The 69,441-nt window shown below is 56.8% G+C and overlaps 2 protein-coding genes and 1 pseudogene across 2 annotated transcripts in view; 1 reads left to right on the top strand and 2 right to left on the bottom strand.

Annotated features, from left to right (window-relative positions):
- The window catches only part of TAMALIN (trafficking regulator and scaffold protein tamalin), a 6,322-nt gene extending 2,202 nt beyond the window's left edge, over positions 1-4,120 (bottom strand). Inside the window, exons 1-4 of the mRNA XM_056119948.1 lie at positions 3,899-4,120; positions 2,514-2,563; positions 871-925; positions 675-777 (exon numbers count right to left, since the gene is read on the bottom strand). Of these exons, the coding sequence (XP_055975923.1) occupies positions 675-777; positions 871-925; positions 2,514-2,563; positions 3,899-4,120 (430 nt within the window). The remainder of the gene's footprint in view (positions 1-674; positions 778-870; positions 926-2,513; positions 2,564-3,898) is intronic.
- A 13,205-nt stretch (positions 4,121-17,325) lies between these two features.
- Positions 17,326-62,812, bottom strand: ACVR1B (activin A receptor type 1B). Its single transcript, XM_056119943.1, has 9 exons — positions 62,704-62,812; positions 36,603-36,842; positions 35,940-36,188; positions 33,261-33,491; positions 28,949-29,116; positions 28,024-28,180; positions 26,421-26,545; positions 19,484-19,614; positions 17,326-17,523 (listed from the first exon to the last, which is right to left on the bottom strand). The coding sequence occupies exons 1-9, from the start codon at positions 62,792-62,794 to the stop codon at positions 17,398-17,400; spliced, it is 1,518 nt and encodes a 505-aa protein (XP_055975918.1). The 5' UTR covers positions 62,795-62,812; the 3' UTR covers positions 17,326-17,397.
- Positions 62,813-64,729: 1,917 nt separating this feature from the next.
- Positions 64,730-65,780, top strand: LOC130029079 (actin, cytoplasmic 2-like; annotated as a pseudogene).
- The last annotated feature ends 3,661 nt before the right edge of the window (positions 65,781-69,441 follow it).

Genomic DNA, 69,441 nt, shown 5'->3' with positions numbered 1-69,441 from the left:
AAACAAAAACACCTGAGAATGGGGATGTGGCTGCATTTGGGACCAGGAGGAGGAGGAGGAACCGGGAAACCACCCCGCAAAAGAGCTGCAGTACTCGGCTTGGGCACCAGGGGGTGCTGGTGGGTGAGGGCGTTGGAAAGGAAACGGTCGCCTGGCCAGGAAGGTGTGGATTCACGCAGAGGCCTCAGACTACTGCCGGGGGCCAGGACTTAGGGTCTCTAGGTCTGACCCCACCCCCCCTCAGGGTTTCCTGCTGGCGGCTTGGCCTTGCGAGAGACACAGGTGCTCAGGTGCAGAGGCGGCAGGGGCCGGGGAGACCCCATCGCTCAGGACCAAGCCCATCACATGGGATGTGGCTCGGGCCCGGCCCCTGCTCCGCCAGATTGCCAGGCGGAGGCAGAACAGCAGCCACAGCATCTGCCACTCGCCTGGCCCTGGCTCCACGCCCAGGAGTCCCCTCAGTGCCCGGATGTGAGGAATGTCACTGTCCCCCTTCTGCAGGTGTGACGGCTCAAACGCAAACCACACATGGCGAGTCTCCCTGGCTGCCCAGCTGGGCTTCACCCATCCTTCTTACTGGCCTCCCCGGACAGAAGGGAGAGCTGACTTCGGGAGTGACCCTTCACCCCCCGGGGCCCCCCGCGCCCCCACGCCCGCCCGGCGTCCTGGCCCACCTGGGGTGAGCCCGGCCAGCTGGGCAGGGCTGGCCTCGTGAACTCGGCACACGAACGTCACCATCTCCACGCGCTGCTCCTCCCGGTGATGAAGGCCATATGTCTGGAAAAGACGCGACCGGCCGTCAGCCTGGCGGGGGGCGGGGGGAGCCGGCGCCCCCCAGCACGGGCCCCCACGGCACCCAGCTGTCCCCACCTGGATCTCAAAGCCGAAGGTCTGGTTCTCCCGCTTCTCCAGAGTCAGCACCTTCCTGCAGGAGACACAGCGGCCGTCTCGTCAGGAGAGAACAGGAACCTGGGGGTTACCCCGCGTGTCCCCCACGGCTGCCAGCACGGCCTGCAACATCTGTCTTCGGTGCTAAGCCCCTCTCGGCCCAGGTGGTCGGACTGTGCTGCTGGGGTGGGGAACAGCGGGTACCCCCCCCCCCGGCCACAGGGCTCCCACCCAAGTTAGCAGTCACACCCCAGCTTCCCAGGGAGGGAGCCCCCGCCTGGAGCCTCCTCTGCTCCCCAGCTCGGGGCAGGCGAGGGACGGCCAAGTCACGAGGCTCTCTCGGCGGACCACAGCTGCTCCAGGCTGGCTGCGATGGGCGGGGCCAGCCCACCAGATGCCAGGGCCGCCCCTTCCTGCACTGAGGTCCTGCCCACTGGACACAATGGTCTGGAGCCGCTCCAGATCCTCTCCTGCTGGGGAGCCCAGTTTCCTCTGTCCACCCCACCCCCTTCCTTCCCGCCCGCCGGGAGCAGAGTCACAGCGGCCTCCGAAGGCCCCTCGGGTCTCTCAGCCCCCGGGAATGAGTCCTGGGGCAGAGGCCCCCAGAGGCTGAGCGCCCCCTCCAGCCCTGCCCAGCCTCTCCGGGCAGAGCTCTGCCTCGGCCCCCGTGTGTATAGGGAGGGAAGCCCGGACTGCTGGGTCGATGCCACTCAGCCCCGGTTCGGGAAAGCTTGGCAAGCGTCTTCTGCCGAGGGTCAAGAGCATAAGTAATTTAGGCTCTCTTTGTGAGCCCTGCTAGATCGCCCTTGATTTTCACTTTGATCATCATTACTTGGCGGGGCTGCCGGAGGCGTGCAGGGGTCACTCCCCGCACCCTGCCCAGGGGGCACGTCCTGGCGATGCTCAGAGGACCGTGCATGGGACCCAGGCCTCCGACCCGAAAACCCTGGCTCGAGTCATTTGAGTGAGCTCCCTGGCCCGCTGGAAACATGAAAAGGACTCGAATTTAGCCCCTTGCTAAGTCTCTCCCAGGCAAGGAGTTTCTTCCTCCTCTGGCTCTGGCTCTCAGGAAACTTTTCTGTTTCTCAAAAACAAGACTCTTAGCTCCAGAGCAAACACGTTCATCTGGCTGGCCGGCGCAGTGGGCCGTTTTGAGGATCGGCCAGGCACAGGACAGGGGCAGGGCAGGGCCCGGTCAGCTCCTACTGCCCGCACTGCTGCTCCGGCTCCAGTGCTCTGCTGGGCGTGTACTGGGGGTGCAGGCTGTCTCAAGGAGCTGGGCACGGCCAGGCGAGGATCTCGCGCCATGGGGGTGTCTGGGGCTGAGAGCTCCGGGGAGCCCCACGGACTCCCCCACTCCCCACACCTCCCAGATCCAGAGCTCTCCGGGGAGGGGAGCTGGCAGGGACTGGGGGTGGGTTGAAGAGCACCTGATGACTCAAAAGTCCCCAACTCCTTTCTCTGCCACCCCCTTCTGGCAGCCCACACCCCCACCTGCCCCTCACTCCCAGCCAGGACACCAGCGGAAAGGGTGGGAGAAAGCCATCCCCCCACCCTGGGCTGAGTGGCTCTGTGGCGCTGCCCCCGGACCAGGGTGGGAGCCGGGGGGCGCAGGGGTGACTCACCTCTGCTGTTCGGGGCTCTGACTGAGATTCTTCCAGCGGAACCCCGAGCCCTGTGCGGGACAGAGAGAGGCAGGAGTAGGTGGGGGCGAGGCCCCGCGTGCTCTGGAGCGGAACCCCGCACTCACTTCCTCTGCCTGCGTGTCCTGTCCCCTCGACATCTATTTTGGGGGCGAGGGTGACTCTCTGCCAAGGGCCTCCAGACCCTCACCCCACAGCTTTCTTCCTTAGGCTTTACTACCCCCCCCCTCCTGCGGGGAGAGGAGAAGAAGAAAAAGGAAAAAAAAAAACCAAAAAAACCAACAGACTGTGGAGCCCCAATTGTCTTCCGGGTTTGGAGGATGGTTTGGAGGATGCGCGGCTCTGAAGAAACATCCTCCCCACCCCAGGGTCCAGCTGCAGGGCTCAGCCCCCTGAGAGGGGTCACTCCCCCCAGAAGGGACTGCAGGAAGCGCAGGGTCGCCTGGAGGCTTCCAGAGACCCCTGTTCTGGCTCTCCCCGGGGGCTTGGGGAGCTGCGGTTAGGGGGGCCAGAGTCAGGGCAGTTTCCCCAGCAGGCACGTTAAAAGGGGAGGGAGAGGGCAGAGCTCTTGGGGGGACCAGCTGGGAATGAGGACATTTTGCTGTTTTCCAGGGGAAAGAAAAAAAAAGAACTGCCTCGAAGCGCAAACTTGTCCCGAAGTCTCCGACTTCAGGGCGAGAATGGCACTTCTTTCTGCGGGGACTTGGGGGTGCTGGAGTTCAGGGTTCCTGCCTTTTAAAAGTCCTTAGGACACCAAGAGTCTCTCTTCCTCCCAAAACTACTGGTCCATATTCTGGACAACGGGCACAGCGGGGTGTGCCAGGCCAGCCCGGTCCAGGCCCCAAACCTTCCGGCCCATGCCCTGGTCATCCTCCTGTGGGGCTGACCCGAGGCCAGGGGGAGAAGCGGGGACCCCTCTTTCCCCAGGACGGAGGACCGGCCTGGGGTGGGGACCGTTTCCAAATGGGCCGCGGGACAGCACAGAGAGACCCCTTTGTCTTCCCACCCTATTTTCATAAAATGCAAATCCTCAACAAGCCGTTCATTGTTGGGGGGGGGGGGAGAGGGAGGGAGGGGAGGGAAAGGCCACCCGCCCCCTCTCCCTAACCTGGGTCTCGGGTCCCTCCGGGGGAGCGCTCGGGCGCCCCTGGGCTCCGGGGCGCGGGGCGCGGGGCTCGGGGCGGCGCCCGCGTCCTTCCCGGGGTGGGCGCCCCGCGCCCCCTCCCACCGCGTCCGGCCCCGCGTGAAGTCGGGGGCCGGCCTGGCCCCCCGCACCTCGGCACGCGGCCGTGCGTCCCCTCGGAAGTCGGGGCGCGCCGCGCGCTTCCTGGGCGCGGGGCCCCGGGGCGCGGGCGGCGGGCACGCACCTTCCGGCGGGGCAGCGTGCCCCCCGACACGGCCAGCGCGCGGTACAGCTCGGCCGGGTGGCAGTCCTCCAGCGCCGCGTACAGCTCGTCCCCCGGCGGGCCGGCGGCGGGGCAGGCGGCCGCGGCGGGGGGCGCCGCGTCCGGGGGGCGCGCGGCGGCGGGGTCCGGCCCGGCCGCCGCCTCCTCCTTCTGCTGCAGCTTCCTGAGCCGGCGGAGGGTCATGGCTCCGGCGCCGCGCCCCGGCGGGCAGGCGGGCAGGCGGGCAGGCGAGCGGGCGGGCGGGCAGGCGGGCGGGCGGGCAGGCGGGCGGACGGCGGCGCTCGGTGCCCGCTCGCTGGCAGCCGCGCGCCCCTTTTATAGGCTGCCGGGGCCCGGCGGGCGGGGGGGGCGGGCCGCGACTCGGTGGGCCCCGCCCACATCCCAGGCCCCGCCCAGCGCCGGGCCCCAGCCACAGCGCCAGGCCCCGCCCATAGCGCCAGGCCCCTCCCAGCGCCAAGCCCCGTCAATAGCGTCAGGCCCCGCCCACATACCAGGCCCCGCCCAGCGCCGGGCCCCAGCCACAGCGCCAGGCCCCGCCCATAGCGCCAGGCCCCGCCCAGCGCCAAGCCCCGTCAATAGAGCCAGGCCCCGCCCACATACCAGGCCCCGCCCAGCGCCAGGCCCCGGCCACAGCGCCAGATCCCGCCCACAGTTCCAGGCCCCGCCCACAGCGCCCGGCCCCGCCCACAGCGCGCCCGGGGCGGCCGGGCTCCAGCTCCCGGGGGCGTCTGAGCCCCAGGATGCGGGAGCGAGGGAGCCGTGCAGAGCGAGCGAGGGACCAGGCACGCTGGGCCGCGTCCAGGGCTTCCCTAGCGCTAGGAGGGGGAAGAGGGAACCCCCCCCACCGAACGGCAGCAGCCTCGATGAGTAGGAGGGTCAAGGGCTTCCCCTCCCTCCCGGGGCAGTGCGGTCTGCGGAGGCAGAGGTGGGCTCCCCCGCTGAAGTCTGTCGTCAGTGAAACCCAAGTAAGAAGTGACAGGAGCCGAGCCAGGGGACAGCCGGGCCTGGCGTCTAAAAGCAGCTGGCCGGGGCTGGAGCAATAGCACAGCGGGTAGGTCGTTTGCCTTGCAAATGGGCAAGCCGGCGGCGTTTGCCTGGCCGACGCGGGTTCGATGAGTAACCCCTGTGCATCGCCGGGTGTGACACAAAAAAATAAATAAATATAGAACACTTTAAAAAAAAGAAATAAAAGCAGCTGGCCATCAGAGCGTCAACATGGAGCACTGGACCCCCACACCCCAACCCCAGCCTCTGACCAGGCCAGGGACGCCCTGCTCCCGTCTGTGCCTTTCTCCCCCAGTTTCCCCATGTCTTATAGTGCTGGGGCTGGAGCGATAGCACAGCGGGTAGGGCGTTTGTCTGGCACGTGGCTGACCCGGGTTCGATTCCTCCGTCCCTCTCGAAGAGCCCGGCAAGCTACCAAGAGCATCCCACCCGCACGGCAAAGCCTGGCAAGCTACCTGTAATGTATTTGATATGCCAGAAACAGTAACCACAAGTCTCGCAATGGAGCCGTTACTGGTGCCCGCTCGAGCAAATCTCTGAACAACACTATATAAGCTACAGTGCTTATAGTGCTGAGGCTATTTCCAGAGCTGTGCTGGGGAGTCGCTCCTGGCAACGCTCGGCAGACATTGTGCTGCCAGGGATCAACTCAGGCCCCTACACGCAAAGCATGTGTTCAGTCTGCTAAGCCGTCTCTAGACAAAGTAAGTGATAATAATCATCACTGCTGTTACGAATGTTTAAATTTGCATTGCCAGCAATCAAACCCGGGTTTGTACTTTGGGGCCAGAGGGATAATATAATAGCAGGGTACTAGTCTAGCACCCGGTCAACCTGGGCTTGGACTCTGGCACTCCATATGGTCCCCTGACGACCGCCAAGGGTGATGATGATCCTTGAGCTTGATGATCCTTGATGATGATCCAGGAGTCAGCCTTCTATGGCCCCCAAAAACAAAATCTAAGATAAAAAAAGCCAGACGTATATTTTATCCCTGAGAAACATCCTGGCCCTTCTCTCATGCCTATAGAGCTTCTATTTCTGAAGCGCTTATCATGGGCTCTGCACACAACTGTGTATGCTTTCATACCTGTGTATGAAACGGTTTGGTCCTAGGTCCAAATCTAGGTCCTGCCCTTCTCTGGCCAGCGAGGAGCTGAGCCCAGAGCCCAGAGCGCCTCGCTCCAGGCCGCTCTGTGTGGCAGGGCTGAGACTGTGGCCGGAACACAGAGGCTGTGAAGTCTCTTCTCAGTTTTTCACTGTGACAGGCACGAACCGTGTATGAGGGATGGCAGAGGCCGGGGGCCTGGGAGCAAGCGGTACCTGAACACGGGCTGTGTGTGACCGGGACACGTGGCCACTCTGTCTGGGCGCCCAGGTGAGCCCGCGGCCCAGCCTGGCTCCAGGTTCCGTGTGAGTCTGGCTCTCCCCGCCAGCCCCCAGGCCCACCCTCTCCAGGAGATGTGGGTGGAGGGGGCGCTGTTCCGTCCCACGTCCCACGGTGATGACACAAATCCAGATGGCGCGAGGCTGGGGGTGGGGGTGGGGGCAGGGGTGCGCTGGGGAGCGTGGGGAGCAGAAAGCTAGCTCCCCCCCCCCGGGGCGGGGGAGGGGGGTCCTTCCCCTCCTCCCTCATTCCTCCCTGGCACCACCAAGTGGCCATCCGCTGCGGGGCCCAGGGAGCGGGCCTGTGGGGAAGCACGGGCCTCTATTGTGAAGGGTTTGCACAGATGGACCCCTGGCCCGTCTGCTGCACTGGGCCCCGAGCAGACGGCATCTGGTGGGGTGGGGGCGGGGGGGAGGTGAGGAACGGCAGCGAGGAGGCAAAGGCTTCTGTTCTCACTCCCGGCTTTTCCCTGAAGGACCCACAACAGGGCATCTGTTGCCAGGGGTGGGGGGGGCTCTCGGGGCTGGGGGTGCTCAGGGCTTAATCCTGGCTCTTTGTTCGGGAGTGATCCTTGGCTGAGCTCAGGGCACCATACACAGGGCTGGCAGGCAAGGGAAGCGCCTTCAGCCCTGTGCTCTTTTCCCCAGCCCTGACTTCTGCTTTTATTTGGTTTTCAAGTCTCACTCGGCTGTCCTCAGGGTTTCCTCCTGGCTCTGCACGCAGGGATCACTTCTGGCAGGGCTTGGAATGATCAAACCCAGGTCGGCCTCGTGCAAGACATGCACCCCACCTGCCCTACTGTCTCTTCAGCCTCCAGCCCTGATTTTTTTTTTTTTGGTCACACTTGGCCATGCTCAGGGCTTACTCCTGGCTCCGCACTCAGGAATCACTCCTGGTAGTGTTCGAGGACCATACGGGGTGCTGAGGATCGAACCCGGGTTGGCTGCATACAAGGCAAACGCCCTACCTGCTGTCTTATAGCTTTGATTAGAAAAATAAAAAAACAACTCAGCTCCAATTAGAAAAAAAAAACTGTCATGGAAGTCACTTGGAGATGCTGGGTGGGGGGGACATGTGGTGATGGAGTCGAACCCAGGGCCTCAGACGCTGGCCTCATCCACCTCCCCAGCTTCCCCGGCAGCATCTTGTTTAACTTCTTCAGGGAAGACCACCCCAGGGGTCAGCAGCGGACCCCCCTGCCCTGGACAGGGCCCGCAGGAGGCTGGCAGCCCCAAGGAGCTAGTCCACTCTCAGGTGGGGTTCAATCTTCCCCTCCGGGTGCCGGCCGCCTGCCTGCCTCCCTGCCTTCGGGAGAGGCCTGAGAGCTGCCCCATCCATGCCAAGCTTGTCGTGCGGCCCAGGAGGGCACCGAGAGAGAGGAAACCCAGCGTGGGCTGCCAGGATGCTCTTGCTGTCAGCAATTTCCTTGGGCCCTGGAATTATTTCGGGGCCGGAAAGGACCTTGCAGTCCGGAAAGGAAATCATGTGGTCCAAAGGCTCACGCCAAGGAGGCGGCTGAGGGCCCTGAGTCCGGCACAGAGGAGCCAGCACAGGTTGGAGACTGAGGCTGTCTGGGTCACGCCTGGCAGGTCCCCTGTGCCCGAGAAGGGCGTCGCCGCTGCCATCCTGTTACAGGAGGCCCCGCGACGGGGCGCTGGTGCCCCCTGGTGGCCACGAGTCTCTTGACACGCAAACCTTAAAGCCCACCGGGAAGGGAAGGGCCGTGCTTCCACGGGCCTCCTGGCCAGTCCCTGCCTCCCGCCCCTTCTGTCTCTGAGGGTCCGTGTTCCCCAACATCATGCCAACTTCTTTGCTCCCCAACTTCTGGAAACTTACACTGGTCATATTCAGGAAATATCTTTTTTTTTTTTGTCTTTGGGTCACACCCAGCAATGCTCAGGGGTTCTTCCTGGCTCTGCACTCTGGAATTACTCCTGGCGATGCTTGGGGGACCATATGGGATGCCAGGAACCGAACCCGGGTCTGCCGCATGCAAGGCAAATGCCCTACGTGCTGTGCTATCACTCCAGACCATCAGGAAGTATCTTTTATTTACTTTTTTTTTTGCTTTTTGGGTCACACCTGGCGATGCACAGGGGTTACTCCTGGCTCTGCACTCAGGAGTTACTCCTGGCGGCGCTCAGGGGACCATATGGGATACTGGGAATCGAACCCGGGTCGGCCACGTGCAAGGCAAATGCCCTACCTGCTGTGCTATCACTCCGGACCATCAGAAAGTATTTTTTATTTACTGTTTTTTTTTTGCTTTTTGGGTCACACCCGGCGATGCACAGGGGTTACTCCTGGCTCTGCACTCAGGAGTTACTCCTGGCAGTGCTCAGGGGACCATATGGGATGCTGGACATCGAACCCGGGTCGGCCGCGTGCAAGGCAAATGCCCTACCCGCTGTGCTATCTCTCCAGCCCCTAATTTACTGTTTTTGATTTGTTTTTTCCACTCACGCCTGGAGGTGCTGGGGGCAACTCTTGGTGTGGTTTTGGGTGCTGGGGGACCAGGCAGTTCCAGGGATCGATGGAAAGTACGTGATATAGTCCTCAGAGTCATCTTCCAGCTGATTTACTCCTGGCTCTGCTCTCAGGGAGCACTCCTGGCAGGCTCAGGATAACATGGAGTGCCTGGGATCGTACCTGGGTCGGCCACACGCAAGGCAAATGCCCTACCTGCCGCACTATTGGCATCCCACTCTGCTTTAATCTGGTTTTGAATCCTAATGGGGGGGGGGGCAGCCCTGCTACAGGTGAAATTCATCAGGGCCAGGGCATATGGTCCCCTGAGCCCCACGAGGAGTGACCCCTGAGACAGGAGTAAACTCTGAGTGAAAGAAAGAAAAGAAAAGGAAAGAAAAGAAAAGAAAAGAGGGCTGGAGCGATAGCACAGCGGGTAGGGCATTTGCCTTGCACGCGGCTGACGCGGGTTCGATTCCCAGCATCCCATATGGTCCCCTGAGCACCGCCAGGGTTAATTCCTGAGTGCAGAGCCAGGAGTAACCCCTGAGCATCGCCGGGTGTAACCCAATAATAATAAAAAAAAAGACAAAAAAGGAAGGAAGGAAGAAGAACAAAGAAGCTGGAGAGAAATCACAGCAGGTAGGGGGCTTGCCTTGCACACAGCTGACCTGGGTTCAACCTCCAGTGTCCCGTATGGTCCCCTGAGCCTTCCAGGAGTGATTCCTGAGTGCAGAACCAGGAGAAACCCCTGAGTACTGCCAGGTTTGGCCGGAAAAATAAAATAAGAAAATTAAAAATAATTTATTTATTATTATTATTTTTTTTGGCTTTTTGGGTCACACCTGGCGATGCACAGGGATTACTCCTGGCTCTGCGCTCAGGAATTAACCCTGACGGTGCTCAGGAGACCATCTGGGATGCTGGGAATCGAACCCGGGTTGGCCGCATGCAAGGCAAACACCTTACCTGCTGTGTTATTGCTCCAGCCCCCAAAATTAAAAATAATTTAAAGAAGAAAAGCAAGCAAGCAAGCAGGACCAGACAGAGACCCCCAAGCTATGAGAGACTCCTCAGCCCTGCACCAGACAGGGCCCAGGCCCCTGGACTTTGCATCTTTCCAGCCTGCCCTGTCTCCTAACCTGTCTCTCTTCTCTTATCTGCTCATCCTGCACCCTCATGCCAAGACACCCCCACTTCTCCTCCCTGCAGGAAGCTGCCTGCACCTGTCCTGGAGACCCCCAAGCTCCCTTTCCTCTCCCAGCACCAGGGTGGGGTGTGAGCAGTCGGGAGGGAGGGGCTGGCTAGTGACCAAACTCCCCTCTCTGTGAGGGGCCCGGCCCGGACACCTGTCACCAGTCCCCATGGCGCTGAAACAGGCCCCCACCACGCTGCTCAGGCTTGCGGGGGCGGGGGCGGGAGCTGGAACCCCGGGTGCGAGCTGCAGAAGGCCAACCTCCCTGGTCTAACTTCTTGCAGCAGCAACACTGTCACTTGTTTTGTTTTTTTGTTTTTGTTTTTGGGTCCCACCCGGCGATGCTCAGGGGTTACTCCTGGCTCTGTACTCAGGACTCACTCCTGGCTGTGCTCAGGGGACGGTATGGGATGCTGAGAATCGAACCCGGGTTGGCTGCGTGCAAGGCAAACGCCCTCCCCGCTGTGCTATCGCTCCAGCCCCTGTCACTTGATCCAGAATGAAAGGGATGCCAGTTTTGGGGGGGCTCCTCCAGGGTGTCACCCTGCTCCTGAGACAGTGCATTGGCAGGGAGGGAGGTTCAGCTGGTGCTCTGGTCTGCAGGAATGAAGGGCCGGGCCCCGTCGCATGACAAGGCCTCTTGGGAGCAGCTGACGGGGCAGGGCGCATCCTCTCATTCCCCTTTCTTGTCGTGTTGGGAGATGAAACCCGTCAACCTACGGCCGCACACAGGCTAGGCTAGTGCGGCATTGCCAAACCACAGGCCTGACTCTGGGGTTTTACTTTCTCTTTATTTCTTTATTGCCACTCTGGCAGTGCTCTGAGGGGTCATTCCTGGCAGTGCTTGGGGGACCAGAACAGGGACCAGGGATCAAACCAGGTCCAGCTCTATACGAGGCAAGTACCTTCCCTGGCTTTTTTTTTTTCCTTTTTTCTTTCTTTCTTTTTTTTTTTGCTTTTTGGGTCACATTCGGTGATACTCAGAGGTTACTCCTGGCTCTGCACTCAGGAATCATTCCTGGCAGTGCTCGGGGGACCCTACGGGATGCTGGGAATCGAACCCGGGTTGGCCGCGTGCAAGGCAAACGCCCTCCCCACTGTGCTATTGCTCCAGCCCCCCTATCCCCGGCTTTTTCTAACAGACTCCTGTGTTGCGAGTTCCCATGGGCTCGAGTCCATGTGGTGAAGTGGGGTCCAGGGAACCCGGAAGTAGTGGCCTGGTTTCTGATTTCCGTTGGTCCAAGTGGACCAGCATGGTCTGAAGACTGGATCCTGGGGATCTGGGAAGGATCTGGGCAGGGCTCTGAGTCTAGTCTGGCCCAGAAACTGGGGTGCCTCGGGCCTCTGAGTGGGGAGGAAGTACCACTCCAGCTCCCCCAGGCAGCCTTGAGCGGCTCACACTTGTGTCTCACCTCGGAACAAGGATGCAGAGTGAGAGTTCAGTCTGGAGAGCCTCGCTCTTGGCAAACACAGCTGCAAGGGCGCTAATCCTGGCCCCTTTCTGCGGAACAGCGTCACTCATGGGCTAAGAATCTCCTGCCTACTCCAAACCAAAGCAGGCCCTTTCTCTCTCTCTCTCTCTGGGATTTTTGATTTCGTTTTGTTTTGGTTTATAGGGGCTGGAGCGATAGCACAGTGGTAGGGCGTTTGCTTTGCACACTGCTGGCCTGGCCAACCTGGGTTCGATTCCTCTGTCCCTCTTGGAGAGCCCGGCAAGCTACCGAGGCAAGCTACCAAGAGTATCTCGCCTGCACGGCAAAGCCTGGCAAGATCCTCGTGGCGTATTTGACATGCCAAAAACAGTAACAACAAGTCTCACAATGGAGACGTTACTGGGCCCGCTCGAGCAAATGGATGAGCAACGGGAGGACAGTGGTTTTTGTTCTTTTTTTTTTTTTTTTTTGGTTTATAGACATACCCAGCAGTGCTCAGGGTTTACTCTGCTGAGGATGGAACCCGGGTCAGTTGCGGGCCTGTTTTTTGCATTGTGGGGGTATCCCCAGAGCTTACTCCCAGACCATGTGGTGCCAGAGATGGGACTCAGGGCTTCCACTTGCAAAGCATGGACGCATGCACGTCCTTTGAACCATCTCCTGGTCTAAGCATGTTCTCTCTCCCGCTCATTGTTCACATCTGTTCACATCTGCTCATGCGGCAAACCTGACTTGACCTGCTGTTGCCTCTTTTATGCCGTGACTTTTTTTGGGGAGGGGGGAGAGGGTCACACCCAGTGATGCTCAGGGTTTACTCCTGGCTCTGCATTCAGGAATTACTCCCTGGCGGTGCTTGGGAGACGATATGGGATGCCAGGGATCGAACCCGGGTCAGCCGTGTGCAAGGCAAACGGCCTACCCGCTGTATTATTTCTCCGGCCCTATGCTGTGACTTTTCCTTTTTTTTTTTTTTCAGTCACACCCAGTGGTGCTCAGGGTTCACTCCCCTAGACTCAGACCCGGGTCAACTGTACTCAAGGCAAGGACCCCACCTGCACACGACCGCTTAAGCCTCTTGTTCGGGGACTCATTCTCTGTCAGGGATGCAACCTGGGCCTCAGGCATGTGCTCAAACTGTTGAGTTCAATTAAATGTTGGTTTCGGTTTCTTCCTCTTCCTCCTTTTCCCTTTTCTCATCTCCCTCGTTTTCCTTCACCCTCTCCCGTTTCTCTGGAGAATTCAAACACACCATTGCCCACTGGATCCAAAACTTCTCTCTTGAACCCTGCTACACCGACAATTTTGGCTGGGTTGGGCTTAGCAAGCACATACACTTGATTGTGAAGACCAGTCACACTGCCACTCTCCTCCCGTTGTTCATCCATTTGCTCGAGCGGGCCCAGTAACATCTCCATTTTGAGACTTGTTTCTGTGTTTGGCATCAAATACGTCACGGGGAGCTTGCCAGGCTTTGCTGTGTGGGCAAGATACTCTCGGTAGCTTGCCGGGCTCTCTGAGAGGGGATGGAGGAGTCGAACTTGGGTTACTGTGTTTGGCATATCGAATACATCATGGGGTGCTTGCCAGGCTTTGCTGCGTGGATGAGATACTCTCGGTAGCTTGCTGGGCTCTCCGAGAGGGGCGGAGGAATTGAACTTGGGTTGGCTGCGTGCAAGGCAAATGCCCTACCGCTGTGCTATCGCTCCAGCCCCGTGAAGACCAGTGGAGAGGGAAATTTAAGATGTGAAACACAAACCAAGTTCAGGGGCCAAAGATAAGGAATTCTCCCTGCGTGTGGCTAGCCCTGTTTCAACCCGGGCACCACATACGGTCCTGAGTACTCTGCCTCCTGCCAAAACCAAAATTTGTCATTGTTTGAATGGATTGTGATCTCTTGTATCAGAAACCTTTCTAGTAAGGTGGCAGGCACTGCCAAGGGAACACAGAGGGAATAGAATGAACTGCATCTTATCATGAACTGAAATGTTTTTGGTGGTGCTGATGAGCAGACCCAGTGCCTGTTACAGGCAAAGGTGATGTACTGAGAGCCAGTGCTAACGGCTGCCACCATCCTTTAAACACTTGAAGCTACCGACGCCTTGAGCACTCACACGTTTACTGTGAACTAGGGTTGGTATTTGTAGCAAGGTCTTTCCAGGCCTGGCTACATGGGCAGTCTGACTTCTCTAACCTTCAGTTTCTTAACCCAGAAAGGCTAATAATCTTCAGTTTGTCCTTCCCTGGTGGCTGTGGAGGGCTGATCCTCCTGCACAGCGTGTGCAGACAGGGTGGTGACACGTTGCAGCCACAAAGTGGCCTTCTCCTTCCAAGCCACTTCCTGGGGCCCCTCACATCTTGTTTTGAGGATCAAAGCAGTGAATGGACGCACAGCAAGTCTTGGTGCACCGCTGAGCGTGCAGTCCATGTTCAAAAAGGACCTGCTACCATCAGCTGAAGAAACTCCTTAAGCTTTGTCGGACTTGGCACAGGGCAGCTGCTTTCGAATACTTCAAATATTCTCCCCCTGGAAGAGACCAACTGCTCTGACCAGGGGAGGGGTCGTGCGGAGGCCGTCCAGTCCTACCACCGCTTTTCCCCATGAGGACAGCCGGCCCTGGACATGTGGCGTGCCTTTTAGAGCACAAGACCCACGGTCTCTTGCAGGGAAGCTGAGGAACAGCCGAGAGTGTTCTACGTGAGGCAACCCTGATGATCTCGCCTCAGTTTAAAACCAACAACTCCAGGGGGCTGGAGTGATAGCACAGCGGGTAGGGCGTTCGCCTTACACGCGGCCAACATGGCCGACCCGAGTTCGATTCCTCCGCCCCTCTTGGAGAGCCCGGCAAGCTACCGAGAGTATTCGATATGCCAGACACAGTAACAACAAAGTCTCCAATGGAGACGTTACTGGGCCCGCTCGAGCAAATCGACGATCAACGGGAGGGCCTTTACCTTTACCTTACAGCCGACCTGGGTTCGACTCCCAGCATCCCATATGGTCCCCCGAGCACCGCCAGGGGTGATTCCTGAGTGCAGAACCAGGAGTAACCCCTGTGATCTCCAGTTGAGACCCAAAAAACAAACTAACTAAATAAGTAAATAACCCAACAACTCCAGGACTGCGGACTCCCTCAGTCCTCAGCTGCAGATGACAGACATCCTCATCCCCACACTGAAAACGCATAAGTGACCCCCCGAGGAACCGGAGCACGTCCTGTCCTGCCCCTCGAACCCCCCACCCCCAAGAGGCGGCCCAGTGTCTGCCGTGCTCAGGGGTCCAACCTGCACTCAGCGCGCGGCATCACGGACCAGCCCCCGAGGAGCTCCGGGAGTGATCCCAGAACAGTCAGGTGTGGCCCCCGACACCGAAGAGACACGGTTACTTCTCTGCTGTCAGCCCCATCCCCACGACAGCCGGCAGGTGTGACAGATGCACCACGAGAGCTCTGTGAATAAAACTTTAATAATGTACAGCAGAAATCGGACAGGCTCATTCTTATATTAAAACAAAAGATTTTCTATATTACACATATTTACATTTGCATACTGAAGAGGTAAAGTGTCTAAGTGGCTATTTTACAGTCCTTTCTAATAAAATGTACAAAAACAAACGAAAGTACCGAGAATGCCGTTCGGGGGCCTCGCTGGCGGCAGAACGGGCTTGGCCTTGGTCTGTGAACCCGGATCCACAGTGCAGGCAGCCCTACGGACCGGGGTGGCCTCGGGGCCCAGGACCCAGCCTGTCGTCTCCCCGCTCTTGACTCCTAACTCTGGGTGGCGGTAGAGGTGAGAGGGCGCGGGGCGCTTCCCGAGGAACTGCCCGGCCTTCCCGGAGGCGGGGAGCCGGCGGTGGGAAGGGGTCCCTGGCTGGAGGAGTGTTGGCAGCTCCCAGAGGCTGGTTGTGACCACGGCAGGCATCGAAGTTCATCATCACCCATCACCTGCCAGATTCTGCAGCAGGGCGGGGGAGGGGGGCAGGAAGGTCCCCGCTCATGACACAATTGGTTTCCGTGGGAAATCAGTGGCCGGTAAATCGGCCCGAGTGCGAGGGGAAGGTCTCCTTCGATGCAAGGAAGCGAGACGTCAGGAAGTGAATAGGGAAGGGGGGGACGGGGACAGGAGCCCCCCGCCCCCAGGCTTTGGCAGGCTCTGGGCTGGAGCAGGCGCGTGAGGGCAGGAAGGGGGCTCAGAACGAATGCAGTGACTGGGGGTCGGGGGTCTCGCTACCCACCCCGGTCCCCCGTGCTGGGGTGGGCATCCGTAGTTCTCAGTGGTCCTAGGTCAGAGCTCCAGAGGCTCTCAGGAACACGAGTCTGAGAACAGACGTCCGTGTTCTCTGTGCCGCTCCGTCCGCGAGCCTCCCACGGTCACAGAAGTTGGGACCCCCGTAGGTGGGACGCAGCGCCTGGCACCTGCGGGGTGGCCACGGCTGGACAGTGCACAGAGGCCTCCTCAGAGCCCCGAGCCCAGTCCTCTCAGCCCTGGGGGCGGGGGCGGGGCGCAGGAGACCCCGGACCGGGAGCAGCTCTCGGGGGGCAGGCTCAGGACAAGAGTATTTCCAGTGTGATCGAGCTATGTGCGTTCCAACAAGATTCTTGTGGTTGTTTTCGTAGTGATTTTCTTCAAAAACAAAGAGATTGAGAGGTAATCGTCAGACAGAGATGGTTTTCCTTTTACAAAAACAATATTAAGAAAAGTTAAAATCCAGACCCTTTGAAGAAAATTAAAAAGAAAAAAAAAAAATCAAACCACTCCAGTTCAAAGTTATGGCTTCAAAGTTATCTAGCTAAGATATGCTGACCAACCCCGCACCGTGCTGCCAGCCATGGTGGAAAACCGTCCCCCGGGGAGCTGCGTGCGGCTCGGCCTGGCCCCCGGAAGGGCCCTGGAGTGGACACCAGCCTCGCCTCCCTCCACCGCGGTCAGCTAATCCAGTAACAGACCCATGCGGACGCCACCCCACCCCCCGCCCCCGCCCCCGCCTCCCCCACCCTGGACCCACCACCACCAAAAATATACACTGCTGTTTCCAGAATGTGGGCTAGGACAGACAGATGTGACATTCCGACCGGAGTCCCGAGCTCTGGGCTCCAAATGCCTCGGGCCTTCTCTGCTGGCCACGACGCTCCGCGCCGCTGCCAAGATTCCTCGCCTGCCTGCCCGTCCCACCTCTCCTCCTCCACGGGGACCCTGGGCTCGCAGCAGCCAACGGGGCCAGCTTCGGTGCCAGTCCGGGACGGAGGACTGCAGGGACTCGGGGCGGGGCAGCCTGCTGGGAAGGGCCGTGGCGTGGGGCACACAGATGCTACCGCTACTGACCCGAGGACCGGCACGCACAGACGCACGAGGACCACCCCACCCTGTACATGCACAGGAAGCTCAAGCAGGTAAGTGTGCACGGACAGACACACACACACACACGCGCACGCACACGCACGCACACACGTGAAGGGTGGGGCACGGAGCAGGCACGCAGGGACGCGCCTCGGCCCATGCACGCACACGTGGCCGGGCACCGGCGCGGACGGACCCCTGGGCAGTCCCCTCCAGATGTCCGTGTGAGGTGGGAGGGGGGCACGGCCGCCTCGAGCCGCCCCTCGGTGCGCTGGGGGGTCCCTGGAGGAAAGCCCTCGGCGCCGCTCAGCACTGGCGACGCCTGCTTCTCTGGGCCTCCGGTACGCCACCGCCGCGCGCCCGGACCGGTGTCAGGTGCGCCGGGCTCTGCGGGACCCTCCACTCCCACCAGTTCAAGTCGTGGCACTGAGTCCTCTACACCGCGGCCCTTGGGGGCTCCATGCCGTCAGGAGGTAAACAGAAAAGGGGTCCGTGTCTCAACCCGGCGTGGGAGTGAGCGAGTCTCCCGGGCTCGTCCCTCCTGCGGGCCGGGCCGAAACGAGAGGTAGCCTCCAGGCACGCTCCCCGCGGCAGCTCTGTAGTTCTCGCCGCCCAGGGCGGCTCGGAGGGAGGCAGCAGGCTAGATCTTCACGTCCTCCTGCACGCTGAGCTGGGAGAGGGTCTTCTTGATGCGCAGGGCGGTGAGGCGGGCCGCGCCGTTGGCGTACCAGCACTCACGCATCATCTTCCCCATGACCCGCAGCGCCTGCGGGAGAGAGCGGAGCGTGAGCGGCCCCTGCCCTGCCTCTGGGGGCCGAGGGGGGCTCGGCGCCAGGCCGGTGCTCATGCCGGCCGGAGAGGGGAGGCATCTCCTGGTACGCCCCCACCCCATCCCACAGCTGCAGGGCAATCAGGAAAGGGCCCCCAAACAGCCTGTGTTCTGGAGTCATTGCTGCTGGGTTCAGAAACCCAGTTTTTTTTTGGGGGTGGAGGCCTGTGCTCAGAGGTCCTGGGGCAGCTTCACGGCAGTCTATGGCCAACCAGGACGTCCTGAGGCCTGAGGAGACAGAGCAGCCACAGAGCATGCACCCCGGCCCTGGAGCCCTGCCAGCACCGTTTCCACAAGCATGGAAGCCAGTGCAGGCACGCCGGGGCACGGCACACACACACACACGGCAGGACGTCACATTTTCCTTGTTTTGAGTCTGGGCAACACTTAGCCCTGATTTTGCGCTCAGAGATCACCCCCGGCGGGGGTCGGGGGAACCATGTCAGGTGCCGGGGACCAAACTTGGGTCGGCTGTGTACAAGGCAAGCGCCCCGCCCACACCTCTCCAGCCCATTGCGGTTTCCAACGCAGGTGGGGTGGGAAGCCGCATCGGGCGGAGGGACTCACTGCCGTTTCCCGGACGACACAGGCCTCTACTGTCAGGCCGGGAGGAGGACGTGGGCGTTTCCTGGGGACGGCCACCAGGCATGGAGGCCTTGGCCAGCCGGAGTGGAGGAGCCCGTTCTCCCAAGCAGAGCCGCAGCTCAGATCGGAGCAGCGCTTCCGAACTGTCAAGGGGGAGGGGTCCCCAGGGCCCAGGGGAGGAAAAGCTCAGAGGCAGAGAGAAGAAAGCATCCCACTGCTGGGAGCGCGGGATTCGGTGCTCCACTGCGGGGCGCCCTCTAGTGGCTGGACTCGCTCAGAGCAGAGACACGAGCGGGCTGGCACCAGGCGAGACCCCAAGAGCCCGCCCGGAACGTCAGGCGTCCTGGGAACGTAGGTCATCAATCTGCCTGCATGCTTACGATTTCCAGCAAATGCTACCACCCTTCTACTTTTTAAAAATTTGGATGCCCAGGGCTTACTCCTGGCCGGGCTTGGGGGACTCTACGGGGTGCGGGGGTCAAACCCGGGTCAGCCGCGTACAAACCTTACCCGCTCCACTGTCCACCCCATGCCCTGCCATCTTGCCCGTTCGCATTCACCGTCCAACCCTCACCGCACCCGCCTCCTCCTCGTGGGGTTTTACACAGGCCGCGATTCCTCTCCAGCCAGTGCGGCTCCGCTACATCTGCGAGTAGCCCTGCCGGGTCCTCGCTGGTCAGTCTGGGGGAAGGAGAGGGCTCAGAGCACTTGCTCAGGCTTGCCTCCGCCTCGCGTGAACCGTCTCTCTTAGCTGTGCCCGGCAGCGCAGCCGTTTACTTCGGTCAGGTCATCCACTCCAAAGAGAACAACGCGGTACCCAGGAGCGGGGGGCTGTGGTCTACTGGGATTCAGCAGGTAACTAGCTCTGGGGCTGGGACGACGGCCCAAAGGGCTCTGCGTGGGGGAACCCTGGGTTCAATTCCTGGCACCACAGTGCCCTGAGCTCCACGGGGTGTCGCCCCTAATGAACGCATACACAGATACAAACACACAGAGAGAACACCTCTTCGTACTACCGAAGACTAACCCTTGGAGGCTGGCTCTGCTGTTACCACTGTCAAGTCTGGAAATAAGGCAAACGGCGTGAAGAGATGGTGTAAGGATAAGACGCTTGCCTCCCATGAAGCTGACGCAGCTCTGACCCCAGACGCTGCAAACGGTGCCCCCGCCTCTCCGCACCACCAGTAACATCCCTGCGCACAGCCAGGGGCAGCCTTGAGCACCATGGGCTGGGCTGTGGCCCAAATCGCCCTCCCCGACCCAAACAAACAGAAAACAAAACAGCAAGGCCGCTGGCGGGCGGGGATCCTACCTCGTAACTCTGCCACCAGTTGGGGATGTTGGGACGAAGCTTCTGGTCACACACGACCTTTCGCATTTCTTCAATGGAAGGGTCCGAGGGCACCAAGTCGTAATACGGCAGCTGATACTCTTCGTGGACGCCTGGAAAGGAGAAAGGCATCACTCAAAGCACACGAGCTGTCAGGCCACTTCCCAGCCCCTGGGGAGGGGCCGTCAACTCTAGATCTGGGATAAGAGATACGCAAGATTAGCTGGACACATCTTTCTCATACCACACAGCAAGATAACTATCAAAGACTGGGGCCAGGTAAAAGGCACCAACTTGGAAAGCCTCCGACCAGACAGAGAGGAGAGGACACTGGCCGGAAAGGGAGGACAGTGACAGGGTGCTCGCCAGGCACGCAGCCAGCCCGGGTTCGATCCCCGGCACACCATGTGGTCCCCAGAGCCTGCCAGGTGTAACCCCTGAGCTCCAAGCCAGGAGTAAGCCCTGAGCGCCATGGGGTGTGGCCCCAAAACAAAAAATTCCCCCAGGATGGGAGATGCATGCTGAGAGTAGACTCTAGACCAAACATGATTGCCACTCAATGCCTCTCTTGCAAACCACAGGACCCAAAAGGAGAGAGAGAACAAAAGGGAATGCCCTGCCACAGAGGCAGGGTGGGATGGGGGATGGGGGGTGGGAGGGATACTGGGATCCATGGTGGTGGGAAATGGGCACTGGTGGAGGGATGGGTACTCGATCATTGTATAACGGAAACCCAAGCACAAAAATTTATAAGTCTACAACTGTACCTCATGGTGTTTCACTAATAAAAATTAAAAGAAAAAAAATCCCAAAAAGGCAGAGGACACTTAAGCAACAACAGATAACTTCAATAGAAACAAGTATTTTAGACTTTAAAAGGAATTTTGGACGTCAAAAGCGCAACTATGAATGACTTTGTAATTCATGGTGCTTTAATGAAGGTAAAGGTAAAGGTAAAGGCCCTCCCGTTGATCGTCAATTTGCTCGAGCGGGCCCAGTAACGTCTCCATTGGAGACTTTGTTGTTACTGTGTCTGGCATATCGAATACTCTCGGTAGCTTGCCGGGCTCTTTAATGAAATTCTGAAGAAAAAAATGAAAAAAATTACTGGGTGCCACAACAGGCAGGCGGTGGTCAGGGGTCACTGTATTCAGGGAACGATATGGTGTTAGGGACTGAACCGCACCCGGCTGCATGCAAGGCCAAGTGCCGTAACCCCCACATGTCTCCGGCTCAGGAAGGTACTCTTTGGAGAAGACAAACAGCTAAAACATAAAGCTTATTTTACGCTTGCTTTTGTGGGATCGTACCTGGTGGTGCTCAGGGCTTCCTCCAGACTCTACTGAAGGAGCACTCCTGCCTGTGCCTGGGGGACTGTATACAGTGCCAGGGATCAAACTGAGGACGGCCGTGCACCAGACAAGCATCTAAACCCTAATACAGAATACTGGCATTTTTGGAATGAATCTGAACTTAGACAGTGATCATCATCACTGTTGTCATCAGTACAGAACACAGAGCGTTACAGAAGTGTGTGTAAATGCCTCCCTACAATACTTGCTCAATAGTGTTGAACTTTTTTTTTTGTTGTTGTTAACCTAGGCTTTTTTTTTTTAATTGAATCGTTGTAAGCTACGGTTACAAAGCTTTCATGGTTGAGTTTCAGTCAGACAATGATCAAACATCCATCCCTCCACCAGTGAACATTCTCTACCACCAATGTCCCTAGTATCCCTCCTGCCCAGACCCCGGTCTCCCACCCCCGCCTTTATGGCAGACAATTTCCTTCTTTCTCTCTACTCCTGGGCATTATGGTCTGTAATACAGATACTGAGGGGTTATCATGTTTGGTCCTTTATCTACTTTCAGCACACAACTCCCATCCCGAGCGATCCCTCCAACCATCATTGACTTAGTGGTCCCTTCTCTGTCCCAGATGCCTTCTCCCCCTGCCCGTGAGACAGGCTTCCAACCATGGAGCAATCTTCCTGGCACTTATCTCTACTGTCCTTGGGTGTCAGCCTCATGTTACGTTGTTTTATATTCCACAAATGAGTGAAGGACTTTCTGTGTCTGTCTCTCTTTCTGACTCATCTCACTTAGCATGATACTCTCCATGTCCATCCACCTAGAAGCAGATTTCATGACTTCATCTTCCCTAGCAGCTGCATAGTATTCCATTGAGTAGATGTACCAACGTTTCTTTGACCAGCAGTCTGTTCTAGGGTACTTGGGTTGTTTTCCAGATTCTGGCTACTGTGAACAGTGCTGCAATGAACATTCAGGTACAGATGTCCTTTCTACTGTGCTTTTTTGCACCCCCAGGAGATATTCCCAGAAGTGGTATTGCTGGGTCGTATGGAAGCTCACTCTCGTTTTTGAGGAATGCCCATACTGTTTTCCAAGAAAGGCTGGACCAGTTGGCATTCCCACCAACAGTGAAGGAGAGTCCCTTTCTCCCTACATCAGTGCCAGCAGTGGTGGTTCATGTTTTTTTTTTGATGTGTGACAGTGATATCTCATTGCTGTTGGACACCTCATTGCTAGGGCTCAAGGCCAAGGACCCCAAGGGCCACAGCCTGTGGTTGTGGGGGGCCGGTGCTTACGGTGCCCGGTCCATCTCGGGGTGTGGCACTGGCAGACACCCACACATTCCTGGTCCCGGTGCAGTCCCAAGATATTTTTAATCAACTGATGTTTGGGGGCCACACCCGGTGATGCTGAGATGTTACTCCTGGCTCTGCACTGAGGCATCACCCCTGGCCGAGTGCTCAGAGAACCAGACAGGGTGCTGGGATAGAACCCCCAGGTCGGCCGCGTGCAAGGCTAGTGCCCTACCCACTGTAGTAGGTATCTCTCTCCTATCTATCGCTGTTAAGATCTGTAAGGATCATGGGAAATTCCCAGAACAGCAGAACATATAAACTCCACAAAGGAGCAACCTGAAAAGTCTAGTGAGGGCTGCTTCACAGGACAAACAACCTGGAACTGTCAATTAAAAAAACAAACAAACAAAAACCATAGTAGCCGTGAAACAGCATGCGAGTACTGAGAGGCAGGTCGTCGACTGCGGTGATGGACGCTGCCTGAAATTTTAATTTTAAAACGCTAATTTTAAAAACCTGGAAAAAACGAGGAGAACCAGACTTTCACCAATGACTGGCAAGAAGCGGGTAGTAAGAACTGGGCCAGCGACATGGCTCGGACATCAAGCCCTAGCTTTGTATGAGGCCCACGGGGTCAGTTCCCAACACTGCATGGTCTTCATTACCGCGAGGGGACGAGAACGAGCACTGAGCTGACAACAGGTACTGAGCACCAGGTAGGAATGGCCGAAAGCCCTCCCAGTACAAAAGAAAAATATGAAGGTTTATTTCCTCTCCTTGTTGCTGTTTGGGGGGGAGGGAGGCACCGCTGGGGGTGCTCCAGAGAGTCACATTCCACACCGGGATGGATCCTGGATCTCCGGCACACAAAGCATGTGCTCTAGACCACTGAGCTGTCTCTCTGGCCCCAAAGTTTTATTTTTATTTTTCCGTTTTGGGCTATACCCTGGTGGGCTCCAGGGACCAAAGTCACTGTCACTGTCCTCCCGTTGTTCATCGATCTGCTCGAGCGGGCCCAGTAACGTCTCCATCGTGAGACTTGTTGTTACTGTGTTTGGCATATCGAGTACGTCACGGGGAGCTTGCCAGGCTTTGCCATGCGGGCGCGATACTCTTGGTAGCTTGCCGGGCTCTCCGAGAGGGGTGGAAGAATCGAACGCGGCTTGGCTGGGCCGGCCGCGTGCAAAGCAAACGCCCTACCGCTGTGCTATCGCTCCAGCCCCAGAGTATCAGGGATCAAACCTGGGTCTGCTGCAAGCACGTCTGACCACTGTACAATTCCTCCCCCACGTGAAGTCACTTCTGAAGCTCTGATCTGTCAGAGCTCCAAACAGTTCCCTGCCTTTTGGTCACAACTGGTGGGCTCAGTGTCTGCTCCTGGCAGAGTCTGGGAAACCGTGTGGTGCTGGGGGCTGGACCCGAGGCTCCTGCATGCGGAGCAAGTGCTTAAGCTTTTAGACGTGAGCCCGGCTCCTTCTGCTTTCTCGTTTTTTGTTTGTTTGCACCTAGCTCTGCTCAGGGCTTCCTGGCTCGGCACAGTGCCAGAGATTAAAATGAGACAACGTGCAAGGCAAGTGCTTTAACCCCCAGAATCTCTCTCCGACTCTGACTTCTGCCATTTGTCCAGGAAAATCCCTATTATGCCGAGCTAACAGCACAAAATTTTTGGTTTTGGACCACACTCAGCTGAGCTCAGAGCTTACTCTTGGCCCTGTTCAGGAATCGCTCCCGATGGGCTTGGGGGACCATGCAGGGCGCTGGGGATCAAACCCAGGCTGGACATGCGCCAGGCAAGCACTTTACCCACCGAATAATTGACCTGGTTCCACACAGATTTTACCTGCGTAGGGGCCACACCCTATAAAATGGTGAGGAATGGGCACACAGCCTAGCTCTACCATCTGAACTGTCCCTTGTATAGATTTGTGTGTGTGTGTGGGGGGGGGGCAGTCATACCCAGCAGTGCACAGCGCCTACCCCTGAATCAGGGGTCACTCCTGCTGGGGCTCTGAGCGTCGTGTGGGATGCTGTGGGCAAGGCAAATGCCCCACCTCCTGTGACTATCGCACCAGCCACCCCCACTCCATACGGTTTGTTTTTTTTTGTTTTTTGCTTTTTGGGTCACACCCGGCGACGCTCAGGGGTTACTCCTGGCTCATGCACTCAGGAATTGCTCCTGGCCGTGCTGGGGGACCGTAAGGGACGCTGGGAATCCAACCCGGGTCGGCCGCGTGCAAGGCAAACGCCCTACCACCGTGCTATCACTCCAGTTCCGCCCTGTACAGATTTTTAAGATCGATATTGTTATCTGATCTGGCCTCGGTCCACCAGTCTGAATCCTCGTTCATTAGCCGTGTGACCGTGGACATCTTCATCTTCATCTGCCGGACGACCACCACCTCATCGGCTTGTATGAAAGAGCACTTGACACACGGCAGTGGGAGCAAACGTGAGTGGTACCACATAAACTGAGCCCCAATTCCTACATTCTAAGAAAAAAATAGCTTCTCACAGTCTAAGACCCGTATGACCAGATTTTCTGAAGCAGCTTTTTTCTATGTATGTATACAATGACCAATCCTTAAGACGTACAATTCCATGCGTAATGCACCGAGCAGGCCACCTCCGTAATTTGGCGTTCACCAAACGTATCTGAGCGGAAAAGAGGAGGTGACATACAAAAGACTGCCGTGTGATCAGCGGCTTGGATGCCGGAGAGACAGTACAGTGCAGGGGCTAAGGAACTGGTCTGACCCTTGGCACCACCTATGAGTGGTGGCTTGATCCCTGGCACCACACCTGAGCAACTGAGGCAGGAGTGAGCCCCTGAGCACTGCTGGGTCGGCCTCCCCTCTGCCCCCCAGAAAACAAACACCCACCACACCCACTGGCCTGGCATCAATGACAGAGCGAGGGAAGGTTCTGGTAGTTCCTGAATCTGATCACAGGAGAGAAATGCTTGGAAGTCACCGTAAAAAGCTGATTTACTGAGCTGCTTTCCGCTGAATCTGATACTATCTTTCACTGGACTCTGATAAGAACGGGCAGGTGGAAATACCACAGAGTCCGGGAAACTTTATACTATAAAACTCAGAGAAAATTCTACACATCAATACTTCCTCCTACGAACTGAAAAATCACAGTTTTATGAACAAAACCCACAAGTGCGAATATATGAACTGAAACCCCGTGTGAAGGAGATTCCCTGCGCCCTCCGGCATTCCCAACTCCAGGACCAACAGGGGAGATTCACAGCAACACACAGCAGGGTCGGAGGGTTAGGACAGCAGGTAGGGCACTGGCCTTGCACGTGGCTGACCCAGAGTTCAGTCCCCAGCTGATCCTTGACCCCACTTGATCTTCCAAGCCTGCCAGACAAGCTCAGTGGCCTCGTGTTGAGAGTTCAAACCCCAGAGCCACCACGTATGCTGAGCACAGTCCCCACGCCTCAGCTGTCTGCACTCCTTACCGGTGCAAGTGGTTTCCAACTTTGCCAGCACCAGGAGGGAGTGAGGAATACGAAAGAGAGCTGTGGCTCCGGCAAGCACCGCATCTAACGGGATTCGCCAGCACAGGGCCGGGCTGTGACCTCTGTGAGCTAAGTGTGTCAGCACCATATAGGCTGGTGCAGGAGTCCCACAGCTGGGCCTGTGTGTCCATCCCAAGTCATCAAAACATCGACAAAAATCTTAAAAAGGGAGGGGCTGGAGCTAGAATACAGAGGGCAGGGCAGGGCGCTCCCCTTGCACGTGGTCGGTCCAGGGTCGATCCTGCATCCCATGGGAATCCCCGAGACTGCCAAGCACCACCAGGAGTGATTCCCGAGTCAGAAGCCACCCTTGAACATTGCTGGGTGTGGCCCAAACCCCACCTCCCCCCACCCCCAAAAAGTGAGTGTGAGTACAAAAAAAAACAACCACCGCCAAATGAGCCTCCAGACCGAACAGATGAGGAAAAACACCCTTCGATAAGCTCCTCCGAAGACCAGCCTCAGCACCCTCAGCACAGCAGGTCCGCCTCGGGGAAGAAGTGAGTGCATCCGGAGCTGGAGCAGTGCAGTCCAGTGTGTAGGGAATTGGCCACGACGCAACTGACCTGGGTTCAATCCCCCGCACCCCACAGGGTCCCCTGAGCACCGCCAGGAGCAAACCCCGAGCACTGCCGGCTGTGGCCCCCGAACGAACAAAACAAAACCGAAAGCATAACGGGACCCAACTGGCTGTAAGAAGAGGAAAGGAAGCAAAGCCCACGCCCCACGTGACCCCAAGTTCTGGCTGGGAAGGGGAGGGAGAGAGGGCGGAGAAGCCCCGTACCTCCCGAGTTGCACCTCCGCGCAATCTCCCAGTACACCAGCCCGAGGGCGTAGATATCCGCACACTTGAAGGAGTCGAAGTGCTTCATGTTGATGGTCTCGTCGAGCACCTCGGGGGCCATGTATCTGAAATTGTGAAGGACACGCAGTCAGCAGAGAAGATGGTGTGGACACTTCCCAGCAGTGCCGGGGATCAAACCAGGGCCTGTGTCCAGTCAGCAGAGAAGGGGGGGCCGAGAGAGGGAGGGGAGGGAGAGGGAGAGGGAGAGCGAGCTCAGAACAGGCCCAAACGATCTGCTTTGAAACCAATCTCAATTCAGGGACCCTCTAAAAGTGAGAAAACAACATCCAAAAAAGCCCCTGGGAGGGGGGTCCCGAAAGGAATGACCAACTCTGCATTACAAATGCCCATCATTTCTGGATTCCAAACTAAGTACTTCGGACAGACTGGGTAACGGGCCGTTCCATTTTCTAACCAACAAGATTCATCGATGTTTGGCTCCCACGCGGGGCCCCGGAGCCCTCCTGGCAATTCTCCTGGCCAGCGGGGTTGGCGGGTCGGTGCGCGGGCCGGAGGTTGTGTGCGGCTCAGGCCCTGCAGGGCCGAGGGTCTCCGGGCGGGCGGCACCCAGCAACGCGTGGGGAACCAGGCGGTGCCAGGAAAGCACCCTAATCCCTGTACTAGCTCCACGACCCTCAGGACTTATTTGAAGCCCAGGGCCAGAGAGAGTACAGAGGGAAGGACCTTAGCTGGGGTTTCATCCCTGGTATCCCGTAGGGTCCCCCAAACACTGCCAAGAGTGATTCCTGAGCACAGAGCCAGGCAGGAGTGACCCAAAAGCCAATACGCAGATTTATTTCAAGCATGTCTTTATTTCCCAGCTGAGGCCCTGGTGCTGGGTGTCACAGTGAAGTCTGCGAGCGGTTAGCAACTGCCCAAACTGTCGAGTGTAGCCACAGTGATGAGTTGGGGCTTTTCATTCCATTTTGTGGTTTTGCTTTTGGAGCAGGGGTGGTTGGGGGGGGGGGGGGGGGGGGGGAGGCGGGTGTACACCTGGCTCTGGGCTCAGGGCTCACACCTGGTGGTAGAGGGCTCTTCATTCTAAACTAGTGCTCCACAAGCCCTCCCCCCCTACAGGGCGAACCAGGGTCCGTCTCAGCTCTCACGCTCTGGAGCCCTGTTCAGGTTCAAGGTTCAAGGTTCGGGGAATGGAGGAACACAATTCGGTGAGATTCATTTTGATTCAGCCACAAGTGGCGGTGCTGGGGTCGCTCCCAGAGGTGACCCGTGACCACACAGGGTGTCGGGGATCAAGCTGGGGCCTTCCGTATGCCCATGCACGAGCACCTTGAGTTGCTCCCCACTACAGCACAGCACAACCCCAGGGGCAGAGAGGACAGACAAGCCTGGGGCGATCCCTGGCAAGACAAGGGCACCACTGCGCCTCCCACCCAGCCTGGCGTCCACACGGCCCTGCAAGAATCTTGCCCAGACTCTTGCTGTGTGACCCGGCTCTGTGTCCGTGTCCGTGTCCGCCCGCATGTGTGGGCAGGCTGTCAGCAACACAGGCCACGCTGCCCGGCCCCACGCCGCCTCCTCCTACCGTTTGGTCCCCACCCGCTGGTTGGGGGCAATGTCGATGGTGTCGGTGACGGCGTCGTGGCGCACGGCCAGGCCCAGGTCTGCGATGGCGCACATGCCGTTTTTCTTCACCAGGATGTTCTTGGACTTTAGGTCTCGATGGGCAATTCCAGGTTTCCCTGGCAGAGACGAGGAGAGCTCTTTAGAGAAAGCTGCACAGAGTCTGGCGCTCCGAGCCAGGCCGCGCCCTGGAGACGCAGCGGGACCCGTCTGAATCCCAGTCCTCGGGGCGACAGACCAACCCCAGCACCCAAGTCAGGGCGAGGGTCCGCCTCAGGAACAGCAGTTCGGGGAGGATTCGGGAGGCCGGGTGTCACATGAGTGTGGGGAAGGCCGGCCCACACTCCTGCGACGGCCAGGGGCTCCGGGTCCAGGGGCCGAGACAGGGCCGGCCAGGCAACACCCCGCTTCCCTGGCTGGCGCTGTCCTGGCCCCGAGGGCTGCAGTCCCGGTCAGCAGGGAGCACAGCTGTCCCTGCGAGAAGGTCCAGACTCTGCCAGAGAGCTGGGGTGATTAACTGCCAACAAGCGAGGAAGCTCAACCTGTTTTTCCTCTGGAAAACCTTCCCCAAGTAATAAAGGCCAAGGTCCAGCCCCCCAGCTGTCCCTGGCAGTGGGCGGCGCTCGTCACCTACACCCCGAGTTCCACCCCGGCACTCGGGCTTCTGGGATTACTCCCAGCAGGCACCAGTTCACCAAGGAGCTGAGCCAGGCCCTCGGGTAAAGAATCAACACGTGTTTACACGGCAGAGTCCCCTGCGGGAGTTCCAAGAGGTGAAAGGGGCCCTGGAGAACCGCCTCGACCCGACCCGCTTGGCGACAGCACCGGAGGCCCACGAGGAGGGCGTCAGGTCGGGCTCCCAGCCTGGCCCTCGTCTCTGCACTCACCCTGCGTCCCCACGATCTCCATGTGCAGGTGGGCCAGCCCACTGGCGGCAGACAAGGCCAGCTTGATCATGCCCTCGATGGTCACCGTGTACCGGTTCAGGTAGTCGAACAGGGAGCCGTGCTCGTGATAGTCCGAGACGAGCCAGAGCTGGGTCCAGGTGCCGTTATCTGCAGAGAGCCAGACGGAGGGAGTCAGAAGCGGAGAGACCCTGCACAGACGAGCCCCCCTCCCCCTCCAGCCCTGCCGAGCAGACACGGCCAGCTGCCGCAGCCCCCGGAAGAGCGACAGCTCCGGACAAGGTGCTCCCGCGGCCTGTGCGGCCGAGGTCTCTGAAGGGCTCTGAGTACCCCAGGTGTGAAATGGGAGGCCCCTGGGCTCCAAGCAAGCTCCCCTGAGGGGGGCAGCGCCAGTGCCCTAAGGCCGTGGCAGGTGCGGGCACTCGGCAGGGAGCAGCCGCTCCTTAAGGCACCGCAGCAGGGGCTGGAGCAAGAGCACGGCAGGGAGGGCATTTGCCTTGCACGCAGACGGCCAGGGTTCGATTCCCAGCATCCCATAGGGTTCCCCGAGCAGGGCCAGGAGTAATTCCTGAGTGCAGAGCCAGGAGTAACCCCGGAGTATCAGTGGGTGTGACCACCCCCCCCCCCCAAAAGGCACCTTAGCCCTGCCCCACACAGGGGGAGAGCACGCACTTCTGTCTCACACATGGAGGGGGAGCATCGAACTCTTGGAGAAGAGCCAGGGAGGAGGGACAAAAAGAAAAATCCAGAGCGTGTCGTCTCATTAGGCTAAGCTGCTGTCAACAGGAAGACTGTCGAGTGGACGGCGATCTCCCCAATTCCGGGACACTCAACTACAGACCTAACATTTTAAGGCGGTGAGAAGACTCGATTTTCCTCCCCTGGCCAACGTGGGTTCCAGCAGCCAAACTCCCTGCCCACAGAGCAGCCAGAATCAATAGAGGGACGGCTCAGGAGCACCCATCTCGGCTTCTGCTTACAAAGGACACACCCAAGCCCCCTACTCCCCACCGATAAATCCACAAACGCTCTTTTTTGGTTTTTGTTTTTGTTTTTGCCTTTTAGGTCACTCCTGGCTCTGCTCTCGGGAATTACCCCTGGTGATGCTCAGGGGACTATATGGGATGCTGGGACTCGAACCCGGGTCGACCGCATGCAAGGCAAACGCCCTCCCCGCTGTGCTATCTACTGCTCCAGCCCCCCCAAACACTCTTAAACCCACCCCCCAGCCAACAACCAGACCCAAAGGTTACAACAGCTGCAAAGTCTTGAGGGCACCGCCAATAACTGAAAAGGGAAGACATGTTGGTGCCTTTAAGATACACGTGAGACCGGAGAGGTCCTACGTGGGGTTGGGCATTTGCCTTGCACGTGGCCAACCCAAGTTTGATTTCCAGCAACCCATACGGTCCCCCGAGCACTGTCAGGAGTAATTCCTGAGTGCAGAGCCAGGAGTAACTCCTGAGCATCGCCGAGTGACCCAAAAAGAAAAAAAATAAAATAAAAACCATGTGAGACTTAATCTGTATTGGAAGGGGCATAAAGCAGCTCCCGCGGGAGGCCAGTTTCTTGACCTTTTCCCCACGGCCCATGACCGATGTGCTTCCTTCCTATGTGCCCCCACATAATTTTTGCCTGTGGCCCCTGACAGGGGAGTGGCCTCTTAGTCGGTGGGAGGTTACAGGCCCAGCAGCAAGACCCTGCGCTCCATCCACCCCTCACCCCCTGGGGTGATCGCTGAAAAATAAGGGTGGCGTGCAGTAACTGGGTACATCCGTATCGTAAATGTTAACGCTACCACACCCACAGTACCTGAACGAAGTGGAACCATCTAGAGAGACAGAAACAATACGGGCTGAGATGACTGATCGTTCAAGGGACTGCTCCGAGTGTGGAAGGCCCTGGTTCAATGGCACCACATGGTCCCCTGAGCACAGAGCCGGGAGTAGCCACTGAAGACCGCTGGCTGTGGCCCCCAAACAGAACAAACGGTCCAGCTGGCCTTGGGCCCCGGAAGATGGCTTAATGCTCGTCCAGCAAGCCTGAAGCCGTCAGCTGCACCCCGGCTCTGCCTTTGGTCACAGGGCCAGGTGCTCATGCCCCCTCCCTTGTGGGGGCAGGCTGAGGATGGCTGTGGTGGAAGGACGTGCTGTGAGCACACTCGGGCGCTTAACCTCCAGGGCCGGTGCGGGTGATCCCGACGGCACCACAGCCGGGATCCTGGGTGAGGGGGGAGAGTCTCTTCCCGACATCTGGCGCTGGGGCTCCTCCTGGCTCTGCACTCAAATCGCTCAGGGGGCCAGATGGGACGCTGTGGGGGGACGTCCAGGTCGGCTGCATGCAAGGCAGGCCCCCTCCCCGCCACTCCTTCCCCTTCCCCCTCCCCGGAGTATAAACCGCAGACTCTTCAGCATGGGGGCAGCCCCCAGGCTCTGCAGACACTGTCCTCCAACAGCCACTGGGCGCAGCAAGAGACGGTACCCAGGACCCGAGGCTCCGAAAACAACACCCAGCACCGCTCTGGAGGATTCGGCTGCGACCCACCCCAGGACGTCTGCCCCCGCGTCCTGGGGGCTGTGGACAGGGACTGCGCCCAAGGGCAGCGAGAGGGTCTGGGTCGGTCCTGAATGCTGCTCAACTACTGAAGCTGCAATTAAAGGTAAAGGTAAAGGCCCTCCCGTTGATCGTCGATTTGCTCGAGCGGGCCCAGTAACGTCTCCATTGGAGACTTTGTTGTTACTGTGTCTGGCATATCGAATACTCTCGGTAGCTTGCCGGGCTCTCCGAGAGGGGCGGAGGAATCGAACTCGGGTCGGCCATAGTTGGCCGCTTGTAAGGCGAACGCCCTACCCGCTGTGCTATCTCCACCCCCTTTTTTGGTTGGTTTGGGGGCCACCCCCTGGGGTGCTCAGGAATTACTCGTGGCGAGCTCGGACCCTACGGGATGCCGGGGGATTGAACGTGGGCCAGCTGCGTGCAAAGCAAGTGTCCTACCCGCTGCACTCTCTCTCTGGCCCTCACTATCTTACTTCTGGGGGAGGAAGAAGTTGGGTCACAGTGACTCCTAGCTCAGTGCTCGGGGGTTACTCCTGGCGATGCACGGGGTCACCTTCCAGGGGCCATGCGCCGGGGCCCCATCTGTAGAGCATGTGCTCCAGCCCCTTGAGCCTGTCTCTGGCCGCTCCCCCCACGACCTTCAGAATGAAACAGCACCCTCCCCCAAAGGCCCCCATCCCGTGCTCGGTACCTGCCTCTCTGCCCCCGACCGGGACCACAGCCACCCGAGTCCCCCGCGGGCTGCCCTGTGAGTGCCTTCTCCCCGGCGGGTTTTCTCCCGAGCCAGCGCCTGCCAACCTGCCACGCCGCCTCAATCCAGCTCACCTGGGACCCCTCTTACCCCGTCTCTCCAGGCAGCTTGCTATTTCATTACTTCCTGTGACTGTCAAGTGTCTGTTCCTCGACTCAGCCAGGTGTCCGGAACCAAGGACCCGAGCACATGCAGGAGCGGAAGAGGCCACAGAAGAGCTCCGGCTCGAGGCTGCCACTGCAGGCAGGTGCCTACCTCGCCACTCGACACAGTGAGCAGGACACAGCGCCTCAGGCAGAACAGGCTTCCCCAGGCCGCTCCTTTCCTGGCCCTAAGACCTTTTCGGGTTTGGGGGTGCGACCCCCTCACACACAGCAAGTGTCCTACTGTCGAGTCACACCTCAGGCCCCCGTGATCTACTCCAATGGTTTTTAGGGAACACTTACTGGAGCCCCTGCAGGGATGACACTGCAGGCGGGCCTACGGGCACGAGGGAAGGGAAAGTGAGCAGCTAGGCTGGAGTTTTTCTCTAGTTTCTCTGCTTAAAAGCCGGGTTTTGGGGCTGGAGCGATGACAGCACAGTGGGGAGGGTGTTTGCCTTGCACGTGGCTGACCCGGGTTCAATTCCCAGCACCCGATATGGTCCCCTGAGCACCGCCAGGAGTAATTCCTGAGTGCAGAGCCAGGAGTAACCCCTGTGCATTGTCGGGTGTGACCCAAAAAGAAAAAAAAAAAAAGCTGGGTTTCACAGAGTCAGGAGCATTGCCAGATGTGGCCCCAAAGGCTTTTTTAAAACTTTAAAACAAAAATCCAAATCACACTCCCCCCCCCCCCCCCCCAGGTTCTTTTACTCGAGGAAAAGTCTGAAGACAACGAACGGCCTTCTTCCGGCTCCCCCCCAGCCACAGCTCTCCCCTCCCCTGGCGCCACCTCCCCCAGGACCAGTGCTGGCTTCGGGCCACCCCACAACCCGGCCCGGCCCTTCACCTTTGTTGTCGGCAGCGATGAACCCCAGAATGTTCTCGTGGCGCAGCATGACCGTCTGGTAGATCTCGGCTTCCCGAAACCAGGAGCGTTCTTCTCGAGAGGAGAAGATCTTCACGGCCACGTCGCCGCCCCTCCAGCGGCCACGCCACACTTCTCCAAAGCGGCCCTTGCCGATGATCTCCTGCAGGACGATGGTTCGCGCCACCGTGCGCTGGACAAAAAGGGGCAGCCCTGTGGACGGGAAAACAGAAAGAAAGCGGACACTGCACGGCCGTCCAACTCTGCAACTCCCACTCTTGGGGCACACTGAGAGAGCGCCCCGTCCTGCCACACCGGCCCCCTGTCACTCAGACCAGGCCCAAGGGACATGAGCCCACACAGGCGGGGGGGACACAGGACAAGCTGGTCAGCCGGCGAGCGGGAGTGACGGATCTGAACGTAAACGCCTAACCAGATTCGCCAGCTCTGCGGCCAGGCTCCTGGGCCAATCCACCCACGGCTGCGTTCTGCTGACAGGAGAGAAAACGGCACAGTGGGTGCCGCCGCCGGGTCCGTCCGCTGGCCACTAGGCGGCGGTGCTGTGCGGCTTCTGAAAACCAAGCTGTGGGCTCGGCTTCCCACCCTGCCAGAAAGAGATCGAGCCTCGGCCGGAGGGGCAGAACCACCTGGACAGGATGACGGGCCACCGACGCCCACTCTGCGACTGAATCAGCGCTGCTCTAGGACTCCGCCACCTGGACCACATAAAGAGTCTTTAAGTGTCACCCCCCTTCTTCGGCCTTGGAGACACAGCCCGGCCGGGACCGCACGCGGGCTGTGCGTCAGACTCTGCTACAGCCTCCCATTAAGGGATTTCCTCACAGCCGCCTTTTAGGTAGGGATGAGCACGATCCCTGCTTCATTCTCTTCACTTACTTCCAGAGACCATAACCAGCAGCCCCTCCCCGCCCATGGGTGACAGGTTCAAACCTGGAGTCTCTCACCCGTGCTGGGCGTGTGCTGTAACACCCAGCCACACCCCAGACCCCACTGTCCCTATTCCACAGATGAGAAGACAGAGGCTCAAGAAAGGAAGGGCAGGTAACTCATTCCACTCACATAAACAGGAAGTGGTAAAGCCGGAAGAGATAGAGCACAGATTCAAATCTAGGCCTGTCCGATCTGAGATCTTAGAGTTTATGCTTTTAAGCACAACAATACAGAACCACCAAAGTGCTTCTCAAATTGACTAGACCAACCTGGCACTGAAGGTCCCTCTGCCCCAGGGACAGCTGCTGCCCCCGGCCCCAGGAGAGACAGCGGGCTGGTCTCTTTCTCATTGCTTAAACAGAGAAAACCTGGATGCCCTTTTGGCCTAGGATGTTCCCTGCCCCCTCACCTCTCTTGAAACTTCCAACTCTTAGGGGCCTGGAGAGATAGCACAGCGGTAGGGCGTTTGCCTTGCACACAGCCGACCCAGGTTCGATTCCCAGCATCCCGAGTAGTCCCCTGAGCACCGCCAGGAGTAACTCCTGGTGCAGAGTCAGGAGCAACCCCTGTGCATCGCCAGATGTGACCCAAAAGGCAAAAATAAAAAAACCTTCCAACTCACTCTCCAAGACCTTTTTATCATTATTGTCACTACTATTTGGATTTTGTTTTTTGAGCCAGACCCATCAATGCTGAGGGGCTACTCCTGGGAGAGGGTCCTTTTCTCTTAACAAGAACACAAAACAGAACCATCCTTAAAACAATTTACTTCCAAAAAGATGCTGGCGGTCATCTAATGTACATCTAATACCAAGCTGAGTTAATCCTGAGACCTCAAGGACCCTGGTTCCTTTTTTTTTTTTTTTTTTGGCTTTTTGGGTCATACCACCTGGCAATGCACAGGGACTACTCTGCACTCTGCACTCTGCACCCTGGCGGTGTTCAGGGGACCATATGGGATGCTGGGAATCGAACCCAGGTTGGCCGCGTGCAAGGCAAACGCCCTACCCACTGTGCTATTGCTCCAGACCCTGTGGTTCCTTTTTATTCCTGGTTTGGAGCTTTGGGCTACACCCAGCGGTGCCCAGAGCTTACTCCTGACTCTGTGCTCAGGGATCATTCCTGGCAGTGCTCGGGAGAAACATGTGGGTGCTGGGGCACCCAGTGGCTCTGCGATCTCTCCTCCCCTTGAGCGGAGTTGTCCAGCCCCACCCCCACCCGAGGGAGCCTGGTCCAGCAACGGAGGCCCAGCTGCTGCAGGGCGGCTCCGCCCACCTCCCTCTGACACCCGGGGGCAACGGGTCCAAGCCAATGATTCACCAGGGCCCAGTCCCCGGCTTTACCTGCTGTCCTTCCACTCCCCTTGTGACTGTGCCGAGATCAATGATTAGCCAGGCCAGCGCGCAGGCACCGGCACACTCCTGGCTCTCAGAGGAGGAGCCCCGAGAGGGAACCGGGCACTGCTCCCCGGCCCAAGGCTCGCTCCAGGCCAGGTGTCTGCACTTGACTTCGGAATCCCAGGGAAGGGAAGATCTTCGAGAGCCTTTGTGAGCCCATTATCTTATCTTCCTTCATGCCAGACTCCGAAAGACCAGGAATCATAAAACCCAATGACTCAGTGCTAGTGGCAAGTAGTGCGAGGATCAACGTGGTCCCGCCCTGCTGGGAAACCTCCAGGGGCCAAGGACAGCCACGCCCGGGAAGCCGTACCTGAGCCGGAGCCTGAAGTGGAGAGATCGTAGACGAGATCCTGCAGCGTCTTATCTTTGGAGAGGCACATTTCGCAGGAGGGATCCTCCATGTCCAGTCGCTGGCGGTTGTGGTAGACTCGCTGATGGTAGTTGATGACAAGGAAAACGATGATGATGATGAGAAAGAGGAGGAAGACCGGGCCGGCAATGATGCCCACCAGCTCCACGGGGCCCCACATGGAAGGATGCTCGGACTCCTTGAGGTGACCTGGGTCACGCGAGAGAGGAGGAGGAGAGAACAGCGTACAATCAGGGACAGCGGTGGTCTGGACTGTCCCCCTGCCCCGCCCCGCCCCGTGCAGACAACCCTCCCCATCTGCCCCCGCCCCTTCCTCTGCTCTCACCCCCAGCAAGTGTTCGGGGAAGAGGCGGCTTGCCGGGGGCAGCTCTGTCCACTGTCCTTTTCCAAATCCTGCACGTCCAGGCGAGCAGGCAACGCCTCATACCCTCCACGCGGCTCTGGGAGCTGACCCCTCCAAGAACGGCTCCTGGCCTCCCCGAGGACCCTGGCCTGACCGCCAGAGGCACCGGGGACCAACCCGATCACCCCGGCTTTACCGCTCACGAAACCCAGGGCCCTGCCTCCGAGCCGGCCGGGAGCCCGGCGAGGGCGCGCACTCACCGCTGGGCACCCGCAGGTCGATCCGGTTGCAGTAGTCGGTGTAGCAGCAGTGGGTGTTGCGCAGGTCCTGGGAGCTCAGGCAGTAGAAGGGCTTTCCGGCCGGGACCAGCTCCACCTTGGGGATGCAGGTGCGCACGTGGTGCTCCAGCCCGTCCAGGTTGAAGATGGACACCATGCAGGCCCCGTCCGTCTCGCACGTGTAGTTGGCCTGCAGGCAGCTGGTGCAGGCGCAGAGCAGAGCTGCGGGGACGGGACGGGGCGGGGCGGGCATCAGGGCAAGCGGGACGGGGCTCCTCCTCGGTCTTCCCCAGACTTACAAGATAATCCCTCAGCAAGCCTCAGAGTTCACAACCGCGGCCAGAAAGCTGATACCGTCGGGGGGGCCACCACCCGCTCCGGCTCTGTCCACAAACAAGGTCTGGGGCCCTGCCCTTTCCGCCTGAGACTTCTGCTTGGTGGCTTGAGAAACACGGAAACTGTCTTTGGAACTTCAGTTTTAGACTCACAAATAACTGGGATTTTCTGTTTTCTTTTTGCAGGGCGAGGGATAGAATTCAGGACCTCATACCTCCAACGCCAAGGGCTCTAACACTGAGTTCCCGACCCGGCCTTTATACTGTCACTATTCGATGTCTGGGAAAGAGCATTTCCCGAAAATGTAGCTGCCTGAGTTTGAGGAGAACGCAGGGGTGGCCCTTCCGCCTCCCCCCGCCCCCACAACCCCAAGACCCCCAATAGAGCCCTCAGAACCATCCTCCTCACCACCCGCCTCTGCTCTCTGCGGCCGTGCACGGATTGATTCCTCTATCAGCCCCCCAACCCTCGCCCCGCAGTCCTTACGAGCCTTCACCATTCAGGTCAACATTGCTTCCTTTGAAAAGCAGCTTCCCCCGACCAACCCGACGTTCTCCCTTCCCTTCGGTGCACGTGGGCTGCCCCTCGCATGAGAAACCAGGAGCGTCTCCTCCAAAGAAGATAATATTAGGAGCTACCTCATCTTAAGTTATTGAGGATCACATGAGCTGACGCGTCAAGTGTGCTCAATAAATTTAGCCCGCTCCGAAAGGCACCTGGGCACCACTTAGAGGACTGTCTACAATTCGCCCCCGACAGGTAGGCTACGCAATCTAGCTCTGGGGGGAGTGAGTCGGGCTGGTGGGCCTTACACGTCAGCAGGCACTGCTGATAGGAAATGACCGTAAACGAATTTGGCGCCTCCCCGTCAGCTCGGCAGCCCTGGAATCTGGAATCCTTTATTTAACTGTCCAACAAGAATAGCACAGACAGCAACAGTTGGTTCTCCCCAAGACTGTCTCCCCTACGCCGAGCCCAGTCCTGACCTCAGGCATGCAGGGGAGCCGCTCTGGCCCCCGTTCCCTTGGGCTGGAGCGAGCCCTGGCCCGGTCGGAGGCAGCGGGACGGCCCGCCTAAGTCCTGGACTGGACTCCAACGAACCAGGGCATCCAGTGCGAATCTCCGCAAACGCAGGCCCTAGAGGGACGCTGGCGACCAGGCCAAGGGAAATCAGTTTCGCCCCTTTCGACTGTGAACAGCCCAACTTTGTCTCTCCCGACAAAGCTCGGGCAGGCGCCGCCTGCTCTCCAGAGCCAAAGCCTGACCCTAAACATCTCCTCCCTCCTTCCTCTGGTCTCCTATACGTGACGCAGCCCTGGCCCTTCCCTGCGTGGAAACAAGGGCGGGTGCGCCCTGGCAGACGGGCTGCATCTTTCTGCGCGGCCCGCGATGCCGGCGTGGTTTTTGATCAGTCTCCCCCCTGGGAGAAATTCCCAAACACGCAGCTACCTGCCGCTGGTTCTGGGCGTGTTGTGTTTTAAAAGCAGAAAGTTTAAAGCAGGTCCTCTGCTTTTTCGTCTTTGCTTTCTGTTTTCAGGCCACATCCAAGCGGCCCTCAGGAGCTGCAAGGGCTTGAATCCTGGCATCCTACGTGCAAAACATGTGCTCGGCAGGCGCCACGTAGAGGAAGATCCAGATTATAAGAAGAATTTAAGGGCCGGAGCGATAGTACAGCAGAAAGGGTCTTGCCTTGCATGGGGCGGTCTCGGTTTGACGCCCAGCACTCTGTACGACCTCCTGAGCACCACCAGGAATGATTTCTAAGTGCAAATAATTCCTAAGTACCCCACCCCCCAAAAAACTACTGGGGCCACACTTGGTGGTGTGAGGGACTACTCCTGGCGGTACGTGGGGGACCATATGGGATGCTGGGGATTGAACCTGGGTTGGCTACAGGCAGGGCAAGTAAGGGCCTTACCCACAGTGCCAATGCTCTGCCCCGCCCCCCCAAAACAGATTTTAAGAGGGGAATCCCTCCTGAACTTCAACCCCCCTCTTTCAGACAGGCAGGATGAAAGAGAAGGAAGCTCCTCGTCTCCCCTCCCCACGGATGTATCCTCCTTCGCTCACTCTCCCTCCCTCCCTCCCTCCCGCCTTTCTTCTGGCTAACTCCAATGCCTCCTGCGACTCTCGGGACACTCCTCCAGACCTCTGCTACTCTTCCTGGCACCTGCGCGACCTGCACTTCCAAGAGAGCCCGTGGTCTGCCCGCCCGAATGCCAGCAGGGACCTGCGGCTACAAAGGGGCTCCTGGTGGCGAGGGGGCAGCGCCTCGGGCTCGCTCGAGCTGCGACTTCCGGCAAAGAAAATAGCAGCGGGTCTATTTTAGGAAGCAAGAAGGGAAACGACAAGTCCAGGAGGGCTATTCTGAGCACAGCAGGACACGCGGGCCAGCCAGCGGCGCCTTTGGACGCCTTTGGAGAGAAGCTCCCCTCAGGGCCAGGAGTCTCCTTCCAGGTCCTGCGCCTCGGGCTGGTTCGTGGCCTCCTCCAGTGATTCACTCCGCCGAGTGAACACACCCACTCGTGGCTCAGTATTTTTGGGAAGTGCTTCGACAATCTCAGAGTAAGACAGGAAAAAACAGAAAATGGTGAAATCTATGCTAGACGGGACCCGGATCGGAACTGGGAGCCGGGCCGTGCGGGTTCTGATAAGGAACTGGGCAAGTCGCCAGATCTACCAGGGTCTGGCTGCCCAATCTGAAAATCCCCGTCACCTCCCTGAGACCCGTCACCCGGCCGCCACATGGCGAGGCCCTGGAGCTCCCCTGCACCCGCCTGCGTCTCCTGGGTGAAAGAGACAGTTGGCGACACCCGCACTCACTGCCCACAGCCCAGAGCCTGGTCTGTAAAGTCTTAGGGCTCACACGCTGGCCCAGACGCTAGTTAGCACCTTTCCGGACCAAATGTTCTAATCCGCAAGACAGGACAGTGAGCAGTGACATCCCAGTGCCCTGCATGCAGGCGGCGAGGGGTCACTCATGTGGCTCGTACGGCACCTCGCAGGGCTCCCACAGAGCAGCACCAGGTACAACTCCCAGAGCTGGAGACGTCCGCCTGAGGACACCTGGGTGCGGCGCCCCGAGAAACGAAATGAACAGAGAGTCGCAGCGCTGTGGAAGGATGTGAATTAGTATACTCCAAAGTGCTTAGCAAGTAAGTGCTCAATAAACCTTCGCCCCGTCTCTCCATAACACACACACACACACACACACACACACACACACACACACACGTAGCGTGTGTCTGTTCAACCACTAATTAGGAAGTGGCAAGTTGCAGCAAGATCCCGGCAAGAAACTATTGCTGGAGTCTCCACTCTGCCAGTTACTAATCACATGGGCCTGGCCTGGACAGGGCTCCTTCCTTCCTCATTATTGCCCAGAACGAAGGGGCTGAACTCTATGACCTCTAAGATCACCCCACTGAAATCTGAACCCAGTTTTGTTTTTTATTTTTGGGTCTTCAGGCCGCACCTGACCGTGTTCGGGGCTTCTGCCTCTGCACAGGGATCACTCCTCGAGGTGTTCTGGGGACCATTCTTGGCGCCAGGGACTGAACTGGGGCAGCCCCATGTAAAGCAAGTGCCTTACTCCCGTAACGATCCCTCTGGCCCCTACTTTTGTTTCACGATTCACATTTGGATCACTGATCTACCTTTTCCTGAATTTGAAAGCCAGACGGTAAGGGGAGGGCCAGAGAGACAATCCAGCAGGTGGGGCACTTGCCCCGTACGCAGTCCCCGAGTTGGATCCCCAGCACCACACATGGTTGCCTGAGCCTCCCAGAGTGGCCCCTGACTGGAGCGATAGCACAGCGGGTAGGGCGTTTGCCTTGCACGCGGCTGACCCGGGTCCGATTCCCAGCATCCCATGTGGTCCCCTGAGCACCGCCAGGGGTAATTGCTGAGTGCAGAGCCAGGAGGAACCCCTGAGCATTGCTGGGTGTGACCCCCCCAAAGAAAACAGAGTGGCCCCTGAGTATAGAGCCAGGAGTAAACCCTGAGTACAGTCCCCAAACAAAACAAAAACAACATGAAAGGACAGCCGCTAAGGCGACTCTTCTGCCCATACTCACTTTTCACTCAGACAAAGAGATCCTCCAAGCATCTGAACAGGGGCCAGAGGGCTAATCCGGGGATTAAGGCGGTGCCTGGCACTCAGCAGACTCAGATTCAATCCCTGGTTCCAATCCCCAGCACCACACACGTCCCCTGAGCACCAGCAAACGTAATCCCCGGCACGGAGCCAGGAGTCACCCCGAGCTCTGCTAGTGGCCCAGAGGATATCTGAAAACACTGTCAATTTACTAACACACTGAATCACAAATCTATTTTCAATTTCTCTGAAAGCTCGATCTGGGCCCAGTGGCTATAGGAAGCTGGGAGTTCCACCCCAAAGCCGCCCACAGGCACCGCACTCGGCCCAGCAAGGCCACGTTCAGGACCCCGGTGTTCCCCAGCCATCAGTGCAGTGGCAACGGAGGGGCCGGGAAGGGGGGGGGGGGGAGTCCTCTCTGCACTAATAGCAGCCCTCTCGGAATCTGTTCCACAGCAACACAACAGGTCCCATCAGCCCACACACACATAGAGAAAGTGCACACTCGACTCGCTCCTATCTCATGCCTAAGGGGCAGGCAGCAGAAACGGGACCCTCTGCTAAGGTGGAGAAATCGTCCGGTGCCGGCCTGCTTTGCATGCGCCCAACACGGTTCAATTCCTGGCGCCGCACCGGTCTCCTGAGCACTGCCAGGAGCAGCTCCCAAGCACCAGGGGACACGGCCCCAAAGCCCCAAACAGCAAAGAGATTATGCACAGGAGAGTCAAATCCCTCCCGCAGAGGCCCTCGTGGGGTGGTGGTGGGCACATCTGGTGGTGTCTGGGGCCTGGCTCCCCCGAAGCACGCTTGTGGTGCCCCAGGGAATGCTGCGTGTAAGGGAAGGGCCTCTGTCCCGTGCTGTCTCTCGGTATTTTGTTTTTGCCAGGTTAGCCTGACCGGAATAACAGCCGAAACTATTTGGCAGGATTCGAACGTGCTTCCTGGGTGGGATCAGAAGGCAGCCTCTGCAGCCCTGACTCACACACAGGATGTGCTCTGAGGGAGTCTGACTGGCACCAGCTTGGGCAGTCCCATCTGAGTGGGCCATTGCGGGGGACTCTCAAGGCCGGGTGTCAGCAGACAACCCCCCAGCACCCTGCACTGGGCCGGGCCTGCTCTCCTGCCCACTGGCATGAACGGCGGGGAGGGGACGGGGAATTCTCACGAGGCGCCCTCCAGAGGCCCAATCAGATGCCTCAGACCACATCACCAGGGGCAGGGCGGGACAGGAGTGCAGGCCACGGCCCCGGCAGGGCAGGGGCACACAGCGTAAACCCACATCTGTCCTGCACAGGCCCACGGGTGCTCGAAAGCCCTCCCTCCGCAGACCAGAATGCCATGACTTGGGGCTTACGCTAGTTGCTCACCGGGGCTGGGAATATGCGCCAAGAGCACACGAGTTAGAGCCTCAGGATCTCAGGGCCTCTGGGCACTGCCAGGTGTGGCCTCAGTGGCCCTGAGCACCATCAGCGGTGCCCCATAAAAATCTTACGCAGAACTTATGAAGGTCTTTCGAAAGGCCAAATACGCTCTCATTCATAAGCACAGTTCCCTTCGAAGGAAGTTCCAGATTCCCTGACTCACCTTACCAGGCATGGCCACTTCCACCTCCCCGAAGGGGTGTGGCTGACTTTGGTTCTATGGCCCTCGTTCCTGCAGACCCACGCGCACGGCGACCACTACCTCCCTCCAACTCTCCTGCAAAGGATCAAGAGTTACAGTTCAATCTGACAAGACTTCTGGCCGAGCTGCCGTTGAAGAGAAGACTATTCCGTTCACCTCTGGATCTCCGGTTGAATTCTAGGAGGCCCACAAAGCCACGTGCTCAAAACCAAAAGCCAAAAACAGGTCATATGCGATAACTTTCTTTCTTTCTTTTTTTTTTTTTTTTTTTTTTGCTTTTTGGGTCACACCCGGCGATGCTCAGGGGTTACTCCTGGCTCATGCACTCAGGAATTGCCCCTGGCGGTGCTCAGGGGACCATATGGGGTGCTGGGAATTGAACCTGTGTCCGTCATGTTGGCTGCGTGCAAGGCAAACGCCCCACCCGCTGTGCTATTGCTCCAGCCCTGCGATAACTTTCAAAGCAGGAGGAAAAACTTTGTTCCAGTTTCCAGAACAACCTAACAAATTACCCCACGAGGTGTCCACAGGGACTCCGGGGTCAGGAGTCTGTGTAGGGCACCGCGGTGGGGTGGGCTCCACCGCACAGAATCCGGGTCTTCAGATGCAAGGCTCAGGTTGGCGGCTCCGTCGCAGAGAGATGAGACCCTGACGCCGACTGTGGGCCGGGGCTGGGGCTCCTTCTCCCCCCATAAGCTTTCCCAACAGCCCCCTCGGTGGAGGGTGGAGGCATGCCAACTGGTGTCCAGGACGCAAGGTCCCCTAATCAGTGAACGAGGCAGAAACCGTCTTCTTCCAACAGCCGAGCCTTAGAAGTCACGGAGCAAGCCATCCCGCGGGTGGAAGGAGTCAAGTCCCCGTCAAAGTTAAAGGGGTGGTGTGTGTGTGTGTGTGTGTGTGTGTGTGTTAGACTCATCTACCATAGTTCTTTTATCGGCTCAAAGCACCCTGTGCCTTTAAGAGTTTTAAATTCATCGGCCATGGGGGCCAGAGCAATAAATACTGCAGCAGGTAAGGCACGAGCCTCGCACCCGGCTGACCCGGGTTCTATCTTGAGCACCACATTTGGCTGCGAGCCCCGCCAGGAGTGGTCCCTGAGTGCAGTCAGGAGTAAGGCCAGAGCACCACAACAAAAAGAGTAACAAGGGGGCTGGAGCAATAGCCCAGCGGGGAGGGCATTTGCCTTGCACGCGGCCGACCTGGGTTCGATTCCCAGCATCCCATATGGTCCCCTGAGCACCGCCAGGGGTAATTCCTGAGTGCATAAACCAGGAGTAACTCCTGTGCATCGCCGGGTGTGACCCAAAAAAGCAAAAAAATAAATAAATAAAAAACAATAAAACTTTATAACCCAAATTTAACGTCAGCCAAATAGGAGCACAGGACTGAATCCTTTGGCCAACTCAAGAAGTGTCGCATATCTACAATACGTGCATTTCCAAGGCACTCTGGGATGTATATTTCCAAAGAACGCTCCCAATTAAGCTGAGAAGTAATCCTTTTGGTTTCTCGGCTCTCTCCTCTACCACTGAAAGCACCTTTTGGGAAATATAATTATACAAAGATTAATAGCCTCCACTCAGAGGTCAGACAGCCTAAGACCCCATTACTTCCTAGCTGAGCAACCCGGGCAAGTTTCTTCGGCGCTAGAGCCTCAGCTGCCCAATTAACAGAGAAGGTGGAGGTGAGGGTCCCTCCTTCACCGGACCAGAGGCTCCGGCAAGCAGCCCAGAGTTTAGCATACGATTCAACGTCAGGCATTCCCACTACGCTTCTCCAGAGGGTCTCTCCCAACTTTCAGTGCTTTTTTTAAGTAGCTCCTATCTTTCATTCTTGATAGAATCTTCTGCAGCTTAAAAACAACATTATCTGGGCTGGAGCGATAGCACAGCGGGTAGGGCGTTTGCCTTGCACGCGGCCGACCCAGGTTCGATTCCCAGCATCCCATATGGTTCCCTGAGCACCGCCAGGAGTAATTCCTGAGTGCAGAGCCAGGAGGAACTCCTGTGCATTGCTGGGTGTGACCCAAAAAGAAGAAAAAAACATTATCCACACATAAATAAGTGGCAAGTCTTGAGACTTATCAAATACCCAGCCAGTTAAAAGACCCTCTCTTATCTCCAAATAAACAAATAAAGAGGTTGGTTTGTTCAAATGTGGATCCAAATAGTCTTTTCACTGCACTTACCTACCTGACGGGTCTTTTTGTCTTGCCTTTGGGTCTCACCCAGCAGTGCTCACGGGCCATGAGATCTGGGGATCAAACCTGGGGCTCCCACAGGCAAAGCATGTGCCCCCATCCTTTGGGCCTTCTCCCGGGGTCCTAGGTCTCTGAAGCCTCAATTCCCAGCATCCCATTCGGTCCCCTGAGCACCACCAGGAGTAACTCCTGAGCGCAGAGCCAGGAGGAACCCCTGTGCGTCGCCGGGTGTGACCCAAAAAGCAAAAAATAAAAAAATAAAAAAAGAACGCCACCCTTCTCAATACCCTCCCCTCCCCCCGTCCCCCCCCCCCCCCAATAGATCGTGTACAACTTCTGACTGCCCCAAAACATTACAGTTGACTCCTGGTACAAGAGAGGATCACCAGTCAACCATGTTTCCTCGTTAAAACTTTTTTCAAACCCCAACGAAATATATAATAAGAGGTTGAAGGCTTTGATTTCCTGCTCCAGAGATAATTACTGTTACATGTTTGGTGTCTTTTCCTCCAGGGTTTCCTAGGTATACTATTTATAACAGGAATTTTGTTTTGCAACCTTGGCAATGATAATAAGGGAGATGAGAACCTGAATGGTTCAATATAGACTATTATTATATATGAACTCTGCGATGAGTCAACACAATCTCTATCCAAATTCCCACTGGAGGGGCTGGAGAGAAAGGACAAGGGGCTGTGCACGCGGCCGACCCCGCTCCCGTCCCTTCTGTTCTCAGGACCATGTGTGGCGCTGACGGCATCACCAGGAGCTACCCTGAGCACCACAGAGTATCACCCAACCTTTCCACCCTTAAAACAAAGCCTCAATGGACTTTACTGAAATGTAAAAGGGGATACTAGAATCCATATGGAAGAGGACGTCACGGTCATGGTCACGGTCCTCCCGTTGTTCATCGATTTGCTCGAGCAGGCCCAGTAACGTCTCCATTGGAGACTTTGTTGTTACTGTGTTTGGCATATCGAGTACGTCACGGGGAGCTTGCCAGGCTCTGCCGTGCGGGCAAGATACTCTCGGTAGCACTGGTTAATCGACGCCCCTGAAAATAAACACAAAGCTGAAGAACTGACACTTCCAAATTCAAAATTTACCGCACAGCTAGCTACCAAAACCGGGAACCTAGCATGGTACTGGCATCCAGCACAGACATACGGGTCAACGGAACAGAACTGACATTTCAGCAACAAACCTACACATGGATGATCAACGAATTTTCTCCTGCTTGGGGGCCATACCCAGGGGTGCAGAGGCCACTCGTGGCTTGAAACCCAGGTTTCAGGGATCAAACTTGGGTCTCCTGCAAAGAAAGCATGCAGCCCTGGCCCAGTGAGCTCTCTCTCCAGGTTCTGATCAACTACTCTGCTGTTGTTTGAAGGTGGGGTGGGGCACACCCAGCAGTGCTCCGGGCTTACTTTGGGATCTGGGCTCAGGGCTCACTCCCGGCAGGGCTCAGGGGACCATAGGGGGTCCTGGGGGTCCAACCCAGGTCAGCCATGTGCCAGGCAGACACACTACTCACTGTACTATTGCTCTGGCCCCAAGATCAATTGATTTTTAACAAGAGTGTTGAAAATAGTCAAGGAGTAAAACTAGTCTTCAAAAAATGGCCTGGGAATAAGGAAAAGAATGAAACTGGATACTTATATGCAAGAATGAACTCAACCTGTATCAAAGACCTAAAATCACATCCTAAAATTTCTATTTTTTTTTTTGGCTTTTTGGGTCACACCCAGCTATGCACAGGGGTTACTCCTGGCTCATGCACTCAGGAATCACTCCTGGCAGTGCTCGGGGGACCATATGGGATGCTGGGAATCGAACCCAGGTCGGCCGCGTGCAAGGCAAATGCCCGACCCACTGTGCTATCGCTCCAGCCCCTTATAATTTCATTTTAGGGGCACACCCTGCAGTGCTCAGGGGTCAGGCTGGGGGTGCTGAGGACCATCTGCAACGCTGGGATTTAAACCACGGCCACGGGTACAGCTGCACGCTGTACAAGTGCCTGAACTTCCGTATCTCTTTGACCCGAAAACTTCTACAGTTTTAAATAAAATAGGTTAAATCTTCCTGAGTTTGAACTGGCGGGGAGGGCGGGGGTATTGTTTCTTACATATCATACCAAAAACACAAAGTAAAGAAAACCTAATCAAAATTAAAAATATTTGCGACACGGCCGAACTGGGTTTGATCCCCAGCATCTCATAGGGTCCCCCGAGCACTGCCAGGAGGAATTCCTGAGTGCAGGAGTAACCCCTGTGCATCACTGGGTGTGACCCCCCCCAAAAAAAAAGCAAAAAGCAAAAAAATTTTTTGTGTACCACAGAGACATAGCACAGTGGTAGGGCGTTTGCCTTCCACAGGGCCAGCCCGGCCGACCCGAGTTCGATTCCTCCGCCCCTCTTGAGAGCCCAGCAAGCTACCGAGAGTATCTCGCCCGCACGGCAGAGCCTGGCAAGCTCCCCGTGACGTACTCGATATGCCAAACACAGTAACAACAAGTCTCACGATGAGACGTTACTGGGCCCGCTCGAGCAAATCGATGAACAACGGGAGGACAGTGCTACAGTGCTACCACAGAGAAAAGACAGAAAAGAAACAGAAGGGGAGAAATTACTTGCTCATCATATACGTAATAATGGTCTACAACCCAAATACATAAGGAATCTCACAACCAAACAACAAAAATCAAAAGGGGGAGGACTTAGTGCACCCAAGAACTAGTACGGCGGGGAGGGCACTTGCCCCCAGGCGCTGACCCCAGGTTGAAGCCCCCGCTGCTCCCGGCGCTGCCAGGATGCCTCTGACCACAGCGCCAGAAGGAAGCCCTGAGCAGAGTCAGGTGTGGCCCCAACACAAAAACCGATAAAGAATCAAAACGCACGCAAATTTCTTCAAAGACACACAAATGGCCAAGAAGCTCACGGAAAGGTGTTCAACAGCCTCTCAAGTGCCAACCAATCCATGCCCAGAGCGGCCTCTTCACACCCCGAGAAAGCCACACGACAGGGGCGGCTGGAACTCACCTGCCCGGCACGGGTGAGGCCCGGGGCTCAATCCCTGGCGCCACCAAAAATATTTAAAAATTAAAATTTGAAAAGGGCCGGAAAAGAAACCTGGTGAGTGTTAACGCAGACTCCGAAACCAGAACCCTGGCTGCTGGCAGGACCGTGAAACGGGGGAGCCGCTGCTATGGGACAACAGACGGTTTCTCACTGAGCACAGGATTTCCGAAAACTGTTCAGACTCCAACATCAACTCTCACGAAAGCTCTACATGCAACGGCCACCCGTGGAAGTGGGCTAGGGAGGCTGGCGAGGTCCTGGCGACAGGGTTCCCCCAAGCGTCACCAGGGGAGACCCCAAAACCAAACCAAGCTAACCCAACAAGGGGGCAACGACCCGAATGCCCCTCGAATACTAACGGGATAAAGAAAACGTGGAAGGGTAACGGCGTATTATTCCGCCGCAAGAAAACAAACTGCGTCCGGGGAAATGAGCTCAAGCGGAAGAGACCGTGTCATGCTGCGGCTCGGTCCGGGGTCCCATCCCAGGCACGCTGCGCGCCCCACCCCACCCACCACCGAGCACACCCCGAGCCGCCCCCAATCGCTGCGCATTCCAGGTCCCGAACCCCTGGAAAGTGGTGCCCCAGCTCTGTCAGGGGTGGCCGCTGCTGAAAGAGTCATTGCTGATTTTAATACAAAATGGATAAATGTTGAAACACTAGGTTAAGATCCTCTGATCCCATTTATACAAAATGTCCCCAAAGCGTGTTAGCGGCTGTAGGGCCTGGGTGGTGGGGGTTTAGGGAGGGGAGTTTAAAGGGCCACAGGATTTTCTTGGTATTATTTTGGCTTGGGGGCGGAGGTCACACTCAGGTTGCTCAGGGGACCATCTGGGATGCTGCCTTCCCTGGTCTGCTGTCACTCAGGCGCCAAGGGCTATGGGAGTTTCAGGCTCTGAGGCCACAGAGGTAACCCAAGGGCCGGAGGGCATGCTTTGCAAGTTCCGGCTTCAGATTCAATCCCCCAGCATCAGAGTGACCCCTAAGCACCTAGTCGGAAGCAAGTACAAAACATTGGGGGAGGGGCCCTCCCAAGCAGTGCTCAGGGGTCTGGGGTCACTCCTGGCAATATTTGGTTGAACATGAAAGACAACTTCATACAGAGCTGCTTGGGTCCTGCGGGGTCAGAGACCACCAGGGTCGGCCTTGGCGCCAGGCTCTGAACTTGGGCCTCAGTGCATGAAAGCAAGTGCCCAAACCCTAAGTCACTTCCCTGACTGGCAGCCCGATAATTTATTTTATTTTATTTTTTTGCTTTTTGGGTCACACTCGGCGATGCACAGGGGTTCCTCCTGGCTCTGCACTCAGAAATTACCCCTGGCAGTGCTCAGGGGACCATATGGGATGCTGGGAATCGAACCCGGGTCGGCCGCATGCAAGCAATAGCACACACCCTACCAGCTGTGCTATCGCTCCAGCCCCAGGCAGTCCGATAATGTGAGAGGGAAGGTGGCTCTGCCAGTGTGGCCGGCTCAGCGTAAAAGGGTAAAACCTTTGTTTTGTTTTTTGTCTTCCTGGGCCATGACTGGCCGTGTTCAGGACTTCATCAAGGCTCTGAACTCAGGGGTCACTCCCGGTAGAACATAAAGGGTGCCAGGGTACAAACTCAGGCCAGGCACACGCAAGGCAAGTGCTTTACCTGTGCTGTACTGTCTCTCTGGCCCCAGCTTTTATCCATTTTAGATACATCTCTTCACTTTATTTTCAAAAAGTTTCCACTGCTTTAAAAAGCCAGAAAGAGGGGCTGGAGCAAGAGCACAACAGGGAGGGCGTTTGCCTTGCACGCGGCCGACCCAGGTTCGATTCCCAGCATCCCACATGGTCCCCTGAGCACCGCCAGGAGGAATTTCTGAGTGCATGAGCCAGGAATAACCCCTGAGCATCGCCGGGTGTGACCCAAAAAGCAAAAAAAAAAAAAAAAAAGACAAGAAAGAGGACCAGAAAGACGGTACAAAGGGGAGGGTGCCCGCCTTACACACAGCAGACCCAGGTTCGATCCTCAGCACCACGTTTGGTCCCCAGCACTGCCAGGAGTGATCCCTAAGCACAGAGCCAAGAGCCAGCCCTGAGCACTGCCAGTGGCATCCCCATCCAAGAAAAAAAAAGAAAGAAAAAGAAGGGGGGCCTGAGCTATGTGGCTCAACAGGCCGGGGTGCACCTTTTGGGCGAATAAAGTCCAGGTCTGATCCCAGCACTACACCCGTCCCCCAGCAGATGTGACCAAGCCCAGGCCAGAAACAGCCCATCAGCAAGTCCAGGTGCGGGCCCCAAACAAACAAAGGTCAGAAAGGAAAAGGAAAAGTTGTTCAGTAACCACTAAGCTAAACAGTGGTCAGAATGTTTATGAGACGCCTGAATCCGATTTTAAAATGGAGCTTCTGGCACTAAACTGTTATCAAATAAAAATAGTGTTTGTTGCTGCCGGTGGACAGCTGGACAGGGGGTGTCGGTCAGTAACTGGGAGCTGACAGGGTGCCTGCGGCTGAGCACCAAGAGAAAAATCTCCTCGCAGCATTCGAGTAGCACAAGCAGGGACGGGGAGAGAACCCGAGATCAGGTCCTGCATGCGACGGAGCCTGGGCCCATCCCCGACCCTGCATGTGGCCCCCCGGGCACGGCCGGGCGCCCCCAAGCCCTAAACAAGTGAAGCTGAGCAACCAGAGGCCATCGGCCAAAAAACGCACAGCCCACAAGGAGGATTCTTCCACCTTTACTTCTCGTTCTGTTGTTTTGGGGCCGCATCTTGTGACGCTCGGGGATCACACCTGGCGGGGCCTGGGTATCGAACTGGGGTCAGCTGCGTGCAAGGCCAGGGCCCTCCCCTCTATGCTGTGGCTCCAGCCCCAAATCAGGCTTGAAAGCACATTCAGGGCAGAGGGACGAAGAGCCCTGGGAGCTGAGCCTGGACTCTGCGTGCTGCTGATCCTTGGCACTGCACGGGTACCCTGAGCACTCCAGGGCGTGCTCCCCCCTCAATCAGATATACTCAGTGAGTGGGGGGGGGGGAGCCATCTCAGTGGCCAAGAATGCAAGCCCTGGAGTTCCATTCTGACACCGCCATGCTCATCCACCCCACTCCCAGCGCATTACAGGGCCCCAACGCTGGGCCATCCGGTCCAGCTGACCGAGGATGGCCAGGAGTGGCCCTCCTGGCCTGCTGAGCACTGCTTGGGACCACCCCTCCTTCAAATCCAAAGCTCAGAGCAATAGCACAGAGGCAAGCACAAGTTCGAATGCCCAGCACCCCGTCCATGCTGAGCACAGTCCTGGGGCTCTGCCGCCTGCGATGCCAACCGCCACAATCCGTTTCCAGCCACACGCAGCAAAGGGACCGCCACAGCTCGTGCGCCCCAACCAGGAGCGTGAGCACCACGACTCCAGGGGTGCGACCCTCGGTAGCACCCAGCCTGCCGCGCACCTCGGCTCCAGGGTGTGTGCGGCTTCAGGTCAGCCAGACAGCAGAAGCCACCAAGAGACGGCAGGGGAAGGGGCCTGAACAGAGCCCGAGAAAACAAAGACCTCTCAGGTGAACAAGAGCCAAAACAAAATCCCACTTTACACGTGTGGTTGGTGCGACCCAAGACAAAAGCCGAAAACCAAACACAATGTGCTGGGAAAACAGCACCTCTGGGGAAAACCATGAACGGACTTAAGAAAGGAAGCTATGGGGGGGGGGAGGCACCCCACAGACGTAATAAGACCCTTGATAAACTTGGGGTCTCACTGCAACCCGGGGAAAGGCCTCAGGATGGGGTTTGCAAAGCCAGCTCGGCGCTCGCTCCGGCCTGCTGAGTGCCTCGCTGACGTTCGACTTGGAGACTGACCCAGCCCTACGGAGCTGTTTAAACAAGTCCACCTTGAAGCCGGGTCTGGAGAATGAACGCTTTGTTCTCCCTCAGAAGAGACGTTTGATGTTTATGCTAAGGAGACCTGTCATTGCGACTTAATTTATGGCTGCCTGTAAATACCTGAACACGGAGCAGGGGCCCACCTGGGGCCCGGCGAGCGCCCGGGCAGAAGGGAAGCCGGCGCCCGGCCCTGCTGCAGGGGACCCCGACGACCCAGCACCGCCCGGCCCCGTCCCTTTGTCCCGTCTCTTTTGAACACGTGAACCACTCGGGTTCCGTCTCTCGGCGGGCATTTCCGATTTCTCGCCCATTCGAGCAGGGGCTGGAGTTCGTCCGTGATGGCCTGTGTTGTTCTCCCTGACCTCTTTACTACACCTCGGTCGAGGGGAGAGACGGCCACGTCACGGTTCCGAGAAGACGGACGGAAATGATTGGGTCAAGCAACTGGGCCAATGAAGAAGGAGGGGAAAAAATCAGTCAAGGCGGAGAATAAAACTAATGAGGTTGAAATAAAGCTCATTCGACTAGAATAAAATGGGTAGATGCTACAATAACCAGAGGCAGAAGAGGTAGCACTGTCACTGTAGCATTGTCCTCCCAGTAACATCTCCATTGTGTAACTTGTTACTGTGTTGGGCACATCTAATATGTCATGTAGCTTGCCAGGCTTTGCGTGCAGGCGAGATGGTCTCGGTAGCTTGCCTGGCTCTCCGAGAGGGGCAGAGGAATCGAACTCGGGTCGGCCGCGTGGGCAGCGTGCAAGGCAAACGCCCTACCCGCTGTGCTATCGCTCCAGCCCATAGAAGAGGTAAGGGAGATTATTACATGATAGTAGCTCCCAACATACCAAAAAATGTCTGCAGCACTGAGTGACTGGTATAAAAATTTATATTGAGGAGGGGCTGGAGCGACAGCACTTGGTAGGGTGTTTGCCTTGCACGCGACCGACCCGGGTTCGATTCCCAGCATCCCATAGGGTCCCCCGAGCACCACCAGGAGTGACTCCTGAGTGCAGAGCCAGGAGGAACCCCTGAGCATTGCCGGGTATGACCCAAAAAGCAAAAAAAATTATACTGAGGAAATAATAAAATGACAACAGGTCAGAAATAGAATGATTTATCTGAGATTTTGCTGAGAGCACGAGACAAATGAATCTAATTAAACAAATTAAGTTCTTAGAATATGCAAGGTTCTGTGATAAGACAATGTCATATAAAAAAATTTAAAAATTTGTCCCCCGGGACCAGAGTGGGTAGGGCACCTGCCTTCCACGCAGCAGACCCAGGCTCGATCCCTTCACCCTCTAATGGTCCCCAAGCCCGTCAGGAGTGACCCCTTGAACACAGCCAGGTGTGGCTCCCCGCCCCCAAACCAAAACAGAACAAAATTAGTTTCTAGCATCATTTTGTCGAGTGGGAGAGGAGGAGGAGCAGACCACTAGCAATGAACCTGAGCCGCTGTACAAGCAGAAAGTTCCAGAGAGAAAAGCAGAGAGGACAGTCCCTGGGGGGAGGCAGGAGGGCAAAGGTCGCTCTTGGCTGGAAAGGCCACGGAGCGCCAACGCACCTCTGGCTCACAGTGACCAGATCAAACATATGCCAAACAAGGCCACCAAGGGCCAGGAGAACCAAGGACGGAGGGAGACTGAGGCAGGGGCGGCCGGTGGTCGTCTGGAGTCGACCCTTGGGGCCACAAAAGCAGGGCCCCCACGCCAGGCGGGCATGTCTCTGCCTGTGGGCGCCAGCGGGGGGGAGTGGGACGGTGTCAGTGCAGGCAGAGGCTGGTCAGGCAGTGCCCACGCTGATGACCAGAGCACGGAGCAGTTCGTGCACAGGGGACAGAGCACGTGCTCTCGAGTCACAGAGACCTCGGCCCACCGCATAACAACCTTCTGCCCAGGCTGTACATTTCTCATTTGGGGATGCATCCTTCAGAAAGCAGTTTCCGACACAGCTTTTCAGTCTCGCCATTCAGGGCCCCTTTTGCCCAAGAAATGCACAACTGGCAACTGCTGCCAGAAGCTCGTAGGACCACCGCACAGCTGATTTGGAATTTATTTTTTTGTGGTTAGGCATTCAGAAACGAGGCCACGGCAAGACAGCAGCTAGGGAGCTTGCCTCGTACCCGGTCAAACTGGGTTCGGCCTCCCCGAGCCCGCCAGGAGCGTGGTTCCCAGGAGCAGAGCTAGGAGTAAACCCCTCAGCACCGTGGGGTGTGGCCCCCAATCCAGAATCAAGCCACCAAACAAAAAGCGTTCGGAAACATTTCATTACAGCCACGTCTTTTACGACGTGCCCCACCGCATGGGGGTGTCCCCACCCCAGTGTAAGAATCGAGGACGCAGAGCAGTGGTTTTCTATACAGGTCAGTTCTCAGGAATAAAAAGGTTGAAAGCCACTGACACGGGCGGAGCGCTGACCCACACATGCTCAACACAACATGAGAAAATAAACACTCAGCAAGTCAGCCGCTTTATGACTGTCAGCCCAGTGAACGAGAGAGGTCTGAATTCCTCATAGTTCTGTGGTCGTTCCAACAAGCAGAAGAAAAGCCAACAGGAATGTTACACTGCTGAAGGGCAAGAAAGATGCTTCTCTCTCTCTCTCTCTCTCTCTCTCTCTCTCTCTCTCTCTCTCTCTCTCTCTCTCTCCCCCAACACGCAGCCTGGTCCTGGGCATTAGAAATAAACCCGGACCAGGCAGAGAGCTCAAAGGGCTCAGGTGCGTGTTTTGCACATAGGAGGCCTGGGTTCAGCCCGCCAATGCACAGTCCCCTGAGCACTGCCGGGAGAGACACCCCCAAGCTTAGGGTTGGGATTAGGTGTGGCCCAGCCCTTCTCTCAAGAAATAAACAGTTTGAATTTGATATCATCTTAGGTATGACAGCACAGAACGTAAGATACAAACGGACACCAAGATACAACAACATGAAGCTATGAACAAGGTGAGTTGTTCTCTTTAAAAGTTTCAATTCCCTGGCCCTCAACTCAACCATCGCAGTCATCTTAAAAAAACAAAACAAAACGAAAAACCTCCTCTCTAAAGCAGCCTCCTTTTCTCTAACACCCAGCCACGATGCAGTATCCAGGTAAAATCGACAGCAAGAGATGAAAAGTTACGTGTGGTCAAGAATTTTCTCACGTGCAAGCTCCAGCAACGGGCTGTCTGGGCCCCGGGTCACAAGCCCCTGCAAACCTGTCTGGGGATGTTTCTCCTACGCCCCTCCGCTGCTCTCCTTCTCCTCACATCATCATCTGACTCACCACACGCACAGTTTTTAAAACAACATCTATTTATTATCTCACAGTTACTGCAGGTCAAAGTCCACAGCAGGAATGTGTTACTGGGGCTGCTTCCTCAGGTCCAGTCGGGACTGTTCAAATTCACGGTTGGCAGGTGGAATCCATCACCATGCAGGAAGAGGGCTAAGGGCCTTATATGCATCCTTTCTGTCCGCCGGGACCACGGTTTTTGGACCACACAGGGCAAAACTCGAGGGTCACTCCTGGCAGCACTTACGGGACCAAATGGGACGCTGAGATCAAACCTAGATTGGCCACGATAGAGCACACTATTGCAATAGAGCAAGACATGTGCTCTACTGAGGGTAGGTAAGAGAGAAGAGACCAGTGTAACAAGAATAGCTGGGAATGACCACGCTGGACAAGACCTGAGGGTTAAAAGTAGGCCAAGGGATTTTTTTTTTTTATTAGTGAAACACCATGAGGTACAGTTGTAGACTTACAAATTTTGGTGCTTGGGTTCCAGTTATATAATGATCGAGTACCCATCCCTCCACCAGTGCCCATTTCCCACCACCACTGATCCCAGTAGCCCTCCCACCCCCCATCCCCCCTGCCTCTGTGGCAGGGCATTCCTTTTTGTTCTCTCTCTCTTTTTGGGTGCTGTGGTTCGCAAGAGAGGCATTGAGTGGCAGTCATGTTTGGTCTAGAGTCTACTTTCAGCATGCATCTGCCATCCTGGGAGGATCCTCCCAACATCCTGGTACAGGGATATTCTTGACAACTTTTTAGTATCAATATTGCAAACCACAATGCCCCAAAGGGGGGGAGAGACAGACAGAAAGACAAAAGCGCCTGCCATAGAGGCAGGCAGGGGGTGGTGGGTGATGGGAGGGAACCTGGGACACCGGTGCTGGGAAATGGACACTGGTGGAGGGGTGGGTGTTGGGAGACTGTGCGACTGAAATCCAATCATGAACAGCTTTGTAAGGGTCCATCTCACAGTGATTCAATGAAAAAGTTAAAAAAAAAAAGAAGACACGCCCTACCCGTTCTGTTATCACACTCTAGCCATAACCGGTGCCCACCTTGATCTAGAGCTGGGGCATTCTCACCAGGATCGGGACTTCTTCGACACCAAGAAAACCGTTTCTAAAGGACTGTCTTGGTTAGCGCAGGGCCACCGGAGCAGTCCCCCTATCTGAAGGCCAACAGGTTTGGGACCTCGGGTACCTTGAAAATGCCGTCACAGGAGCAGCTAGCCGCATGCGTCACTGAGTACCCGGGAGATGCATGTGTACGCCCGAGGCTGGGGGCAGGGAGACCTGCGGCCAACACAATCCCTTTCTCTTTTCTTTCTTCTGCCACTATCTCCCTTGCAAGAAGGCAAGCTCCACAGCTTGCGTCTCCCTTTGTTTACTCTGGACTTTTCAGCACCTACAACAGTGTGAGGCGTACGGAAGGAATTCAATAACTACGAAGAAATCTTCCGATCACCACAGAACGGTATTCAATAGTATGTGCACGTTAGTAAGTTTAGTTTGTTTGCAGACGGGAGGTGGGACTTCTGACTGTATATATTCAAAGTCCAGCTCAGTGGAAACATCTAGGAGTCCCTGAAATCCTATGTGGTATTTCGGTACAGCTTTAACAAAACACACTTGATCCTCATTATTCATGGGTTTCTTCTGTTAATTTGCTTACTTGCTAAAATTCACTTGTAAGCCCCAAATCAATCTTCTCGGTGTTTTCATGGTCATTTGCAGATACGCACAGGGTGGGAGAAAATCCGAGTCGACCAGGGCTTTTGTTCCATGTGTAGTACTCACAGTTGCAACCCCACACCTTACTGCAGCTCTCCTACTAGCTAGCAGTGGGCGTCCTTTTCTTGGTATGTTTAATGCCATACCATAAAGCTTTTCACCTTTCTGTACCTTTTGCTGGTGGTACAAACCAGACCCAAGAGTAATGCAGCCTGTTTTCCTAAACTCAAGAAGGCAGCGAGATGCTTCCCAGAAAAAAAACACGGTGACGGGCCAGAGCAACCGTACAGCAGGCAGGGCTGTACGATCTTCTACGCGGCCAACCTAGGTTCGATCCCTGACATCCCATTTGATCCCCCAAGCATTCCTGAGTGCAGAGCCAGCAACTCCAGAGGATCGCCGAAAGGCAAAGAGAGAGAGAAAAGACAGTGACTGGACATGCTTCGTGCAGGCCGTTCAAGTGCAGTCTTAAGGCACCAACAATCACAGTGAACAGGCATCTTTAAAAGGAAACACAGATAAAATAAGGCAACGTGTTGCGTGGCGGACGAAAATGCTGACAGGCACCTCACCTGTTTCATCCCTAGGAGCAACGGCTCAGAAGTCACTCATTTCAGGTTTCACGTCCGTTTCCAGAACACAACCACCAGCCAGCCAGGCCTGGACTGTACGGGTCCCCTTCCACAGGCGGAACAATGCACTCGGGCCAGATATTCCGCTGCCCACACCCTAACACATCAACCTGTTTGGTTTCCTCACACGGCATTCACGACTGCTAATTGGGCTCACTTATTTTCAGTCTAGACCACCACAATTTGAAGCTCTGTGACAGTTGAGGATTTTTGTCCATCTAGTTTTCTAGTTCATTCCCAAGCCAAGAACCATTCTAGGCACACGTCCAACCAAATTTAAAAATTGCCTATATGTAATTGTGTAAATTTTAGGGCAATACTTTAAAGGGAGAGGCAGTTACCGTCATTATATTAAACTCAAAATATTCAGCAAGAAAAACACAGGCTTAAGGCTTCAGTGGAGCGGGGAGAACCAGAAAGAACAGGAAGGAGAGCTGGCGACAGAGGACTGCCTCCGAAACCCAGCGCAGGTAGGGTTACCTGCAATGGAAACTTCACAGCCAAACCCGGCTCAGGCGACCCAAGATTCAGGGAAAGATACACCCGGAAACGGTATTTCAGCTGGTGTTATGTTCACAGGGGATGGCGAAGCCAACGAGCAGAGAACAGACAAGAGCGGAGATGCTGCAAGGCAGGTCAGGGGCCCAAACTTATTTAACCTATGGCCCCTTTTCAGGGGGAAAAAAAAAGAAAAAACAACGACTCAGCAACCCCTTAGAAATCTCTCTCTTTTAAGCCAACAACTCAAACGCCGTGGCCGTGGCCGGCTCACACCCAAGGCCACCAGTGAGCTCCCCTGGAATGGCAGCGCCCGTTTTGGGAAACAGTGGGCAAAACCCTGTCTGAGACCGCAATGGAGGAGAGCAAAAATCAAAAACCAAGAGCAGGGAGGTGCTCTACCCTGGCTAAAAGAAGGTACTGGGGGCCGGGGGGGCGGTGGCTGGAGCCATAGCACAGCCGGTAGGGCGTTTGCCTTGCACGCGGCCGACCCAGGTTCGATTCCCAGAATCCCAAATGGTGCCCTGAGCACCGCCAGGGGTAATTCCTGAGTGCAGAGCCAGGAGTGACCCCTGAGCATCGCTGGGTATGACCCAAAAAGCAGGGAAAAAAAAAAAAGAAGGTATGGGGGTGAGTTCCAGGGACCCTGAGTCCAAGCTGTTTCTTAAGTACCACCTGGGTCCCTCTGCCTACACACACACACACACACACACACACACACACACGCAATGGGTCCCTGTAGCACCTCCAGCATTAGAAGGACGGCTGAGAAAGAGGACGCCAGCAGGATTTCCAAGGATTCCCTTTTAGAAATACTAGATCGAGAGGCCGACTGGAGAGACAGCCCAGAGGGCAGGGCACTCGCCTTGTACTCAGTGACCAGGATTCAATCCCTGCCACCCCACGTGTTGTCCCTGGCCACTCCAGGAGTGATCCCTGAGTGGAGAGCCAGGAGTGAGCCCTGAGGACTGCCGGGTATGCCCCCGCAACCAAAAATAAGTCACAAATCAAAGAAGTAACGGGAAAAAATGAGAGAAGACCCTGGGTTACCCACCTCTCTGCTTAACAAACAGGCAAGGAATGGAAGAATTCAAGATGAAGAGGCAAGACCCCAGAGGTCACGCTCACCGCTGCTGTGAGCAAACACGGAACAGAAAACCATGAAGGATTTCCAATCTAAAGCAAGAGCCACTTCAGTGTTCTCGTTTAACCTTCAAAACCCAGGATCGGAAGCAGCCCGAACTGAGAATTCCGCTCCACCCCGACACCCTGTACTCCCGAGTTATTATGAGAACAGACTGCAACGCAGTTCCACTCCTGTTCCAAGACGCAACAAGCCACTTCGACAGGACTTGCTGAAGGAAGCAGAGTGCCTCATCATCTCCTCGTTTACTGATTTATATTTTGGTAGCAAGGTTGCAATTAGCTCACCGGTAGAGAATAAACCTATTTATAACGCAGCGGTCCACCTGAAAGACACAATCATCTAAAAAGGTTTTCGGAGGAAAACGAAGTGCAGCTTTTTTCCCTGTGCCGACTCTGGACTCCCAAGGTCCCTTCTGATGAAGTCCTCGGTCTAACCTTCCCGTGCTCACACGGCCACGACTCCGGCCACCTCGCAGCCTCCATGCTCTTACATAACATCTACATGGTGCCATAAACATACCCGGAATTGCATAAGAATTAAAACATTGCCAAACCAACAAAGCCTTCAGGAAAGCAGGTCACTCCCTCGGCCCATCCATCTCTGATGAGCACAGGTATGCTGTCCCCTCGGACCCAGGCGAAGGCCTGTCCGCAGGAGGAAATCTGAACCAGCCGACAAGAATGTACCCACGAGACGGCACGGTGGTGCTTGATTAAGCATGCAGGGCCTCTGTCAATCTGAAGAATATGTTTTTCTGCCCTATAAGATAAAAAGTAACCCAACATGGTTGTTCACTGAAGTCAGAAACTGCAGCTAAAAATACCGCCCGGCCAACTGGCTATCAGTAAGTCAGTCTCACAACCGGCTCAATCAGAGAGCTGCCCGGACTGTTTCCTGACTGGACCCAGGGAGCACCGAGGCGGTCAGAGAAAGGTTAGGCGATTTGTTCAAGGACAACCAGGAGGGGGGCGAGGTTCAGAGCGAGAAACCAGCTTCCTCCTTCCACCTGCCACTAACCTTTACTGAGCAAGAGTAGCCATTTTATTATGTTTTAATCACATGCTTTTCAGGTCTTTTTCATGAAACTAATCCAAGGTTCTCCTTTTCCCTAGGAGAGTTCACTTTCACTGCACTTCAAACCCATGTCCACTCAACAAAAGTTAAGCTAAAGTTCGATTTTATCCTCTCGCACAAAAAAAAAAATTTAAATGTGCCCACTGCTACCTCCAATGTCTCCCTTTTTGCTTTGGTCAAAAGAAATGAGTGGCATGTTCTGCTACTAACCAACTTTACATTTTCAAACACTAATGTTAAAATTCCAGAGCTGGGCCTTAAAAACAAACAAACAAACAAAAACACATGGTTTACCTATCAAATGAGTGAAATGCTTATAACCTGAAACTCCTTCTCCTTCTCCTGGGCTTCCCCTCATTCTCAGCCAACGTACAGTGAATTCACAAATAACTGTAATTTTTTAGCACCTGGCCATTGCTGTCCTTAGATCATGTCCAAGGACCAGGCACCCGGGTTCCTCCAGCCCACCTTGGGGAATGCCACAAAGGAACAGGAGGAAAGCAGTCAACTTTCTGTTATCCCAGTCTGCTTTCCCAGAAGTGACGTTCTACTTGAGGCCTCTTGCAACAGTGGTCTCTGTAGCATGCACTATTGGCAACTAGATGTGTCCCAGGGAAAAAAAAAATGCACTGTCTGGCCAAGAAGTTTAAAGGCCTTCGAAAATGTTTGCTGGACACACAACCTAATTTCCAATTTACCAAAAAAAGAAAATAACTTCCTATGATGCCCATCTATCTTTACCCCAGCAAACATCCATTTTAGGAAGGTGAGGGAGAAAAAAAAAACCCAACAACTCTGCCCCATTCAGAACCAGTTGGATTATCATTTATTAACATCCTTAACCGGGCTGACTACAAGAAAAACCCCACAGCCTACCTCAACTCCACAGGGAAGTGGCTGTACAAATTAGAAGTACAGATATTAGAAACATAGATGTGGTATGTATGCGTTAGGCACGGATCAGGGGCAGGCTAAAAATTCCTACAGAAAGAACATAAAGATTTATTGATACACATTGAAATGAGAAACGTGGAGGCTGTCTCCTTACTTAAACCCCACGAAAGAAATAACATTGTTACACATTCCAGAAGCAGCCCACAATGAGGCCCTGCAAACAAGATTCATGAAAGCCACGCGCTGACCACAAATGCCAGGCTGTGTCCAGACACCTTCCCCGTGTTCACCCGGGGGCCCCCAGCCCCCCTGGCCCTTGCCACGGGGCAGAGACACCCCCTAGCACGGCCCCCGGGAGCACTGGCCCCTGAACAAAGACCCCCGCCACACCGCTGGGACCCGGTATCAGAGCTGCAGATAATGAACTTGTTTGGGAGACTCCAAAGTGCGCCGGGGCCTGGCCTGCCGTGCTTGGGCCCCGGTTGAGGGTCGGGCCCGAACCCACCTGGACAAACGTCACCTAGGCAAGCAGGGGCGCCCCAGAACGCGCACGCTCGCTGGCCCGGGGCTGGCAGGTTCGGGGGGCTGCAGAGAAGGCCAGGCGGCCGGCATCGATCGGGCCAGGCGGGGCAAAGCCCATCCCGATCGCCCCTGCCGGACCCACCCGGGCGGGGGTCAACGATCGCCCGCACGGAAGGAGCAAATGGAACCAAATGGAACCTTCGGCGGCGGAGCCCAAGGCCGGGACACGCTGGAGACGCGGCTGCCCCCCCCCCCGTCGGAGGCTTTCACCTGCTCCAGCACCGCCCCCCGCGCCCCCCCCAGCCCCCCAGCCCGGGCCTCGAGCACCCAGGCGCCAGGCCGAGGGTCCCCCCGAGAGCGAGCACCCTCCTCCCCCCTCCCCCGCCGCCAGCGCCAAGGTGCGCCGGGAGCGCCGGCCGCGGGGGTGGGAAGGTGAGGGGGGCGCGCGGTGGGGGCAGGGCCGGGCGGGGTGGGACCTCGCCGCCCTCCCGGGGGGCTGGGGGCGGGCCCAGGGGTTCCCCCCCGCCGGGCGTCCCCGGAGGGGCTGGAATGAATGGGCCCCCGCGGGGGGTGGGGGCGGCGGGGCGGAGCGCAAACGCACCTCGCCGCTCCGGCGCGCGGCTTCCCGGGGTGGGAGCGCCCCCCGCGCCCCGCGACCCCGCGCCCCGCGACCCCGCGCGTCGTCCTCCCCCCTCCCCCGCGCGCCCCGGCCAGGGCTGGGGGCGGGGGGTGACCCCGCGCCCCTCGCAGGCGCGGCGCGGCGGGGACGCGGGGGCTCCCGGGCCCGGGGCCGGGGAGAGGTTAGAGACCCCCCTGCCCCGGCCAGCGGCGCTGCGCCGCGGCCCCTCGGGAAAGCCAAGACCCCCCGCCCGCAACCGCCCGAGCCCCCACGGTCTTGGCGGGAGGAGACGGCGCCCCCCCCCGCCCCGGGCCCCGGGCCGGGAGCATCCAGAGGGCGGGGATGAAGACCCCCGCCCCGGCCCTGGGGCTGCGGGGCCGCCGAGAGCGGGGCCGCGCCGGGGCGGAGGGGGCGGCGGGCGCGACCCCCGAGGGCCGCCCCCGCGCCCCCGCCCGGCCGGAGCGTGCGCGCGGGGAGGGGGCGCGCGGCCTCGCCCGCCCGCGACTCACCCTGGCTGCCGCGGGGCCCGGACCCGCCGCCGCCCGCCAGCAGGAGGACGAGCAGGGCGAGGAAGCAGGAGGCTCCGGCCGACTCCGCCATAGTAACCGCCGCCGCCGCCGCCGCCGCAGCCCAGCAGCGCCCCGCGCGCGCCCCCGCCGCGCCCCTCCCCCGCCGGCGCCCGCCTCCCGCCGCCCGCCCGCGCCGGCGCCCGCACGTGCGCTCCGCGGACCCGCCGCGCCGCCGCCGCCGCCGCCGCCGCCGCGCGCGCCCCCGAAGGGCGGGGCCGGGCGCGCGCGCGCCGCGCCTGCCTTAAAGGGGAGTGTCCCTGCTGAAGGGGCGGAGGGCGGCGCCGGCCGCAGCCGCCGCCGCCCGCCGGCCCCCGCCCCGCGCCGCCCCTCCCCGCCCCCCCCCCGCGCCGCAGGTCCCCCCGCGCCCCGCACGCGCGTGCTCCCGGAGTCCCCGCCCCGGGGCTCCCCTGGAGCCCGCCCGCCGCGGGACCCCCATCCCCCGCGACCCCCCGGCTGCGACCTGCGCGACCCGCTGGCCTCGCGCCCCCCCCCCTCGTTTCCGCTTGGGAAAGCGGCCGGGCTGACGGATGGCATCTGCCCGGTGCCCAGGTGGCAGGTCTGCGCGGACCCCAAGGGGCCGGCCCGGGGCCGCCGTGGCTCCCAGGTCGAGCGCGTGTCTCGGGCAGGCCCGGGTTTGAGCCCTGGCGCCGGCAGCAATCGAGAAGGTTGGGGTGCAAGCAGAAGAATGGGGGTTTACGATGAGCCTGCACCCATCCTGCACGTCGGTGGCTGGCGGAGGACCTCCCCCCCGCCCCCCGCAGATGAACAAAGAGAGGGGGATCACGCACTGATGGTCAAGACGGCCCGTTCGAGGCATGGGGCATCCGAGGGGTCCAGGGCAGAGGTGGGATTGTGCGGTTCGTCACTTACACAGGCGCTTCTCCTTGGGGGCATTAACTCAAGGAGACGGTCTGTCTCCCAGGGGCTCCACAGGGAGACTCACCCAGGAGCGACCAGCCTTAGATTGCTTTTCTCTTCCCCCGGCTACCAGCAAATATTAAACAATCAAGCTGACTTCTTCTTAATACTGGCAGTTATTTGGGTAAACACGGTAACAGTTATAGATTCCGAAACTTACTTCTCTGGGCTCTGAGGGCAAGCCTGGCCTTTACCGTAAATCCCAGACTAAGTCCTCAGGCTGGTTCAGCTTGTCCTTCCCCGCGGGGGGCCTGTCTCTTAAGTCATAACCATTCGCATCAAGACTGCTTTTGTGCTTTCAAGACTGTCCCCTTTCGATGCCAGGGTGCCTTCGCCACTCGCCCTGGGTCCATCCAAGCCCCACGGGGAGGACCTCCCTTTTTGGGGTGTATGGCACCGGAAGCGTGAGTCAAGCAGTCCCAGGAGGAGACCTAATTCAGAATAAATCAACTCCTAAATATTAAGAGCATAGCATGAACGGTCTTTCCGTGCTTCAGCAAAGAACATTGCTCTATAGTTAAATACGTAAAGGTCATAGAGGAAATAGAGAAGCAAGTGATTCGCTACAAAGTCCAGAGTTACCAGAAGGTTTGACTTATAAGTAACCAAGATTGACTTGGGGAATTGTGACAATGAGAGGTAAAACCCAGAGGAAAGGTTAAAGATAAACTCGGGGGATTAGGCTTGCTCGAAAGAGCACTGTGAGTTACTCTGGAGGGAGGAAAAGGCGCGATTCACCGATGAAGCCTAAAAGACTCAGGGTTAATATTCAACAAGAATGCATTTGGGACAAATATTTATGGAAGAGGCTAACTGTTGCACATTTATCAGGGACAAATGCTGGGAAGTGAAGGAGCGATAATAGAAGACTTAAATTATCACCCATCCAAATGATGAAGCTTTATTTAATAATTATTTATGGAAAATTTACAACCCTAGCCAGCCCATGAGCACTGCCTGTCTCCTCCTCACTCCGACACTCAGCACTGCTCCCGCCCGCCATGGGTGATGAAATCGATATCGCTGAGCTGGTGCTTTCAGTGGCTCCATTATGTGCAAGGCTGGCTTAGTGGGAGGCAACGCCCCCCAATGGTGTCTTCCCCTCCACTGTGGGGCGCCCCCAGCACCAGGTCTAGGACATGATGGTGGGCATGGGCCCGAAAGACATGGGCAGCGAGGCCCTGAGCAAGAGCGACATCCTGATGCTCATGCACACCATCATCACCAACTGGGACGACATGGAGATCTGGCACCACGCCTTCTACAAGAGCTGCGCATGGCCCCCGAGGAGCACCCCACGCTGATGCCCGAGGCCCCCCTGAATCCCCCCCTCCCAAGGCCAACCGTGAGAAGGTGACCCAGGTCATGTTTGAGACCTTCAACACCCCCGCTGTGCTGTCCCTGGATGCCTCTGGCTGCATCACAGGTATGGTGATGGACTCTGGCGACAGGGTCACTCACTCACTCGGTGCCCACCTATGATGAGGGCGACGCACTGCCCCACACCATCCTGGGTCTGAACTTGGCCAGCTGCAACCTGACCGACCACCTCCTCACAATCCTCACAGAGCACGGCCGCCGCTTCACCACCACGGCCGAGTGGGAGATCATGGGTGACATCAAGGAGAAGCTCTGCTACATGGCGCTGGACTTTGAGTGGGAGGTGGCCACGGTGGCCTCCTCGTCTTCCCTGGAGAAGAGCTATGAGCTACAGGCAGATGATCACCCTCAGCAGTGAGCGCTTCCACTGCCCAAGGTGCTGGTTCAGCTCTCCTTTCTGGGTAAGGAGTCCTGTGGCATCCATGAAATGACCTTCAGTTCCACCATGAACTGTGACATGGACATCCGGAGGGCCCGGTATGCCAACACGGGGACAGCACCGCCACGTACCCCGGTATTGCCTACAGGATGCAGAAGGAGATCATCACCCTGGCCCCCGGCACCACGAAGATCATGATCATGACGCCTCCAGAGCGCAAGTACTCTGTGTGGATGGGGCCTCCACCCTGGCCTCGCTATCCGCCTTCCAGGGGATGTGGACCAGTAAGCAGGAGTATGATGAGTCCGGCTCACCCATCATCCACCACAAACGCTTCTAGGCAGACTGTCACTCTGCCCCATCATGCCCTTTTTTTTTTTTTTTGACAAACCCTAACTAGCTCAGAAAATGAGATGAGATTGGTATTGGCTTTATTCATTATCGTTTGGGGTCCCCCCCCCTTTAATTTTTGTTTCTCTTTTGGCACTTGACTCAGGATTTAAAAACTGGACCGGTGGGGCTGGAGAGATAGCACAGCGGGTAGGGCGTTTGTCTTGCTCGCGGCCAACCCGGGTTCGATTTCCAGCATCCCATATGGTCCCCTGAGCACTGCCAGGAGTAACTCCTGAGTGCAGAGCCAGGAGGAACCCCTGTGCATCGCCAGGTGTGACCCAAAAAGCAAAAAAAAAAAAAAAAAGATAAAATAAAAAACTACCAACTCAAGAAAATGTTCATGTGATATTGTTCAATGAAAGGCGAAGTATGAACTAGCTGCTGTATGCTTTCAATTTTCTCTGTCCAAAAGGCCGAAAATTCTGACCCAGTATTATTGTTAGTTATCACCAGGGGCTGGAGCGATAGCACAGCGGTAGGGTGTTCGCCTTACAAGCGGCCAACCCGGCCGACCCGAGTTTGATTCCTCCGCCCCTCTCGGAGAGCCCGGCAAGCTACCGAGAGTATTCGATATGCCAGACACAGTAACAACAAAGTCTCCAATGGAGACGTTACTGGGCCCGCTCGAGCAAATCGACGATCAACGGGAGGGCCTTTACCTTTACCTTTACCTATCACCAGGGTAATTTGCATTTTCTTCAAAATTCTCACTATTTTCTAAATATTTTACAAAACTAAGCAAGCATAGCTCATTTTAGGAAAAGGTGCTTGTTAACGGAGTCGAATGTCTTTCCCACAAAGTTCAATTTCCTCGCACAAGCTCTTGTGAAAAGAGGAAAGACAGTACAGTGGTAGGGCGCTTGTTTTGTATTATCTTTTCTTTACCTGCTCACCCCCGAATTCCATCCCAGCACCCCCAGAAGTGACTCCGAGCCAGGGGTAAGTCCTGAGCTTCCGACAGGGGTGGCTCAAAGACAAAAGAGTGAAAAATATGAAGATCTTGGGAGCCTCTGTTCTCCATCTATATTCTCCTTACTGAATTCTTCTTACTAAACCGACCTGGGGCTGGAGTGATAGCACAGTGGATAAGGCGTTTGCCTTGCATGCGGCCGACCCGGGTTCGATTCCTCCATCCCTCTCGAGCTACGGAGAGTATCTCGCCTGCACAGTAAAGCCTGGCAAGCTCCCCGTGACGTATGTGATACGCCAAAAGCAGTAACAACAAGTCTCACGATTTGTTGTGAGTCGTTACTGGTGCCCGCTCGAGCTAATTGAGGAACAATGGGAGGACAGTGCCACAAACTGGTCTGAAAACGTGGGCAAGTTTTTTTTTTTTTGGCTTTTGGGTCACACCCGGCAATGCCCAGGGGTTCCTCCTGGCTCTGTACTCAGGAATTACTCCTGGTGGTGCTCAGGGGACTATATGGCACACTGGGAATCGAACCAGGGACAGCTGCATGCAAGGCAAACGCCTCACCCACTGTGCTATCGCTCCAGCCCGAACCTGGGCAAGTTTTCAAAGCTCTCCCCACACTTTCATTATCTGAGATCTTGGGGCGGAGAGTCTGACCGAAGGTGGGGAGTTTTGCAAATGGAATCCTCACCTTATTAGTGTTGTCAACACTCATCCTCACATGCAGAAAAAAAAAAAAAACAGACTGCAGACACCTCCCCAGACAACCTGCACACGAACACACAAGCCACGTCCTGCAGAGGCACCGTCTACAAGTTAGGGTAGCTGCGTGAGTAAGTGTCTTATTTTTGTACTCCTCTTCCTGAACACTCCTTGAATCCCCGCCCCTCCCCCTCCAGCAAGTGGCACCTAGCTCCAGTCAGTCCATCCAACTGGTCCCCCAAATTCTGCTCCACCCACTCTTCAGGCTCCCCCTGGAGGGGACAGAGGGCTAAGTGTTGATTCCCTAGGGCTGCCCTAACAACGCTTCATGAACTGCATGGCTTAAAACAACACATTTACTCTCCCTGTTCCGAAGGCTGGAAATCTGAAACCAAGGTGCCGCCGGCAGGCCATTGGAAAAAAGTCTTGTCTCTTCTAGCTTCTGGCAGCTTCCAGAATCCTTGGCAGTTCTTTGGTTTGTGGAAGCAATAATGAAGACCTCAGGGGGCTGGAGAGATAGTATAGTGAGTAGGGCACTTGCCTTGCATGTGACTGACCCAGGTTCAATCGTCAACATCCCAGAGGGTCCTCTGAGCCCACCAGGAGTGATCTCTGAGTGCAGAGTACCCTGTGAGCATTGCTAGGCATGGCCCAAGACCCAAACAACCCCCCCCCCCAAAAGAAAACCCAAAACAAAGCAAAAACAAAAATAATCTAGAGACCTTATCACATGTCCTTCTTCTCCCTACATATGTATTTCTGAGTCCACAGAAATTCTCTCTCCTCTCTCTCTCTCTCTCTCTCTCTCTCTCTCTCTCTCTCTCTCTCTCTCTCGTGCCAGGTTTGAACCGAGCTAGGTATCCTGCCATTGAGCCCCACCCCTGTCCCCAATTTCTTATGAAGTCATTGGCTTAGGGCCCTTCTTGATCCTATATAAGCCCAAGCAATTTTAACTTGACCGTAAAGATTGTATTTCCAAATAAGATTATATTCATTAATTCTGAATTTCTATGGGATACGATTCAACACAATACCTTCTCCAAGCCCTGCAGGGACCATTCCTCAGAACAAGGGGAAGGGAGGGTCCTTTCTGAACTGCTATCACACCACTGCCGTTGCAAGGCCAGAAATCCCAGGGGTCACCTGTGGTAGCTTTGCAGTCACGTTCTTTTTTTTTTCTTTTTGGATCACACCCAGCAACGCTCAGGGGTTACTCCTGGCTCTGCACTCAGGAATTACTCCTGGCGGTGCTTGGAGGGGACCATATGGGATGCTGGGAATCGAACCCGGGTCAGATGCGTGCAAGGCAAACGCTCTCCCCACTGTGCTATCGCTCCAGCCCCTGCAGTCACATTCTTGATCAGACAGCTCAGAGAAGCAGAACATTGGGTCCACAGACCGCGCACCAACTCCATCAACTAACTCAATAGCATTTGACTTTGCGCAAAATGTTTCACTCCTTACACTTCAATGTACTTACCTGTAAAATGGAGCCAATAATAGTTGTATCAAAGAGGCCGTGAGGGTACTGTATGGAGAGTCGCTGAGACACAGGAAGCAATATAAAGTAGTGAGGTGATGATGATGACTTGACCTTTACTCCAACCCTATGAAGTGGTTGTGGTGTGTGCGATTTATGGGTGAGGCAACCAAGATGCAGGGAAGGTAACCCTCTCGCCAGGCTCGGCTATTATTAGGACAGCAGTCATATCCACAGGTCCTGCGTCTCTTGGACATCACGGCAGCTGTGCTGATCCAGGAGCTGTCATCAGAGGTCACCCTCTTTTTTATTTTTATTTTTGAGCTATACCTGTCAGTGATTAGGGTTTACTTTTCTCTCTGTACTCAGGAATTACTCCCGGCAGTCTCTGGGACCATGTGGCGTGTGAGGAATAGACCCAGTTCAAGCAAGTCTGCTACCTGCTGTACTATCACTCCGGTCCCAACAGGTCATCCTCTTTTTTTTTCTTTTCTTTTTGAGTCACACCTGGCG

This window comes from Sorex fumeus, unplaced genomic scaffold (genome assembly GCF_029834395.1).
Source record: "Sorex fumeus unplaced genomic scaffold, SorFum_2.1 ptg000042l, whole genome shotgun sequence".
Taxonomy (NCBI): Eukaryota; Metazoa; Chordata; class Mammalia; order Eulipotyphla; family Soricidae; genus Sorex; species Sorex fumeus.
This window is presented reverse-complemented; position numbering and strand designations above follow the sequence as displayed.

Excerpts from the sequence above, each read along its gene's own strand:
- ACVR1B (XM_056119943.1), bottom strand. The coding sequence starts at position 62,794 with ATGGCGGAGTCGGCCGGAGCCTCCTGCTTCCTCGCCCTGCTCGTCCTC. Across the intron at positions 36,843-62,703 it reads CGGGCCCCGCGGCAGCCAGG|CTCTGCTCTGCGCCTGCACC; the intron begins GTGAGTCGCGGG and ends CCGTCCCCGCAG. Across the intron at positions 28,181-28,948 it reads GGAGATCGTGGGGACGCAGG|GGAAACCTGGAATTGCCCAT; the intron begins GTGAGTGCAGAG and ends CGTCTCTGCCAG.